Below are 72,089 nucleotides of genomic sequence, written 5' to 3' on the forward strand. Positions count from 1 at the left end.
GACAGTCCGTAATTTCGGCTGTCTGTCCGTTGTCCGTGAAGGATTCTTTAACGGACGCCATTTGTCCGTAATTTTAACCGGGCACCGGTCGCACCACTCTAAAAGCGGCACAGCTTCCACCCACCTCCCTTCTTGACTCCGATGCTGTACCAAGGCTCAAATACCCAGCAGCATTGGAGAGGCGCAGCGGGATGGCAACCCTCACACCTTGATGAGCTGTTAAGAGGTTTTGAAGGTGACTGAGAGGGAGGGGCTGCAGCTGCAGGGGCGTCTATTCAGATGCAAACAGCCCTGAATGGGTCCTGTCTCTGCAATTTAGAGGGGCCTCGCACTGTTTGCTCTTGATACTTGCACAATTGTCACTATTGCCTCATGTAACCTACCGTTTGATTTTGTAACTTGCTCACTTATGTATCATTACTGCTCCTATTGTGAAGCGCTCTGACACCTTCGGGTAAAGTCCGCGCTATATAAAAACGCAATAAATAAATAAATAAATTCCCTTTCTGCCCAGGGCCCCAAACATCCTAGAACCGGCCCTGATTACACCCAGGCAGCACGCGGTTCTCTTCACAGAGCTTAATTACTGACACTAAATTGTAAGCAAACCTCGGTTCTTCAAACATGCAGTCTATAATGTAATAAAATAAAGAAATGGCGCAATCGCACCCACACTGATTAACAAAGTATGGAGGACAATCCGTTAAATCAGTTCTCTTGGAGCATCTCCTTTAAGTACTGTACATCAGTGTGGGGTGGCAAAACTAACATTTTGGAAAAAGAGCCTGTCTTCTCCTTGTATTGTCCAGGAGGGAGCCCTACCCCCACCCTGGAAGGGCCAAGATGATACCTGAATACTGCATGCCCACCCCTGTGCCCACCCTGGTGGATCCTGTTCCCCCTCTTGTGATGGCTCCTGCCCCCTCCACCCCCCCTCCCCAGTGATGGCTCCTGTCCTCCCATGTGGTGGCTCCTGCCCCCCCCCCCTTTCCCCCATCCCCGTCTGTGATGGCTCCTGTCCCCCCTGTGATGGATCCGGTCTCTGCCCTGGGTGGCTTCTGCCCCAGTCCTGGAATGGCTCCTGCAGCAAGGGTGAAGTTCTTGATGGGCCTCTTCTCAAAAAGTATCAGCTCAAAATTAATATGGAAAGGTGGGCGAGTGAGTAAGTGAAGGGATGGGTGGATGGCTGGATGAATTAGTGAAAGGGTGAATGGGTGAATTAAAGATTGAATAGATGGAGAATGAGAGAGGATGGATGGATGGATGGATTGATGAGTGAGTGGATGGATGGATGAGAGAAAAGGTAAATAGCTGGTTGTATGGGTGGAAGGGTAGCTGGATGGGTAAAAGGGTGGATGGATGAGTGAACGGATGGATGAGTGAAAGGATGGATGAGTGAAAAGGTGGATGATGAGTGAGTGGATGGATGAGTGAAATGATGGCTGGATTGATGAATTGATAAGTGCAAGGGTGAATGGATGGACGGATGAGTGAAAGGGTGGATGTAAGGATGGATGAATGAGTGAAAGGGAGGGTAGATGGACAAAAGGATGAATAGATGAGTGAAGGAGTGAAAGGATAGATGGATGAGAGAAAGGATGGATGAGTGATAGGTTCAATGGATGGATTCATGAGTGGATGAGTAGATGGATGGGTGGGTTGATGGAAGGAAGGAAGAAAGGATGGCTAAGTGAAAGGGTCGACGGAGAGAGAAAGGGAAGATGGATGGATGGATGACTGAAAGGGTGGGTGGGTGGGTGGAAGAATGAGTGACTGGGTGACTGGATGAGTAAGTGAAAGGATGGCTGGATGGGTAAAAGGCTGGATGGCTGAGTGAATGGATGGATGGGTAGAAGAGTGGATGGATGAGTGTACAGATGGATAGGGTGGATGGATGATGTATGGATGAGTGAATGGATGGGTGAAATGATAGATGGAAGGATACATGATGGATAGGTTTGCAAATGGTTGAATATGTGGGCTTACTTATATACTATTGCGCGACCTCCTATGATGTGTCTGTAAAACTTATCTATTGTCCTGAAGTTTTGTCCTGAATTTTGACCTCCTGTCCTGAATTTGTGTCCTGAATTTTGACCCTTTGTCCTGAATTTTTACACTCACCGTCCTGAATTTGCACCAATGCCAGTTGGTCACCCTACTATGAAGGGACTGACAATTTGGTGTGCCACCACAATATTCAGGTAGCAACGCACCAATTTTTGTTTTCTGAAGCAAATTTCCAAAGAGGAAGTTTTATCGTATGCTGTGGGGGTCATTATCTTTTTCTGTTCTGTTCAGGTTTTTATATGTTTGGTGGTGGACGGAAAAATAAAGGACATCAGACTGTCTGCTCTAAATTGGGTGTGCAATCTGAATCCCTTATTCCAACAGCCCCTACTCCGATGGGCCATCAGAGTAAGGTTTTCAATGGAAGAAAAAGCGGGGGCACTATTGTTGGAAGACTGATGGTCTGCCTGACACAAAATAGAGAAGGCAGAACAAGGATTTGGCAGACAGGGCACTCAGCCACATCTGAGATGGTGTACCTTATCTGCCAAACTATTGTTACACATTAGAGTGGCGTTCTTTGTCTTAAGCATAGTGTAAACTACATTACCCAGAATACACTGGTAGGGAAATTGGTTGTCTGCGCCCTCAGACTCTGTCATGTGACTTCCTGGGCCTTTAAAGGAAGCTTCACGCCCAGTACAGGTGCTTGGCAATCCAATTCATGAAGGACCACGCCTCTCAGCATCTGTTCCTGTTTCAGAAGCTACCTGGACTCTTGTCAAGCCTGCTGGTAGTCTTTTCTCATCAACGTTCCTGGAGTTACAGAAAGACTTTGCTTTGATTTCTTGATCGCGCTATTATTTATTTTTCTGTATGCATTTATCGCGTGTCGCTCTTTGCTGCATTTGCCATGGACTGTCTCGAGCGGCGAGTCTCAGTGGTGTTCTTTTCCGCCCGACTCGATTTTCTTTATTTCGTGCTGCACGTGCACGGCAGTTTTCTTTCCTTTACTGGCGAGGAGTGCTGCCTTAATTACGGCGGTTATTTTTACTTTTATTATTGCCTCCTAGTCTCGGCGTTTTTTCTTTTGATGTTCCCGCCTGAGTTACGGCGTTTGTTTTCTCTGTTGTTGCCGCCTCTATTTTAGGAGGTAGATTCTGTGGGGCATTATTATTTTTTGCTATGATTATTGTCTTAGTGGCAGCCCACTTTCTTGATGATGGTTATTTTGTAACCCAGGCGCTTTTGGCATTTTCATAGCGCCTTTGTAACATTCGTACAGCTCTTGGACAATTTTTACCCTTTTGGCCCCTCCTGAAGGAATGTTTAATTTTGTATGGACTCTATTGTTTGCATTTTGGGAAGTCTAAATCCTGCACTCATTTATAATCCAGAGTCTGTGTGATTTGGAAACGACACTACCCTGACTTCAAGCACCTTTTATGGTGAGGATCCAGGTACAGCTTATCAACGCCTTCACTTTGAAGTCAACGGTGAGTCTGAGAGAGTGGACAACCAGAGGTGGGACCTAGGTCATGAGAGGTTATAGATGCATAAAATCTGACACGCAGTAAATGATTATCTTTGTTCTCTGTTTCTCTTGTTAGGACATCAACACCTATTGTCGGTACTCTTCAAGGCCCTGCATTCCTGAGAATTCCTTGTTCTTCCTTCACCGTGGTGGTCCTGAGCTGAGTCTTCTCTCCCCTATGGGTAGTTTGCCAGTAATCCGGTCATAGTTGGAGCTGGTTGTACCCTAAGGGAGAGTGGAGGTCCTTCTTCGCTCCCGAGGACTTGGCTTTTCCGCTGAGCGGATTGGAACCGCGACAACTATAAATTAGGCCCATAATCCCCCCGGTATAGCTTGAGACCTCAGAATCTCCAGAAGGTGCGTGTTTTTCCCCAGGCATTCTAAAACTACTTTTCATAAATGAGACAGTTCTACATGTTGAGTGAGTACAATTCTGCACCGATATCCCACCCAATTGTCCCACAGTACAACTCTTGGACAAGCAATGCACTTTACAAATGTCCATCCCAACAAGAGGGCTTTTGAGAAGGCATTAAACGACTTCTCAATAAACAGGTAATCCAACCATATATCAGGTACAGTCATGCAAATGCCAGATCACTACCATTGTTTTATTGTTACAGGAATTAAGCAAGGCAAAGAGAATACAGGTACATTTGAAGCAATATTCCGTTTGTTTTGTGTGTCAAACAAGTATGACTGTACACTGTTACCATTTTCTCATGTCATATCTAAGAAAAGTAAGATAACCCACCACATTGTCACGAGTGAAAGCACGTTTTACATTCGAATAAAGGCCCCAAAAACTTTCTAGGTGGACGTACGCCTGACTTTGCTTCCGACTTGTCTTGGTACGTATTCCACAGCTGGTGTCACCCACTAGTTTCACCTGCTGTTTGCATTTTGGATATTTTGTGGATTTCAGCCTATGCCCATCTCTCTAAACCTTTTATCCAGTCAGACAGCAGCAGGTCATTCAGGGCTTTCCATGCAATAGGAACACGGCACTAACATGTTTTGCAGCACATTTATCAATCTTTCACGCAGTGCAGTGCAGCAAGCCACATAGCTGCACCGTGCTGCATGAAAGAGAAAGGGCAGTAATGCGCCATATTTAACATAATACACGATGCACTCCTTGACTTTCCTAGGGCTGGTGCCCTTTTCGCTGCCTAGCACCAATGCAGGCACCCATCGGCTGTGGTGCAAGGGTCCTTGCGCTGCAGGCAGTATAGTTTTTGTGCGGAAAGGGGCCCCTCCTGCACAAAAAAAATCCTTAGAGGCATTTTCCTCTTTCTAAGTGTGCTGCAGTTGGCCTTGAACTGTGATGATTTTGCAAATCTTGATGCTGTCTTGTACACATTCACACCTTTGGGCGTTGCCTAAAGGTCTCTGATTGCTGCTTTTTTAAACTCAGATGGTTGAGCGCTGTCTCTGAAAATCGTATTTGAAGTCAGTAACAGGTATTCCTCAGGAAGCGCCTTGTTTCTACCTTTTAATGGGTGGTTCCTTAATCTAGGGGTGTTTCCAAATTGTGGGTGTTTTGAATTATTTTCGTTGAGAAAAGCTAGCGATCAAACATTGAAGTTTTATATCTTTGTACAGCAGCTCGGATCCAGAATGGTGGTGAGTGATGCTCTGCAGCACCTGGATGTAAAAACCCACTACCTCCACAGAAGGCCATCAAAGTCCACTCTCAAGATCGGGCTGAAAAATCTGAGGAAGCAAAGTTGAGAGATGGACTATAATCATTGCCTGAAGTCAGCCTGTTTGTACCCGTTTGTAAGACTTTTCCAGAGAATGGCATGTAAAACGGAGTATGACTATGAAGGTACAATGGGGCATATTCACAAGAATGTGTGGTAACTACCGCAAGAGTAGCGTAACGCAACTTTCAATATCGCAGCCCAGCACGGGAAAATAACCCCGTGACAACGTGGAATTCACAACAAAGCGGTAGCAAGTGATAGTCTGCCAAAACCGCGGACAATTTCCGCGATCCAACCACCACGACGGTGATAAAACCACAACACCAAAAAAAATGCGATGGGCCAAAGCGAGATGAGGAAATCAGCGATATGCAGCACCAGGCCTGCAGCACACACATGGCAGATGGGAAAAATCCCCATAAAAGTAGGAAAAAAACACCCAAACACAAACTGACCAACACCCAAGCACCAGGGAGGCAGCCGGAGCAGGCGCAGAGGAGGAGCGCAACCGCACAAGCACCCTGGACGACCAGCCTGGGACCTTGGGGACAGGGAAGGGCAAGGACAAGAAGACGAGGAAGACGAAGTTCAGTCCACAGGCGAACAGGCTCATAGTCACGGAGGTGATGGAACATCATCAACAACTCTTCGTCACCTCCAAAGTGTCATTGGGCACCAAAACTGGAATATGGTGGGGACATCGTCGACAAGGTGAATGCCATCCGAGAGCACAAGCGGACAATGGATAAAGTCGAGGCGATGGAATGACATCAAGCGGAACACCAAGGAGAAACTCTCTGCCAACCAGAAGGCAGCAACGCAGACTGGAGGTGGAGCCCAGCGCCACAGCTGGAGCTTGATGACACAGAGGAGCTGGTGTGGACAGTCATCAGTGTGGAGACTGTGGCTGGAGTCGGGGAGCGGACACTGCTCGACAGGACACAACTGCAACAGGGTGAGTGACCACCAGGTACAGGGGGACGGGTGGGCACAATGGAACACATGCACAATCGAGCAGGGCACAGTACACACCCACAATGACCCTGGCTCCTCGACCAGACCTACAGTCACAATGTACAATGCCATGCTGTCTGAATGTCAACATGTACCATGCGGCTACATACATGTGGACACATTGTAACACACAATCTCCCCTTCACATCGCAGGGGCATCGTCAACACCTCCTGCAGAGCAGTCCCAGCCACTCTTCACTGATGACGACGACAACGCCAGCATCGACACCCAAACCATCCAAGACATCATTGACCTCATCTGCCACTCATCTCCAGGATCAGGGCTAGGGGTGGGCGGAATTTGCATAGTCGGTAAAAAATCTCCGCGAGTACGCAGAAATTCCACGAGTATGCAGAAATTCCGTAAACACACGGAATTGCTTGTTCTCAATGCTTCTTTTTTCCTGTTCACAAATGCTGTTTTTGTGCTCAGGGGGAAATATCTCGCAAAAACACATTATGAGGACGAGAACAAGCAAAAAACGTCCACAAAGCCGCAGAACGCAGAATTTTGGGCTATTCCGCATTCTCTGCGGAACGCGAAATTACCCAATTTCCGCAAATTCTGCGAGCGGAACGGAATTTACCGCCCAGGCCAAATCAGGGCAGCCCAGCTACATCAATGAGTCCCCACCTACCACCTAAAAACCACCCAGCAGGAGGCACCCACAGCCCCAGCACTCTCCCAAGACCCCCAGGAACAACACATGGCCTTCCAACGCCATGTGCTGGAGTGCCAGAGGGAGACTGCTGAGCAGGTGCGGGTGGGCTTCGGCATCATGGCTGCCAAACTGGACGCCATCCTAGGGTGTGGCAGGCGCATCCACTCAGGTACCTGATGTGTCAGTGGCACACAGTGCTGCAGCCGGTACTGGAACACCCACAGGCAGGGCAGAGCACACATCCGGGGATGAAGATGTGGATGAGTTTGTGATCAGGAAGCACTAGCATTCATTTCCGCCACCTGGCCTGTTTCTGCTTGGTATTGCACATGGCCTCATGACCTTCCACTGATCCCCGAGACACACCGATGCACTCACCTTGGACAACGACATGGGCTGTCACATCCTGTTCGACCAATGACACGGCGGACAGACTGCGGACTGTACCCTTCCCTTCCGCAGGACTAGTCATCCCCAGATGGACTCTGGCTGGCCCTCCACGTGCCCATATTGTGTAGTGTGCTCGGCATTGCCCTGTACCGCTCAAGCTGCATAAGTGCACAGGATGTGCAATAAACATCCAGTGACGCACTGCTGTGTCATGTCTTTCATCAGTCATTTATGCATGTGTGGATGAATGTAGGGACAGTGATTTCCCTTGCGTCAATGTTGCCCATCCTGTGGGATGCCAGTCAGAGGGTGCTACATTGCATATTGTGTACTGGGTTCCGTGGACACTACAATAGGGGCACACACATAACTCACTTCCTTGTCCAGACATGGACTGAACCACGCCCAGAGCCCACGAGTCATTGTTGCAAGCCCTGGGCTGGTCCGGCGTACAGCAGGCCAGACCACTCCATTTACGCTCCGAGGGGGGCCCTCATTGCTACCTGTCGGAGGGGTACTCGCTGGTGGTGTGCAGGTCACTGGTCTAGTTGTCAGCATGTCACAGCCATTCCCACACCCATCCAGCACAGGCGCCACAGGCCATGTGACTCCGCCAACATAAGGGGCCAACAACGTCACATTCCCCTCTTCCGGTGGTGACTGGATGACAGACGCTCCACGGTTCTCAATCATAAATGGCCCATGAGTTGTTGCGCACGGGGTTGGTGGCACCCAAGGCTTTGCGTTCGGAAAGGGCCTACCACCATGTGGGGCTGACTGGAATTGCACAGGGTTAGTGGCCCCTGAGGCTTTGCGTATAGTAAGGGCCTACCACCACGTGGCACTGACTGGGGTTGCACAGAGTTAGTCGCACCCAGAGCATTGCGGCCGGCACAGGTACCCCGCCACGGGACAGTGACTTTGTGTGCACTGAGTCAGTGGCACCTTAAGCTGATGAGCGGGTGGGCAGCCTGCGATGATGCCCCGTCCCAGCGGTCCGGACAACTCATGTTTCGTGCGCCCTGCTGGACCGCAGTGTAGGCCGGGTACACTGGTATGTCCTATGCTCTGGAGTAATCAAGCCCCAGCACCAGTAGTGAGTCCTGGTGGCCTGCGGAGCATGGCTACATGGTGTGGAGCGTGCCATGTCCGCGGGTCCTGGGCTTGTGGCCTGCAGCGGCACTTGGTGGGCTATCCTGTCTACACGCTGGTGGCGGAAGGTGAGCAGTGAGGCCTGGGTGTGCATGGGCGGGCATGCTCCGATGGGCGGCGGGAGGGGTACCTCTGCCTGGGTGGGCATGCTCCGATAGGCGGCAGGAGGGTTGCCTCTGCCTGGGTGTGCATGGACGGGCAGGCACTGTTGTCTTGTGCAAGTGTGTGTACTGTGCCAGTCATGTATCTGGACTCTGCTTCAGATGACTGCTCTGACTCAGATGTGTGACCTGGTGAGCTGCTATATATACCGGCAAGTGGTTGGAGACACACTGGTGGCAGCAGGTGAGCAGTGTGGCCTGGGTGCGCAAGGGTGGCACTCTCTCTCCCTCTCTTCCTCTCTCTCTCTTTCTCTCTCTCTCTCCCTCTCGTCCTCTCTCCCTCTCTCTTCCTCTATCCCTCTCTCCCTCTCTCTTCCTCTCTCTTTCTCTCCCTCTCTTCCTCTCTCTCCCCTCTTCCTTTCTCCCTCTCTCCCTCTCTTCCTCTCTCTCTCTCTCTCACCCTCTTCCTCTCCCCCTCTCTTCATCTCTCTCCCCCTCTTCCTCTCTCTCTCTCTCTCCCTCTCTTCCTCTATCTCGCTCTCCTTCGCTCTCTCTCTCTGTCGTTTGATGTGCGCAGGACACACCTTCTCATCATGTTTTTTGTCTTGCAAGCTGTGACCTACGGAGTGTCCCGAGGGGAGCCGCCATGTGTCTTCATTTCATTTCGGTGTTAATTTTAATAAAGTTTCATTTGTTGCTACGAAAGTGAATGTGTGATGCTCATTTCTGTGGTGACACATGCATTTCACCAGTTGTGATTGTGCGATATCAAGCAGATTATGTTGTACATGTATTTGTGTAGCTGATGTGGCATGTCTTTGTTCGGGGGCAGGGAGGGTTGCGGTGGGTGTTGTGGCCCTCTTGGGGGTCCGGGCCGCATGATGAGTGGCTCCATGACATCTGTTGCACTTCCGATGTGGCCCTGGGCTGTGCTCCCTTTTGTGGTGTTGGCTGCCGTCCGACTTTACACAAGGTCAGAGCAGGTGTAGATTTCCTGCTACTAACACGCCTTATTGACGGTTTTGTGTTTTTATCGCCGATCTGGCTGCTCGTTGAGAATGTTGAGAAGTGGTGTTGTCGCGGCTTTTGGCACGGGACTGACCACTCTGCATCTCATTAGCGATAGTTGAGGGTGTCCTCTGTGGCGATGTTTTTTGCGGCTGCTATCGTGGGTAAACTGGTGCTGTGGGCTGTTAGCACCAGCTTGTGAATGGGGAGGTAAATTTATCACGCCTGTGGCTGCGATAAAGTGCCATTAATGAAAGCGATAAAACTCCGTGTGAATATGCCCCAATGTCTTAATAAGTGATGAGAGATTAAGCTGCAGATAAGGTTTGGCCAAAACATAACTATAGAGGAACTAACATTGTCAGTTCTGCCTTAGTCCAGTCAAAAATGTTACCCAGGCAGTATTTGTATGGCCACAACTACTTCAGACCAATATTTCTTAAGCAATAAATTTATTCTTTTTTGATGTTATGTCACTTTCATATCAACCAGAGATAGTTAGTATTTGCAGTCGACCTTTAAATTTACTTTACCATAGTTTTAGAAAATGTATATTTATTAAAAAAAAGGTTTTTACTCTTATCTATGATTAACCTCAACCTATCCATCCTCTTATCCATGATGTATGTCTGCATCTCCATATCTTCATCCATGATATACCACTCTGCATCAGTCCTTTTACCCATGATGCAGCGTTACATTTCTATCCTTTTGTTCATGGTGTAACTCTACCTGGCATCCCTTGCTCCATGATGTACCCCTATGTATCAGCCCCTTTACTCATGATGTACCTCTGTGTAACCACCCCCCCCCCTTTATACATGATGTATTACCATCTCTCCATCTCTTTATTCAAGATATACCACTATGTATCAATTCCCTTTATACATGATGTAGCACTATCTTTCCTAATGTACTTCTACCTATCCATCCTTTCATATTCAAGATGTACTTCTACCTATGGATCACCTTATTCATAACATACCACTATCTAATCACCCCTTTATCCATGATGTACATCTACCTGTCCATCGTTTTATCCATGATGTACCTCTATCTGTCCATCCTTACAGCCATGATGTACCACTATGTATCAATCCCTTTATCCATGATGTACCACTACCTGTCCATCCTCTTATCCATGATGTACCTACATATCATGCCTTTTATCCATTCTGTACATCTACTTATCTATTGTCTAATCCATGATGCCCCTCTACTGACCCATTCCTTTATTGTGATGTATGTCTACTGGCCCCTCCATTTACCCATGATGTACCTCTACCAATTGGTCCCATTGTGTATGACGTACCTCTGTTTATTCCCCCCGCCCCTTTATTCACAATTAGCCTTTGCTTGTCCGTCCTCTTAACCATAGTATAATTCTATGTAGCCCCCCTCTCACAAAGATATTCCTCTACGGATGTTTCCTTTATCCATAAAGTACTTCTTCTAATTAGTTTTTTGCAGTTTCATATAGTGCAATCTAAGGCGCTGCAGTTCTTTATTTGAGCACCAATTACATTACACAAGGTCAGATTTTTTTTTTTTTTAGGTACAGAGAGATTAAGTGATTTGCCCAGTCACAGGATGTTGAGCCGATGTTGGCACTCGAACCTGGTTCCCCTGTTCCAAAATCGGCAGCTCTGGTTGTAATGCCACATCCTCTCCCGAGCTCCTATCGATCCCTTAATCCATGTTGTAAGTATCGATCCTTGCCATTAGCCACGATATAATCCATCCCTTTGTCCATGATTTCCCTCTAGCTACACATTCCCATAACCATGATTTACACTTACGTCTCCTTCCCTTAATCTATGATGTACCTCTGCCTATCTCCCACCTAATCAATGATGCAAATCTATCTATTCATCATCTTCTCCATAATTTACTTCTAACGATCCTTTCCTTTATCTGCGATGTACCTCTACCTATCAACCCATTTATCCATCATATACATCAATTTGTACATCCTCTTATCCACAATGTATATTTACCCATGATCCACGCCTTTATCCATGATGTACCTCTACCTATCCTTCCCCTTACTCATCATGTACCGCTACCTCTCCAATCTTTTATTCAAGATGTTCCTCCACTTATCCATCCTGTTATCCATGATGTGCCCCCACCTATCCAGCCTTTTATCCATGATGTACCTCTACCTATCCAGCCTTTTATCCATGATGTACCTCTACTTACCCATCCTCTTAACTGTGAACCCATGGTACTACCTATCCACCCATCTGTCCCTCATGTACCCCTCTGTATATACCCTCTTATCCTTGATATACCTCTACCTACACACCCCTGTATCCATGATGTACTGCTACCTATCCACCATCTTATCCAGTGTATCCCTTTCTTATTGTGTTCCATGTCATTGCTGTGCCTCTGAGTGTCTCTACCCTTATCCATCATGTACCTCCATGTAAATATCCTCTTATCCATGGTATACCGCTGCTTACCCATACTCTTATCCGTGAATCCCAGATCTGCCTCTACCTATCCACCCATCTGTCCATCATGTACCCCTCTGTATATACCCTCTTATCCTTGATATACCTCTACCTACACACCCCTGTATCCATGATGTACTGCTACCTATCCACCATCTTATCCAGTGTATCCCTTTCTTATTGTGTTCCATGTCATTGCTGTGCCTCTGAGTGTCTCTACCCTTATCCATCATGTACCTCCATGTAAATATCCTCTTATCCATGATACACCGCTGCTTACCCATACTCTTATCCGTGAATCCCAGATCTGCCTCTACCTATCCACCCATCTGTCCATCATGTACCTCCATGTATACATACTCTTATCCATGATATACCGCTGCTTACCCATACTCTTATCCGTGAATCCCAGATCTGCCTCTACCTATCCACCCATCTGTCCATCATATATCCTCTTATCCATGATACACCGCTGCTTACCTATACTCTTATCTGTGAACCCTTGATCTGCCTCTACCTATCCACCCATCTGTCCATCATGTACCTCCATGTATACATACTCTTATCCATGATACACCGCTGCTTACCCATCCTCTTATGCGTGAAACCCTGATATACCTCCACCTGCCCACCCTTTTATCCATCTCTATGAATATATCCGCCTATCCATCATATACCTCTACCTACACACCCCTGTATCCATGATGTACTGCAACCTATCCACCATCTTATCCAGTGTAGCCCTTTTTTATTGTGTTCCATGTCATTGCTGTGCCTCTGAGTGTCTCTCCCCTCATCCATGATGTGCCTTCACCCGCCTGTGTTCCTTGCTGAGCAGCGTCTTTGTGTTGCGCGTGGCGTGCCTTTATGGAGGATTGTCCCGTCTCTCCCTCCTTGTGAGTCAGTATCCTTCTCTGCCTTGTCTTCTACCCTCACGCTTCTTTCATCCTCCCTCACACCGCCTTTTCTAGGGGGGAAGGTATGGGACCCCTTCTCTTCCCCCACAGTACACCTTGCCTCACTGACACCTCTCTTACACAGAGTACACCTCTACAGCACTCTCAGCCAGCTGCCCCAGTACATTCTACCCACTTGCATCCCCCCAACGCCCCCCACCCTGGCCCAAGCTGGCGCGAGCGGTGTCACTAGCACAGAGCAGGTCTGACATCTTAACACTGGCTGCAGAGAGGGAACCTGGACTCCTTTCTGGGCTAATTCCAGGCTATTCAGCGGATGCTTTGTACTAAAAGGCGCCAGAGCGAGGGCTGTGATTCTGCCCAGCTCAGCAGGGAGGGCCGCAATGCAGCCATTTAACCTCCGGACTTCCATCTGCAATCACAGGCCCCGGCTGTGTGTCCCAGGGAAGGGCTCATTGACTCTATGCACAGCCTTTCCTCACACCGGGGACCCCCATTCGATGAACTCCCCCCTCCTTCCCATACCACACTCCCCTTTACTCCTTTCCTCCCGCCTGTACGCACACCCTTTCATCTCTGCTTATTCCTCTTCCTACCTTACAACTTGTTTTTGAACGTTTTTTTGTTTTCCATTCTAGATCTCTACTCCGTTATCCTTTTCCCCCTCTGTTTTTAAACTATCTATTTTAACACATTAGGCCCTCATCTCTCTAACCATCTCTGCTCGTTTCCACCTTTTTATCACCTTTAATTATTTCCTTCATGTCTGGTTCTCCCCTTTATCTTTTTCCTTTTCAACTTTTGGTCTTCTATAAAATCCTCTTTCCTCTCCTAAGCCCTCACCCCTCACCTCTCTTTCCCTGTTTATCTGGTAAAACTTGTATCTATCCACCCATTTGAATGTCCTAAAAGTTATATGAAATGGCATTAAGTAGACCTGGAATTTAAGAATTTATATTAGATTCCATGCGTCAGGTTCGGCTCTGATCAACATGCCCAGAATCATGTGGACAGTGTCCACTGCGCATGACCAAAGGCTGTGCCCAATGGGTACTTGGGCAGGAATACTGGTGACAGGGTGTGGCATTTGACCACACTGTGGGCCTTATTTATGAGCCCTGCGTCACTTTTGTGCTGCCTTTGCATCACTTTTTGTGACACAGCGGCGGCGTAAATAATGCGCCATGTTGCGCCCTATTTATGAAGTGATGCATCTAGACAGATGCATCACTTCGTAAACCCCTGCACTACATTATACCTGCAACGTTACGTTCTCAATCCAGAGCCACTGAACAGCAGAGCCACAGAACCACAGAGTCACAGAACCACAGAGCTACAGAACCACAAAGCCACAGAACCACAGGATCACAGAACAGCAGAGCCACAGAGTCACAGAGTCACAGAACCACGGAACTACAGAGACACAAAACCACAGAGCCACAGAATCACAGAGCCACGGAATCACAAAACCTCAGAGGCACAGAACCACAGAGCCATAGAGCCACAGACCCACATAACTACAGAGCCACAGAAGCACAGAACCACAGAGCCACATAACTAGAGTGACAGAACCACATAGTCACTGAACCACAGACCTGCACAGCTTCTGAACCATGTGCCAGATGCATTGAGGCAAATTGTGATCGCAAACAGTGAAATTCACAGAATTTCACCGTTTGCGATCGCAAAATCATAGTGTGCAAACCCACTTGCAAAATAAGGAATCACAAAATTTGCAATTCCCTATTTTGCGCACGCAATCATAAGATCGCAATTTGCGATTCCCTAAATGGTATTCTAGTAGCCATCGCAAATTGCGATATTGCTTTAAGGAATCGCAAATTACCACCAACTTCAAGTTGGTGGTAATTTGCGATTTCCTAGAAATATGCACTTTTTTGCGTTTTTCAAAGTGCCATGTGGCTCACATACATGCCCTTAAGCCAAGTATGTGCACACATGCACATTTCAGGGGTGCAGCAGGGTGTCCTTTTGGAACCCTTGCATCCTTGAAATTGCATGCGCAATTTGCGAGTACCTATTGGTTACTCGCGAATTACACATGCAATTCCCATTCATTCCTATGGGCCTCTTGGCCCATAGAAATGAATGGGAAGCCATTCCTTTTTTGCGACTCGCAATTTTCGAGTCGCAAATAAGGAATGCGCAGGAATCGTAAAATATTAGCAAATTCATACATACATTGCATTTTTTGCGAGTCTATAATAGCGAATCGGTAAAATTCGCTATTATACCTCGCAAAATGTAATGTTGATACATCTGGCTCCATATGCCATAAGAATGACCTCACACACCATGTCCCACATGACCTAATGGATGACATCACTGGAAACTCACATGACCAGTGAAGTATGTTGTATGTATTTAGAGAAGAAGGTATCCAATACATACCTATGACGTAGTGGGTTCCCTCCACAGGAAATAAGGAGGAATAAGTGAAGGTTCTCATGTTGTTAATAAGCTAGTAGAACAATACCAGACAACTTCCTCACAGCTGCTCCAGTTCAAATACAAACATTCCCCTTTGGAACAGCTCTCTGCCCGAGACATTCTACTGAAGATGACATCATGTGGTCTGAGTTACCACACACTTCCCTTTTCCCAAAAACCAACCCACACCCAAAACACGTGTATGACTCAGAGTAAAGAAAACAAAGTCAAAATATATGTTAGACGCAAACAATAATACAAAAACATGAGTAAATAACAGGAAAGCTGAGAGTCACTACTCTACATACAAACAAAATGTACAGCACCGTTGTACAGCACTACCTTATAATCTACTATAAGCTTCTAAATACATAAATGCTTTTACAATTCTTTGGCTTCTCCTCACTTCAATCTGAGATCCCTTTCCACTACTGCTCACACCATCACTACCATCACACAATGTCAGCAGTCCTCCTTTAACTCCAAAGACAACCACTATATTCAAGTTACAAACACGTGAATCCACCACCATGACAGAATTTCTGAACAGATTGACTACATTAATGGGGTTCAGGAAGTGCACCTCCTGAACATTTCTGAGTTTTTCATTTTTACCCAATCACCAACCTTCACTTTTGTTACCTTCACTCCTTTTTTATCATCAACCCATTTCTTTCTCTCTTTCACGTTTCTTACTTCTCTTTCCCACCAATTCTTCTGTTCACTAGCCATCCCCTCACATGTTGCAATGACCCACGTAGGAGATATCAAACTGCTTGGTTACCTTTCGCTAAACAACTCAAACAGAGTTTTCCCCATTACCAATTGTGGCAGCAAACGATACACTTCAACTCTCCAATTACCCTCACTCTTCACTTTAACTCACAACGCATGGCAATCTGAATGGATTTTTTCAACACCCTATTATAACGCTCCACCATACCATTAGCCTCACAATGATATTAGGCACATTTCTTCACCAGAAAATCCTCCATCTCCTTAGAAACCAATGGAACTTCATTATCTTTCAGCAAAACTTGTGGTGTTTCCTCTCTCCCAGAGAAATTCCTCAGAAATGAAACAACTTGCCTAGTTTCAAAGGCTACCTCAGGCCAACGAGAAAACATATCCATAAGAACTAATATGTAAGTTGCTCTACCTTTTTTTCAGAGTTTTATATAGCGCGAACCAGACCCGAGAAATCAGGTATCAGAGTGCTTTACATGAGCACCAGTTTCGTTACAGACGGACACATTCATTTTTGTTAGGCACGGGGAGATTAAGTGATTTGCCCAGAATCACAGGATGTTGAACGTCTTTGCCGAGACTCGAACCCGGTGCCCCAGCATCAAGGTCGACTGCTCTAGCCGTAAGTCTACATCCTCTTTGTCCACGGCCATTTCTTTCCAGGGACTACTAGGCAAATCCATAACCACCATGGGTTGAGTCCGAGGTTTTGGAGTCTTCTCACCTAACAAGCATTGCATGCAATCCTTTATGAAGCTTTAAACTTCCACATCCATTCTGGTCACCAAAAAGCAATCCTCAATCTCTCCTTGGTCTTAGAGATCCCTAGATCCCCCTTATGAGCTGTAACCAACAATTCACCCCTCAAAGACGCAGGAGGAACAAACCTTGTTCCTCTGAAAAGCAATCCCTGTTTTTTAGACCAGTTATCCTTCACGTTCCAAAATTTCCCACATTCAACACCGCCATTACTCTTACTTCTCCATCCACAGTTCAACAGTTTAAAAACTTCCTTTAACACCTCATCACCTTTTATTAAGTTGACCCTCCCATATATTGACAGTGGTAGATTCTTCCACATGGCTAGGTTCCTGTCCACTTCCTTCATAACTTGCTTCAAGTTGCAAAGGGGGATCTCATCAATGTTGTCAACAATTGTTATCCCCAGATATTTAATCTCAGAACAAACTCTACTGCCCCATCCAGCCATGTTCCAACACAATACTTCCGTTTTCGCTAAATTAACAAGATATCCAGACAATACACCGAACTCAGCAGTTGGTTGTTCTATTCTTAACAGCGTTTGCTTTGGGTCAGAAGTGTAGACTACAATGTCATCTGCATATAATGCAATTTTGCTATGCGTCGGAAGCTGGTAAATTGGTATAATCGTATCATCTGTTCTTAATTTATGTGCAAGTGGCTCCATATATATGTCAAAGAGAAGGGGGGACAGGGGACAACCCTGTCTCGTCCCCCTCTTGATTTTGAAACCCCTAGTCAAACCACCATTTAACAGAATTTTAGCAGTGGGCTGCTCGTATAACTTTTGCACTATCTAGATGAAATTAGGACAAAATCCCATTACGTCTAGGACCGCCCACAAGAATGACCAACACGCCCGATCAAAAGCCTTGGCAGCGTCTATTGTGATCACCGCCAACGGAATTGATCTTGCAACTGCTAAATCGATAGTCTCTATTAATGAAAGTGTAAGTTCTTGTATCTGTCTCTTGGAGACAAACCCTTTCTGGTCAGGATGTATCAATTGTGGTGCCACCTTAGCCAATCTCCCCACCAGTATACCAGTGTAAATTTTTAGATCAATATTTAATAGAGAGATTGGTCGATACGAGTCACCATTTCTCGGATCCTTAGCCGGTTTTAAGATTAACATAATTATAGCCTCATTCCATGAGATTGGAATTCTCTCCCCCTCCTTGTATATAGAGTTCAAAAGGGTCAAAAGGGTCATCATTTCTGGAACTATCTCTTCTGATATCAGTTTGTAGACCTCAACTGGAAACTGAATCGGGGCCTGCCGCCTTGCCATTCTTCATATGCTTTAGTTGTTCTCTTATCTCCTCCTTAGATATCGGAGAATTGACCCTATCCCTCCCTTCTGCAGTTAAGACCGTGAGGCCGATGTTACTCAGCCAGCTCTTTATGGTCTCTGCATCAGGTCTTTCTGACTGTATATAGTTCTGAGAAAATTGTTACCATACTTTCCTGCATTACCTCCTCATTGTTAGTAACATCCCCCTCAGGAGTTATGACCAACTCTCTAATATGATTTCTCTCCCTGTCTGCCCTCGCCTTCCAGGCTAACAAAGCTCCAGCTTTTTCTCCGTACTCAAAATGCTGCTTACATCTTGCCTCCCACCTTTCTCTGCTCTGTTTCCAATTTCAACCTATAACTCAATCTAGCTTCATCCAGCTTTTTTGCTGTCTCCTCCTTACAGTGTGTGTCCTGCTGCGCCCTTCCTTCCAACACCCCAATCTCTTCCTCCAATTTTTGTAGTTCGGCTCGCTCCAATTTATTTTTATAGGATGCCTGGTTTTGCAAGACCCCTCTAGTATAGGCCTTAAAGGTGTCCCATATAACTCCAATTGGTTCTGATTTAGCATTAATCAGAAAAAAATCAACCGTTTTTTCCTTCAGTGTGGCAGCTACGCATGGATCTAGTAAAATAGCTCTCTTCAGTGTCCAACTACCACATTTCCTTACACTAATCTCCCCCAGTGTAATGCTAACCAAGTTGTGGTCCGATATGTGTCCAGGGGATATGTGCACATCCTTTATTTTCCCTGCCCACTCTCTATCAACCAGTATATAATCTAACCGGGAAAAATGATGGTACTTTTTACTGTGGAAAGTGTAGGCTCTTTTACACTTCATTAGATGTCTTCAAGCATCCACCATTCCCAGCTCTATAAGCATGTGTTTAAGAGCCTGCCTTTCGGTGCTTGGGCCTGCACCCCACTCCTACTTGTGGATCTGTCCAATGTTGGATCTAAGAGAGTATTAACCCCTTCAGTGCCCGCCCCTTTCCCCGCTCTGTGCCGGCCGTTGCATTAGCGGGCGGGGTCTATGACGAGCTGGACTCGTCATGGGCACAGCGCAACCGCGGCCCATGACGAGTCCAGCTCGTCATGGGCACTGAAGGGGTTAAAGTCTCCTCCTATAACTATAGGTGATGATTTCTCTACCAATCTCAATTGCAGATCCACTAAATATTGGGGATCATCCGTATTTGGACCATAAAAACCGACACATACAAACTCAGAACCCGAGCATTTAAGAGTGCCCATTACCCATCTCCCCGAGTCATCAGTGTTAGAGGCGATCAGAGCTACTCCTGACCCTTTCCTAACAATTATAGCAACACCTTTCGAATACTCTGGTTGGTTTGATGCTACATAACTCTCTATCCAATTATATTTGGAAAACAACCCCCTACTCTCATCTGCCGTTATATGGGTTTCCTGTATAATACAAACTTTGGCTTTCAAATCTTCTAGATATCCCATTACCATCATTTGTCTATTTTTTTACCTTAACCCGTTTACTTTCCATGTTATGATTTTGACTTAATTATCTATTCCTGCCATTTATTATCCTGTGTTGACGCCCCTTGTACCTGAGGATCCCTAGATTTTTAGTTTCCAGATAAGACCCAGCTGAAGTATGTGATATGACAAATCTGTCTAATGAGGACTTATTTTTTATTTTCTCCCACTGCACCCTACCTAGTGCACCCTTAACCCCCCCCCCCATGGGAACCCTCCACAGACTATCAGGCATAAGGCCGATTGAACCACAAGTAGGAGGAGCCCAATCTAAAAAAAAGAACAATTTATCTTTGTGCCCCCCGTGGCCCCCATTACCTTGTCACCTCGCGGTGATAATTATGTACCTAATAATGTTAAGTGTAATTATGTACCTAGATTGTGTGATATTTTCCCCTCACTTCTGTATTCTTTATTTATTTGTTTGTTGTTTCTCCAAGAGTTTGGTATATATCTAAGTTTCATAACTTTTTAGAATGACAGCTCGTCATCTCGGAGTCCCCTCTCCCTTTATGGAATCAATCAATCTGTCTGCCTCCTCTACTGTCCGTATATTACTCATTTGATTGTTCCACATAATTATTAACATAGCTGGGAATTTTAATTGAGCCTTGGCCCCTAGCTTGTTAAGTTCTCCCATTCTTTTGCCCAGTTCCCATTGTTTCTGGTCTGTTGCATGACATGCATCTGATCTAATAGTGAACTGAGTGGAGTGCCCCGAACTACATATGGGCCATTTCTCAAGGCAGCCAACAAGATGGCTTCCTTTACAAAATAAGAGAGAAAATTAATAAGAAATTTCCTTGGCTTAAGACGTTGAGGAGTTCTCTTAAATGGGTCTCTATGAACCCTAACCCTGGGCATAATACTATGTTTCGCTCACTACCACTATACATAGCACAGTGCAATATCAACAACACCCACAAATGCTTTGATAAAACAAATTTACATACTAAATAGCATATAACCAGTTCACAAAAGTGAACTGTAATTGAAAATATTAGGCAATGAGAAATGTGATGATTTTGGGGTCCCCCCCTTACCTGGGGGAGGACCAAGCAGATGCCTTGAACACAAAGAAGCATATCATGCTGGTGAACGATTCAGTGGTGGTCCCTTCCTCCTAGGACCACCCCAAGCACAGTTATGGGCAAAAATACAATCCCAACCAAAGGTCCTGCAAAGCATTATGGAACGAGATTAGCGGTGGGCAGTGAATATTAGTGTCCAATATCAAAATAATTCTACAAAGAGCTGCAGTTCAACTAGTCGTTACTAGATGTCCCTCACGAGTCAAATGCAAAAGCATTGAAATTATTATTAAATCAAGCTGCAGTTCAACTAGTCGTTACTAGATGTCCCTCACCAGTCAAATGCAAAAGCATTGAAACCCTTTCATGAAGCTTTTGCATTTGAATCGTGAGGGACATCTAGTAACGACGAGTGGAACTGCAGGTTGCTGTAATAATGAAGCAGGCGTAAGGAAAGTAGCGATAACAGGGGTTATCCCTACTTTTCTTGCCGCTATGCTTCATAGCGTGGGGCTTGATGATAGGAGAAATGTTGCTTAGCGACATTTCTCCTGTCATGTCAGGTCGGGAACGCTCACTTTGCATCTCATTAGAGATGCAAAGCTGGGCGTTAGGAATTCCTACGCTAACGCAAGTTTTCACGCGTTAGCCTGAGCTTGCTAATTAGGCGATAAAAATTTTCGCCGCTTTTCGGCCGAAAACAGCTGCAAAAGCGGTGATAATTCTATCGCCTCGCCTTGCTGATATGCCCCTTAGGGGCATATCAGCAAGCTGGCGATAAAAAAGTATCGCCGCTTTAGCGTCCGTTTTCGGACGAAAAGAGGCGATAATCTTATTGCTTAAACAGCAAATATGCCACACCTCGTGTCAACAGTACTCTCATTATTTTAGTCTTGCTTACAAAATTTGGAACAAACTTGTAGTATTCCACTATCCCCAAAATCTTCAAAAGATCCTCCTTGTTCGTGGTCAAAGGCAGTCTTCGGATAGCAAACACAAGGAGATGAAACCTGAAACGTTTCAGACACTCACCCCCATCCATCATCGTTCTTTAGCTCACTTCCCCACCCCAGTTCAGACTCAGCCATATGCAAAGCAGTCTTGATCTTATGCCTCATGGGAACAGTCCAGCTCAAACTGCCAAGTCAGGTCTTCCCCGGAACGGAAACAAGCATCCTGGGCCTGGTTTCGGGGTAACACCCCATATCAGCCAGGCTAGCTTGATTTCAGTGGCAAAGGGACCAAGGGACCAAGGGACCCACGTCATAGATCTGGGTTGAATCCATCATCGTCCTTTAGCTCACTTCGCCAACCCTGTTCAGACCCAGCCACATGCAAACCAATCTTGACCCTGCCCATCATTGGAAAAAGTTCAGCCCGAACTGCCAAGCCAGGTCTTCCCTGTACCAGAAACAAGCATCCTGGGACTGGTTTGGGGGTAACAGTCCTCATCAGCCAGGCTAGCTTGAATCCAGTACCAAAGTGAGCAAGGGACCAATGTCTGGGCATACCCAGCCAACTTAGAGCGAACAGAGCAAACACAAGGAGATGATGGACGGAGCGCTGAAACTTTTCAGGCACACTCCAAGTCACAGATCTGGTTTGAATCCATCATTGTTCTTTAGCTTACTTCGCCACCCCAGTTCAGACCCAGCCATATGCAAATCAGTCTTGACCCTGTGCCTCATGGGAACAGTCCAGCCCAAACTACCAAGACAGGTACTCCCTGGAATGGAAACAGGCATCCTGGGACTGGGTTCGGGGTTTAGCTTAATTCCAGTGGCATGGAGAGCACGGGACTCACGTCTGAGCATACCCGTACCACTCAGGGTGACAAATGCAAAAAGAACTATTGATGGACAGAATGCAGAACAATGTCATACATTCACCCCAGTATAGAGATCTTTGCCTAAATCCATTGTTTTTTTGCTCACCATGCCATTCCAGTTTGGACCCAGCCATATGCAAATCAGTCTTGACCCTGTGCCCAATGGGAACAGTCCAGCCCGAACTGCCAGGCCTGGTCCTCACTGGACTGGAAACAAGCATCCTAGGACCGGTTTTGGGGTGTCACCCCTCTTCAGCCATAATAGCTTGATTCCAGTGCCGTGGAGAGCACGGGACTCACATCTAAGCATACCCGTCCCACTCAGGGTGACAAATGCAAAAAGAACTATTGATGGACAGAATGCATTTGGTATCACCCATGTGCAGTGGCACCCTCAGCACATGCCTTACCCTCACTCTGCCCCACCTTTACAGAGTGCAGAGGCATCTGCTGCCCATTTACAGTGGCGCCCTCGTCACACGCCTTACCCTCACTCTGCCCCACCTTTACAGAGTGCAGAGACGTCTGCTGCTCAAGTGCAGTGGCGCCCACGGCACACGCCTTGCGCTCACTCTACCACACCTTTACAGAGTGCAGAGACGTCTGCTGCCCATGTGCAGTGGCGCACTTGGCACATGCCTTACGCTCACTCTGCCCCACCTTTACAGAGTGCAGAGACGTCTGCTGCCCATGTGAAGTGGCGCCCTCAGCACATGCCTTACGCTCACTCTGCCCCACCTTTACAGAGTGCAGAGATGTCTGCTGCCCATGTGAAGTGGCACCCCCGGCACACGTCTTACGCTCACTCTGCCACACCTTTACAGAGTGCAGAGATGTGTGCTGACCATGTTCAGCCACGCCCTGGGCACACGCCTTATGCTCACTCTGCCCCACCTTTACAGAGTGCAGAGGCATCTGCTGCCCATGTGCAGTCGCGCCCTCGGCACATGCCTTACCCTCACTCTGCCCCACCTTTACAGAGTGCAGAGACGTCTGCTGCCCATCTGCAGTGGCGCCCACGGCACAAGCCTTACCCTCACTCTGCCACACCTTTACAGAGTGCAGAGATATCTGCTGCCCATGTGCAGTTGCGCCCTCGGCACACGCCTTACGCTCACTCTGCCCCACCTTTACAGAGTGCAGAGGCATCTGCTGCCCATGTGCAGTCGCGCCCTCGGCACATGCCTTACCCTCACTCTGCCCCACCTTTACAGAGTGCAGAGACGTCTGCTGCCCATGTGCAGTGGCGCCCACGGCACACGCCTTACCCTCACTCTGCCCCACCTTTACAGTGTGCAGAGACATCTGCTGCCCATGTGTATAGGCGCCCTCAGCACATGCCTTACCCTCACTCTGCCCCACCTTTACAGAGTGCAGAGGCATCTGCTGCCCATATGCAGTGGTGCCCTCGGCACACGCCTTACCCTCACTCTGCCCCACCTTTACAGAGTGCAGAGATGTCTGCTGCCCATGTGCAGTCACGCCCTCAGCACATGCCTTACCCTCACTCTGCCCCACCTTTACAGAGTGCAGAGACGTCTGCTGCCCATGTGCAGTGGCGCCCACGGCACACGCCTTGCACTCACTCTGCCACACCTTTACAGAGTGTAGAGACGTCTGCTGCCTATGTGCAGTGGCGCCCTCGGCACATGCCTTGTGCTCACTCTGCCCCACCTTTACAGAGTGCAGAGACGTCTGCTGCCCATGTGCAGTGGCGCCCTCAGCATATGCCTTACGCTCACTCTGACCCACCTTTACAGAGTGCAGAGACGTGTGCTCTCCATGTGCAGCCGTGCCCTGGGCACACGTGTGGAAATTTAGCCTGCAAACTGAACATTATCTGCGCCATCTTGCCCCTCCCCAGCACCACGCACAGCGAACGCACGGCTGCCATTTTAGGCACCCCACTCATTGTCAATCGCCAGCGCGGTCCCCTTGGCGCTGCAAGCATCCCCCGCGCGCTGGCCACCCCCGCTCTCTCATACAGGCCATAAACCCTCTCCTTCTGCGCGACCCTGCTACGGAACCACTTCCGACCGACAACCCATACATGGTCATGCCTCTCCTTTGATAACCCCCTTCCTCTGCGCCCCATTGTCTGAACTGGTCCCAGGCCATCACCTAGCCCTGCGGATGCAGTTTATTGCCCCTACTGTAAGGGAAACACCCCACATCAAAGGGATTACAGTAGAATCAAAGCCCCTACCCCCTGAGACCCGGCCGGTTGCACACACCGCCGGGAATTAGCGGAATTCCCTGCTGCGCGATAGCCATCTCCCACTGCGGGTAGGGTGGGAACTTCTACTGTATCTATGTGTGGGATCGGATCTGAGCCGGGGCTTCAGGGGATGTTCTTTCAAGGCATCAAGGGAATCTCAAGAATATACTATGTGTAATAAAGCAATAAACCAGTGTATAAGAGACCAGGTCTCAGAGATGCAGTTAGAGCACCTCGTGACGATACCTTGCTGTCTGATCTGATGTGTTCTGCTCCGACGGAATAAAACTTTGTTTCCTGCCTTCCAGTCTCCGGCGCCTGCCTCTTTTATTGGTAAATTATCGAGTGGTATGAGAGGCGATTACCGCCGGGCAAATACTTGAAAGGTTATCGACTGAAACTGCCGCTACCATTTAACAATTGGCGTCCCAAACGTGGGGCCCATCAGCGACACGTGGATCCAGTGGGAGAGGTCCCGACGACAGAGTGAACGACTGCAACGATCGGGAGAGCTCCTGCCCAATAGACCCTCGTCTGGCAGCCGATCATCCGAACTTCACTGGTTCCGAGCAGACCTCTCTCGAGTGATCTACGGTCCTGACTGGGAACCATCAGGAGTGCCGCGGCAAATACGGAGAATAGAGGACGATCGGGCGCTGGAGGCGGAAGACGAGAAACTGTCCACGCGGTCCGGGTAAGGTCGTGAAATACGACAAAAGTGCGAAATAATTGATTGATTGTTTGAATACTAGTATTGCTCATTGATTGTTCTCTTTGAGATATTCGCTGTCTACAAACGGGGAGGAGTAGAAATACTCTCTCTCTCTCCCTTTGCAGATAGTGGAGGGTAGGTAACGCAGACTTTTGTCCCCGTTGAAACCCGTCGTGCCTATCTTTATCTCCCCATTGATTGATTGTCCGAACATTGATTGTTTTGAAGAATAGTGCTTTTTGAGATATTCTCTGTTTGCAAATAACGTAGAATAGGAATATTCTGTCTAGTCTTTGCAAATAGTGAAGGGTAGGTAACGCAGACTTTTGTCCCCGTTGAAACCCGTCGTGCCTATCTTTATCTCCCCATTGATTGATTGATTGATTGTCCGAACACTAGTTGTTCGATATTGGTTCTTTGGAGGTATTCTCTGCTTACAAATAACGAAGAATAGAGATATTCTGTCTAGTCTTTGCAAGCAGTGAAAAGATAGGTAGTGCTGACTTTTGTCCCCGTTGAAACCCGTCATGCCTATCTTCTCCCCACTGATTGGTAGTTGGTTCTGCCCGGACCGCTTATTAGAGGTGAACCACCCGGCTCCACTGGAAGGCACCCCTAATAAGGACATGTTCACTAAATATGGACTAGTCGCCGTAGCTTATAGCAAGCTGTGGCATAAATATACCAAGAAGGACCCCGAAAGTCAGTGGCCACTGATGGGATCCTTCGACGACCGCAAGATAGAAGCGCTAGAAGTAGCTCTGCGTAGCAATAAGACGACGCCTACTATGCTTGACAGTATTGGCATGTGGCGCAAAGAAGCGACGCAACGGAAAAAGAGGGAAGAAGTAAAAGCAGAAAAGGAATTACGAAAGGCAGCTCACCTTGCCGCTAGAAAGTTAGAAGAAGACATAAAGGAGAGAAGGGAAACTAAACTAAGACAGGAGCCCGAAACCTCAGGCCAGTACGCTGTTAGGACCCCTTCTTTGCTCTACCCTGAGTTGTCCTCCAAGCAGCGAACGAATGACGAGTTACTGTTAGGTCCCCCGATCATTTACATGCCCCCTCCGTATGCACCCTCCCAATCAATAGTGCAACTCCCACAACCCCCGAACACGAGCGAAAGCAGTACAGGGGCCTCGGCCCTCACGGCCTCCGCGCCGGCTGAGCCTCTTGTGCCGAACCCAACGTCGACTACAACGCTAGACGACCATGAGATAGGAAAGAAAGAGTCCACCAGAATGAATCGATTAACTAAGGATGAACGAACAGGAATCGACAAGATAGTAAAGGCACTGGTAGGATCCTTTTTTGACCTTACAAAAACTAAAATAACGCTAGGAGTTAGCCCTTTGTGGGACATATGAAACCAAGGGAAGGAGTCAAGCTCACGGTCGAGACGACCGCGAGGTAGCCCGACTCCATTACTCTCGCTACCTAAACATGTCTGCCCTACTGCCCACCCCGCCCAATAAGCATGACAAAATCCCGCACAAACGGAAGCCTGCTGACACCCACCATCAACGTCACCAAACTAGGGCTAGATCGCGCACAATTGGGCTATGTTATTTTTCCGATTGCACAGTAACCTTCTTGTGCTCGTCATCAGACTACAAATATGTACAAACACTCCAACGAAGCAATGTAGTTATAACATTTTTATAACTTATAGGATACAACAAACACACCAACAGGGTAAACAGGTTAAAACACGTTTTAAAACAACTATTTACATGACAGTCTGCTGCAACCTCCATCCCAAAGCCTTAACGTCCACGTGACACCGTCCTCGCCTCTCCTTCCTCGAAATTGCAACATTGGCCTGTTTTGGGCGGTCCCTCTTAGTTGACTTTGGGCTATAAAAGCCATGCAAAAATCCATTGACATCAGTGGCGAGCGATTGTGCGAATAGGCCGGAGGCTATACGAAGCGCCGAAGTTCTGGCAACACCAAGGCGGAGCCCGCCACGCTGTGCGGGCCTTTCCGCTTTCTCTTCTTCTTTCTTTAATGAGGGCTGGTGCCCTGGCGGGGGGAAGCGACGCGGACGGGCCTCCCCCACCTCCCCAGGTGGAGGCTCGCCGGGCACCCCAACCGTCTTTGACTCTCCGGCCAGCTAAGCTGCACCCAACCGTCTTTGACTCTCCGGCCAGCTAAGCTGCACCCAACCGTCTTTAATTCGCCGACCAGCTAAGCTGCACCCAACCGTCTTTCACTCACCGGCCAGCTAAGCTGCACCCAGCCATCTTTTTCATCGGCCTGCTGAATTTCACCCTGGCACGCTGTGCGGGTCTTCCCAGTCACTTCTTCCTTCAATAACGGAGGGTGCCCTGGCGGGGGGAGGCGACGCGGACGAGCCTCCCCCACCTCCCCAGGTGGAGGCTCGCCAGCAGATGAGGGCACCCCAAACCGCATCTTTCACACGTCAGCCAGCTGAGTTGCGCCTTGCCACTTCATTCGCCGTTCGGCTGAGCCGGCACCCCTGCACGCGGCCGCCAGGCAACCACCCAAGCACCGGGTTCACCAGGACTGCCGCTAGCACCCGACGTGAGGAGTGGGCCCCCGCAGCAAGGTAATCGGGGACCCACCCCGGTGGTGATACCATCCAAACTGCTGTCGTCACTGCTACTGGAATCTCCCCGGTGGCAGTACCATCCGAACTGCCGCTGTTACTGCTGCTGGCTCCTCTCCGGTGACTGTACCGAAGAGCTGCTGCTACTGCTGCCCTTGAACTCCGGCGGTTGACCCCTCCGGTTCCAGGCCTGGCCCACCGTGAGACAATTCTGGACTCGAAAGCTTGTTTGCTAGGGCATGGGCCCCACCCTTGACAGAACGCTCCCCTCAGCCTTGCAGAATTGGTTGGAGTCATTTGACGTTCGACTCCTGCGGACTTCCGGTAAGGACAAAACCACCACCATTGCTCTTTTTGCCCCCGGGCGGCAGCCACCTTGCCTCCGCTTGATACAGTGAGACAGTAAAGCGTCGGCGGAAGAACCCGCCTGCTGCCCCGCCCTAAGAACAAACCGTGGCATTGCTACAAGGTTGCAGTGACGCCATGCTGACGCAAAGTTGACGCTAACGAAAGTTCTCGAACTACCGAAAGGAATCCTGGTTCAACAGCTAATTCATGGAAAGACTTAGACTGTGCACTGACCCGACCCCGCCCCAAGATGGCGCTGATGTAGGAGTGGCCTACAACTCCTTGTGGCGTTCCAGTCACGTGACATTTGTGTTAAAAAAGAGAGAGATATATATATATATATGCGATGCTTACACACATGATGGTGGGGAAAAGGGGGGGGGGGACCGATTTTTATGTTAATCCAGTGTTGCTCATGTTGCTCGACGCCTCTCACACCGTGGCCGGTCTATGGCGGCTGTAGGCCCGTACTTCCATACTGACATTGTTTTAAATAAAGGGCTTCTTAAAAAGGAATTACGAAATCAGTGTCATGACTAATCATCTGGGTTGTTGAAAGTGTTTTCTTTTAAATAAATGATTGTTACTCCTAAGCGAAAGCATACAGATAACACAGACACAATTTGCCTAAAAATCTTTTTGTTTAACGGAATTTGTACCCATCACGCCTGCCCTTTTTCCAAGAATTGTCAAATCAATAATGAACTATAACTTAAGGTATATGTCGCATGCAAGGTATGGTATCCTGCACCATGATACACGACCAATTGAGAAATACATGCACGACCAGGGAACGCGAATTTAGGAGATGAATGAACTAGAGCATCTTTGCCTCAAACTAAAGAATAATGGGTCCGTGGTATTACCCACCCCTGCGGCTAGCCTGGTACATGGTAGGTAGAACCTTTCGTGTCTGCGCGCGCTGGGGTATTTTGAATACTGCACCTCCCCTCCCCTCTTATTTCCCCTCTATAGGTCACGACGAAGTTCCGACTGAAGAGTGGAGTGGACATGGACGGCACCAAGTTCAATATCAGGGAAAACATAGACAAACGTTGTGAGATAGTGCGTAAAATTACAGACCACCATTGGGAACATGAAAAACTGTATGATATGATTGTGCGTGTGTACTACGATTATACGATATGAATGTGTATGCATTTCATGTTCGGATCACTTGAAGAGAGCGTCATTGTATGATTGAAGTGCGCGTCCACCGATCAAAGGGAGGAGAATAAAGGGTGAGACAACCCATAAGATGAACTACAAAATACTGAAGGTACGCAGCATGCATAGGAATAGAGGACAGGAAAGGAGAGGTCCCCGTGCTCGACGCAGCCCTGAGTCTCCGTCTTGATGCATGTACTGTCACACCCTATCCGGCATTTGTGTGTACGTGATCACCGAATTTATGTCTTTTCCCCGCTTGTGTTTTCTTACATGGAACAGACCCATGCTACTCCATGTTGTGTGTGCACCAAGTGGCCTATTATCTTACCCATCTCTCTCTCTCTCTCGTTTTGTGTCGTATGTATGCCAAAATAGCCTACTTGATGCACACGTCTCTCTCTCTCTCTCTCTCTCTCTCTCTCTCTCTTTCTCTCTCTCTCTCTCTCTCTCTCCCCCTCCCTCGCAAAAGGCTCTCTCTTGCCCTCTTTTCTTCTTGAATAAATTAACGACATACACCCCTTTGGTAAGTGTATAATTGGCCTGAACACAGTGGTGTTCGAACAAATTGACAGAAACGAAAACGACCATACTTTACCACGTTACTACCTCTCCTTTTTACAAACATTAAGCCTAATCGGCTGAGAAGGAAAGGACAGGTAAGACGACTGATGTCTCCCAATCTGACCCTCAACACGGGGACTATATGTCAGTGGTTTTTGTTCTTAAAGGACACCATCTCCACCACCCAGAATTACCCCTGACCAATTAGCCCGAAATAGAATGTCTAAAGCACCCTGTTCTCCCAGAGATAACTCCAGCCCTATACTAAGCCGTCTCAGAGTATCCCGAACGAAACAACTGATGGCCCTGTTTTAAACTGATAAAGGGTCACCTACTGTATGAAAAGGATACTCGTGAACGCATGACCATAGCACCTCGCACTTACGGGTATTACCAAACCTTGTATTATAAGGCGCAGAAACCGACACCTAGAAGGCCAGACGATGGACAGGGACACCCACAGAACCCTGCACCACAGCAGTAATTAATAGATTAGTAACACGCACATTAACATCAGAGTTAATAGGCACCAATCATGTAGTAACAGATAAGAGCATTTCCGCAACTACTCAGTGGTTGGGAGAGAGAATGAAGTATGTAAATGTCTTCCCTGCCAAGATCTCTAAAACTTTCGTTTCTTATAACCTATTCAAGGATAACCTGCAGCCATCGGAAGAGAGGGGTCGGACGTGACGCACAGTCTGGCTGCGGATCATAAAGCATCTATGACATCGACCAAGGGGGAAGCGACGAAGCAACAAGGGTGTGAGACGAGACACCATTATCAGAACGATGAGCACGAAGGGCTACATCGAGGCCCCTGCTCACTGACCAGCGTGCCTGAAGTCTCAACCCGTCGGGCCCGATTGATGGGCCCAGTGCTGAAAAGATTCTGCCCCCCCCTTTGGTCCGCATTTTTGATCCGATCCCATGCCACCCCATTCTCTCTTCCTCTTTCATTTGGACTATGACTTTGACCTACTACCGAGGAACAAAAGGCCGGCACCCTGTCTCAAAAGTACCTGTGGTGAACTGTGTTAAGGAACAGGACTGTGATCAAAGAACAGTGAGTGGTCACACCCTGCCACGTGAAGAAATCGGATTTGAGCTGGACCTTAGTTCCACCGCCGGTGCTCAACAGTGCCAACGAAAGAAGAACAACAATGAGAGCTTACCAGTGATAGCTCTTTATAAAACAAGGACACTGGAAAGAAGAACCCATGTCAAAGTTGAAAATCCTCTCCCAACCACCTTATTATATTAACTATCTTCTTATCAAGTTTTCATGATGTTGCATCAATCACTTCCGACTATACACTGAGAAGTTAAGAAAATGTAACTTTGTATAGTAACATTCATACAACACCAGCCATGTACACGACTACACTGCAACTTTGAATGTACTTCCTCCTCGCCTACTTTATCAAACTGTATGAGACAATGTACAAATGTGTCAGATTACTCCAGCCTACCCTAACGACTCTGTATCTTTAAAATGTGTGACGAACATTGACGATACTGTAACTGAAAGGCTAACAAAGGTGAATATTGGCCGGACAAGCTGGCGAGATATGTTAAAAGGGAGGACTGTGGAAATTTAGCCTGCAAACTGAACATTATCTGCGCCATCTTGCCCCTCCCCAGCACCACGCACAGCGAACGCACGGCTGCCATTTTAGGCACCCCACTCATTGTCAATCGCCAGCGCGGTCCCCTTGGCGCTGCAAGCATCCCCCGCGCGCTGGCCACCCCCGCTCTCTCATACAGGCCATAAACCCTCTCCTTCTGCGCGACCCTGCTACGGAACCACTTCCGACCGACAACCCATACATGGTCATGCCTCTCCTTTGATAACCCCCTTCCTCTGCGCCCCATTGTCTGAACTGGTCCCAGGCCATCACCTAGCCCTGCGGATGCAGTTTATTGCCCCTACTGTAAGGGAAACACCCCACATCAAAGGGATTACAGTAGAATCAAAGCCCCTACCCCCTGAGACCCGGCCGGTTGCACACACCGCCGGGAATTAGCGGAATTCCCTGCTGCGCGATAGCCATCTCCCACTGCGGGTAGGGTGGGAACTTCTACTGTATCTATGTGTGGGATCGGATCTGAGCCGGGGCTTCAGGGGATGTTCTTTCAAGGCATCAAGGGAATCTCAAGAATATACTATGTGTAATAAAGCAATAAACCAGTGTATAAGAGACCAGGTCTCAGAGATGCAGTTAGAGCACCTCGTGACGATACCTTGCTGTCTGATCTGATGTGTTCTGCTCCGACGGAATAAAACTTTGTTTCCTGCCTTCCAGTCTCCGGCGCCTGCCTCTTTTATTGGTAAATTATCGAGTGGTATGAGAGGCGATTACCGCCGGGCAAATACTTGAAAGGTTATCGACTGAAACTGCCGCTACCATTTAACACACGCCTTATGCTCCCTCTTCCTCACCTTCACAGAGTGCAGAGATGTCTGCTGCCCATGTGCAGTGGCGCCCTCGGCACACGCCTTACGCTCACTCTGCCCCACCTTTACAGAGTGCAGAGACATCTGCTGCCCATGTGCGGTCGCGCCCTCGGCACACGCCTTACCCTCACTCTGCCCCACCTTTACAGAGTGCAGAGACGTCTGCTGCCCAAGTGCAGTGGCGCCCTTGGCACACGCCTTACGCTCACTCTGCCACACCTTTACAGAGTGCAGAGACATCTGCTGCCCATGTGCAGTGGCGCCCACGGCACATGCCTTACACTCTCACTCTGCCACACCTTTACAGAGAGATGTCTGCTGCCCATGTGCAGTGGCGCCCTCGGCACAAGCCTTACGCTCACTCTGCTACACCTTTACAGAGTGCAGAGACGTCTGCTGCCCATGTGCAGACGCTCTCTTGGCACACGCCTTACGATCACTGCGCCCCACCTTTACAGAGTGCAGAGACGTCTGCTGCCCATGTGCAGTCGCTCTCTCGGGACATGCCTTACACTCTCACTCTGCCACACCTTTACAGAGAGATGTCTGCTGCCCATGTGCAGTGGTGCCCACGGTACACGCCTTACGATTACTCTGCCACACCTTTACAGAGTGCAGAGGCATCTGCTGCCCATGTGCAGTCGCGTCCACGGCACATGCCTTACGCTCACTCTGCCCTACCTTTACAGAGTGCAGAGACGTCTGCTGCCCATGTGCAGTCGCACCCTCGGCACACGCCTTACGATCACTCTGCCCCATCCATCCCTGTGCCTGTATGTCCATTTGTCTGTGTGTCTGTGGATGTCGGACTGAAGGAGGTCTGTGTAGTCCATGTAATTGTCAAAGTACCTGAGTGTTTTAGAGCTGATGATGCACCACACTGAAAACAACTGATATTTCAAGCCTCAAAGGGGCATTGAATCAGGGGGCATATTAACAAGGAACAGGGAAAATTAACGCTAAGGGCGCTTAGCGTTAATTTTTTTAATGCCTGCTATCGCTGGATAATATCGCCTGATTCTCGCGTTATTAACAATGTTAACCGCCTAGGCGATAAAAAATCCAGCGATAGCGGCATTTTGGGAGGTTATCGCTGGTAATGCAGCAATAAAACTACAAGGATAGGGATATCCTTGTTGATAGCCCATAGTGGACTTAGCCATGTAATCCACCTCCCATTGGCTTACATGACTAAGTCTGAAAATTAGCCGACGTAAAAAAGCAGCGTTAACCGTGGTTAGCGCTGCTTTTTTTTGTCTCTAACAGGGTTAGTGTGAAGCTTGATAATAGGAGAAATGTCGCTTAGCGACATTTCTCCTATTATTTTGGTCTGGAACTCCCACTTTGCATCTCATTAGAGATGCAAAGGGAAGCATAGTGAAAAAGGGTGCTAACATGCGATTTTGCATGTTAGCACCCTGTTGTTGATAGGGCGATATTTTTATCTTCGCTTCTTTGGCTTTTAAAGCCAAAAAAGCGGAGATAAAGCCCTTGTTAATATGCCCCCAGGTTTGAAAGGCAAGCGGGATGGGCCAGTGGGCCACCTGAGCTTAGACTCTAGCCACCAGTGGTCGGGAAGAGACCAGTAGGGACAGGGAGTTTGCAACACCCTCAGATTCAGCAGCACCGGGTATCAAGAAGAGGATGTAATCCTAAGGGAGAGTAAAACTCTGCAAAGCACAGCCAAGTCCGTCTGTTCCATTTCACATTTTATTTACTGCCAGTGTACCTATACAGGTATCAATGCACTTTGCAGATAAGACAACAAGTACAGATCTGCACATTGTTGCATGAATATCGATATCTGACACTTTATAAAAAAGTGGAAGAATGAACTTGAAAGTGTGTTGCACAGGACTTCCGGTAAGGACGGAAATACCAAGTAAGGCATACTACAGACGGAGAGGGAGAGTAAAGACTGGTGTGAAAACAGCAGATAACTTTACAGGGGAAAGGAACTCTAAAGGAGAGGGAGAGAAGGACAGAGAATCAAGGGAGAGGGGACTTAACAGGAAGGTGGCAGAAACAATAGGGACACAGCAGGGGTCTGATAAGGAAAGTGAGGAAGAAAGCGGAGGGAGGGAGGATGCGTTTGGGGAGGAAAAGAGGCGGGAACATTATGGAAGGAAGTGTGAGCACAAGTGGGAGGTGAGCAAGGAGCAGATGTAACTCAAGGAAGAGGGCAAGAGTGAGGAGAGAAGAGAAAGGAAGAGGCGGGGATGGGTTGAGAAGATTTTAACCAAAGGAAGTAGATGCAGCAGATCACACAGCTTCAGTTGGGTGTGCCACTATTCGTTTTCAAAATGTAATCTAAAGTGTGTTAGGGGTCCCGGTGGTTCGCCTGACTTTGATGGCTTTCCGTGCTGTCAGATGTGCTTAATGACGGTATGGCAATCCACAGTCTAGCTTTTAAGACAGCTAGGGGGCATATTTATGAGCCCCCTGTGCCACCAAAGGTCACTTTTTGTGAAATCATCTAAATCTATGAGGCCACGCAAGGACACTTTGTGTGGCTTTGAATGGCCTCAGAGATATGGAGGACGGCAAGGCAGCGCAAATCACTGCGTTGCCTTACTCTGCGTCCGGGTGGCCTTCCATGGGATTTGCGATGGGTGTTCCCACACAACACCCATGGATTTTGAAGTTGCCCAAAACCATGTGAACCTGAAGATTTGTATTTCTCCTCGTTTATTCCTCTTTCCATGTGTGCTGCATTCTGCATCACACTTAATAAGAGGAAAATACCGTATTGGATAACTGTGGTGCATTCCTGCTCTTTCACTTTGAAACAGGGCAGCGCAGCAAGGTGAGGGGGGCACAGCAAGCTGACTTGCTGCTCTGCCCTACGCCATAACCCCATAAATCTGCCCCCTAATACTCTTCCCAACATGGCAGCCACCCTGTGCACCAAAGTCAGGTTGCAGCGCTGCTTTACACCAAAGTGAAAGGGCAGGAATCCAGCGTTATTTATGCGATACGGTGCGTTCCTGTCCTTTCTCCCTGCACTGGCACCGTTTAAGCAGCCTAGCGCAAACGTAGGCCCCCTTGTGCCATGGTGCCAGGGTGCCTCCATTGCATGCAGGATTGCTTTTGTGCACCTTCCTGCACAGAAACAATCCTAAAATGCGTTTTCCTCTTGCTAAGTGTGCTGCAGATTGCAGCACATATAGAAAAAGGAAAAAACAACGATAAATAAGCATATTTCTCCTCGTTACGTCTCACCTCGGAAGGCATAAGGATTTATCGCATCCCCAGGTGAACATGATTTAATACAAATCTAGATCAGCATCAAAATCCATGGGTGCGGCGTGGTAACACCCGCCATAACGCCCTCCCCTAAGAGCAGAGTAATGCAACGCAGCAATTTGAGCTATGTCGCCTTACTCACAATTGATGAGGCCACTCAAAGCCACGCAGAGTGGCTTTGAGTAGCTTTATACATCAGAATCAGAGCCCTGTGTCATGAATGTACCACTTTAAGTGGTGCAAAAGTGATGCAAGGCTCTCAAAAATAACCCTGGCAAATACCTGTACATTAAGGCTACAATTTGTCAAAGTCAGAGGCTAATAAGCAGCTTATTCAGAAAATTCTCTCAAACTATTGTGATGTGTTGCAGTATGTGCAAAGGGCTCACTCCGCGGGGCACCTGTGTACACGTGTGTCTCTGCTTATCACTGATCCCCAGGCAGTGCAACAGTACAGCTCAGTCATGGTCGGCGTTTGCAGGGCTGACAACATCTGTACTGTGGTTCGAACAGCTGGGGGGCAGGAATATCACTACCACCACTCTCAGGTAAGTGTGCAGGATGGCAGGACAAGCCAGCCGAGGCCCAGCAGTACCAATGCAGAATGGGGGGTGTTGCTGATTCACCCACAGAGAAGGCTACAGCATCACCAGGACGTGTTGCCAGCTTCTATCAACATGTATCAATGACAACTCAATTCACGCAGTTCCCAGGTCATCCTGGTACAGCAGCGGCATTACCATGCTGTGTAAAGACCCAAGAAAAATGCCAGCTGGCTAAGGTCGGTCATCTTTGGCATTCATAGATCCGCCCTGTCCAAGCAGTCTTATTCCTAAGTCCACTCAGCTGGCAGTGTCTTTAATATCTGGATGAGGTATACCAATCATTAGTAACATATTGAAACTGCATCACCATTATCACAACCTTCATGTATGTTCTCATCTCCAATGATAACCTGCAACTGGTAGATATATGTGTAGAACTCCATAACCAGAAGCCCTTATCGAAAGGGTTTGTTTACCCAGTGGCGCTAGACCTGGGATATCCTTTAGACATGTACAGGCACCAGCCTTAAAATTACAATAGAGAGTGGTGGGCATATAATGACTTAGCCCAGAAGCTCTAAGTTATAATTCAACTCATGAGATCTATTGATCTCCATGAGCTTTGGTGAAGTGTCAATAACAGCTAGGTTGAAAGAAAGAGACAAGAAAGAAAAAGAAGTGAAAAAAGGAGAGGCACAAAAGGAAAGCAAAACATAGCCAAGACAAAATGGATAAAATGGGAACAGAAAGACAGACTAGAGCACTGGTTCTTAACCTGTGGTCCGGGGACCCATCAGGGTCCACAAAGTCTACTCAAGTGGTCCCTGACTGCTTAGAGAATTAAATAATATTAACAGATTAATTAGGTGTATATAAATAAAGAAGCAAAATGTAAAAAAATTTTATGTTCTGTAAATGAGATGAAATGTGTAAGTGGAGGCTAACATTTAAGTAGTTATCATATTGATTTGTGTGAGCTTTGGATGGGCATCAAACAGAATACATTATGGACCATGGTTGCCCTCAATTTAATTTAGAAAAGCTCCAATGTTCCCAGTTAATTACAGGTTTTTTCTTTTATATTTGTGAATTAAATAAAATATTCAATCTTTTGTATATTTGTTTGATGAATGCTTGTTTCTGTATTTTTGTGTATTGTCTTGTGGCGGGATCCTCGGCTTCCAATAATGATGCTTTGGGCATCCTGGTATCCAATCATGATTCAGTGAGGTGTCCCTGGATTCCCGTAAGGATAAAGTGGGGCTCCACTGAGTGAAAAGGTTAAGAACCACTAGACTAGAGGAAGAAAGGACAGCAATGCGAAGGAACAAAAGCAAGAAAGGAGGAAAGGAGAATTTACCCTGAACAAAAAAAAAAAATCAAATGAAGAACGAGAAAGACAAAGGAGAAAAGAATAAGTCTAGAGGTGGCCATTTTTAAAGTTTCAAAAGTGCACTGTGAAGATGAGAAGATGTATACTTGCTGGCTGTGTAATCCCTCCTCCTGTTCCTGTTCTTTCTGGACTCAGTGTCTGCACCCTGCTGATAGAGAAGCACAGGTGTAATTAAACACGTCTCCAAACTAAATGCTGTCACTTGCACAGAGGATGCTGCCAGAGCCACACACTGAGGCAGTGATGCAGAGCAGACAGTAAAGGCCTAGCAATGACATGTGGGAATTAAAAAGATACTAGGTTCAGGCTGGGCCAGGTCCCCTAGACTGTCTCCCAGAGAGCTGCAGAGGTAAAATAACAGAGACAGAGGGATGATGGTGAAGAGACCATCTAGGCAAAGCAACAATAGAGGCACAGCAACCGCATGTGGGGAATAGGAGGATGCACGATTCAGGCATCAGCAGTTGCAACAGGTTCTCTCAGATCAAGGCGGGAGCAAGAGAGGGCTGAGACAGAGTGGCAAGGGAGAGCAGACAGCCTCTGGAGAGCAGGCAGTGCACTTACCAGCAGCAGCAAGCATGGATAGGATGATGCAGTGGTTGGAAGGGGCTCGGCCAACTAAAGGGATGACAAAAACAAGACATAAACAACAAGAGGTTCAGACAAAGATTAGAAGGTGATAGGAAAGAGATCACCTGTGGAGATCACAAAGATCTAAAAGGAGCATGCAGAGGATGAGAGCATGCACTGGGATGAGTGAGGAGTGAGGCATTTCTTACTGACTGGCACTCAAAGCAATATATCAAAAAATGTTTGATTCACTCAGGAGAGTTCAAATTAGAGAAACAACAAAGGTAAGCCAAGACATGAATATATATATATATTATATTTGAATTTCTATTTATATATTTATTTACTTATATATCTGGAGATGAGTATATGTATTTATGGTTATTTATGCACAGTAAGAACTTCATCTGTACATCATTCAGTACCAGGTTAGTCCATTATGGTGTCGATAAGGAAAACAAAGTTCGATTGTTTCTGATTCCTATCAAACGGCATATTTACATGATATTAACAAGCTTTTTTGACCTAGTTGCCGTGGGATTTATCCCGACACTATGAGTCACTTGACTGACATGTATGAATGTCGAACAGTATCTTTGAAAGTGGTTTGAAATACAATATATTATGCACTAAGAATCATGTGGTAAATTTTGCCCAATCACAATGAAAAATACAAAAAGAAAAAAATGTAACCCTTTAAAATCAATGGCCATTGGTAGAACTGCGTCTTGTGATCAAGTCCCCCAGGAGGGATGAAACGCGTATTGGCTGCCGTTTGTCTGTGAGATTCGGTGAATAAATCAAACGGATATTGAACAAGAATCCTGTGGTCCGTGCTCTTTTTACTCGGCTCCAGTTGGGTAACATACGAGAAAGTAGAGTGCTTTCTAATATATATATATATATATATATATATATATATATATATATATATATATATATATATATATATAAATGTATATATATATATATATATATATACATACATACATATATATATATATATATATATATATTACCTACTGGCGGTCGCCAGTAGGTAGTTATAGTTAGGACCCCTTTTCCATAGGAAATCCGCAACATTCTATTTTGAATAACTTTGGCGCCGGTCGACGAATCCTCGCGAATTTCTCAAAATAGGTGGGGCGCTACGCTCCGCTCCTACCCTGAAAGTCTCGGGGGGATTCGTCAAGCGGGGGCTGAGATAAAAGGGGGGTCCCAAAACGCGTTTTTCCCATGCATTTTTCCATAGGACCTTTAGACAGAGCTACAGCCCGAACGGCTGAACAGAATTACTAGAAATTTGGCAGAGAGGTAGTCCCTATGTCAAGGAAGTGCCTTTTGTAGGTTTGGTGTAAATCTGTTCAGTAGATTCTGAGAAAATAGCCTTTAAATCAATATATATCTCTGAGCCCGCTTACGGTACGCTTACCGTACGCTTACCGTACGCGTACGGTGGCGTGCGCGAGCGCGATTCTGATTGGCTCTTAGATCTTAGTAAACATTCGAATCGGCCGAAACCAGGAAGCGGCGTCCGCCATTTTGTCTCTCGCACTGAGTGTTATTTATCAAACATGATGCCCAAAAACATGTTACGGGGCTGTTTTGACAACTCCCTCCCACATAGTCATGTTGAGGGAGTCCCCAAACATCCCCCAAGAGCAAAAACGGTTTTATTTTTTTTTCGGCAATTTCGCCGATTACGCTTACCGTACGCTTACCGTAAGCGTACGGTAAAAAATAGAAATAAAAAAAACACTATCCACACTTACCCCACCCCCTGTGCATTTGATGGCCGTAGGCCACCAAATATACAGGGCTTATTACATCAGTAAAAAAACTATATTTTGGCAACATGAAATTATAAAATCGAAATAAAAAAAACACTATCCACATTGACCCCACCCCCTGTGCTTTTGGTGGCCGAAGGCCACCAAATGTACAGGGCTTATTAAAGTTGATAAAAACCGTGCACGGAACGCACTGCGTTAAGTGGGCGCGCACGCCTCGAATGGCGTAAAGTAACTTAGCATTTAAAAAAACGTACAAATTCACTGAAAAAACCATAGGTTTCACACACGTTATAGTTAGGAATTAGCATTTAAAAAACCTTGCAAATTCACTGAAAAAACCATAGGTTTCACACATGTTATAGTTAGCGGAAATTTTACTGATAAAAAACCAATGAAATTGCCCCGTTATAGTTAGTGCTGGCAACTATAACTCACGCGACCGCAATCTTCTGCTGATGACATATGTGTCTTTATAAAAAAAAATATTTGTAATATATGTATAGTTACAAATGTATGGAAGAAGACATGGGCAAATAAGTGTCTAAATACAGTATTAGCATCAGCAGAGGATTGCGGTCGCGTGAGTTATAGTTGCCTGCACTAACTATAACGGGGGAATTTAGGGGGATTAAAACTACCTCTTAAAACAGGCCACAGGGCGTTTTTGCACACGTTAACTCAGGCCCCGTCGCCTCCCTTCACCACTGTGTAAACACGCCCTGTGTCCGTTTTTAGTTGGGAGATTAAGTTCATTTGAATCCTGAGGGTCCCTAGGGTCCAACTAGCCCACTAGGTACCTCCAGTAAGTGCCACAGAGCTGCGTTGCAGAGAGGTGTAAAAAGTGGCACGGCCTGGACCACCTTTCTGCAATGCAGCTCAGTGGCGCTTACTGGAAGCACTTGGTGGGCTAGTTAGCCCCCAGGGGCCCTCAGTATTGAAGAAAAATTATATCCCCAATTTAAAACGTGCCATAGTACGTGTTTGCACACGTCACCTCAGGCCCCGTCCCCTCCCTTCACCACTGTGTAAACGCGCACTGTGGCTGTTCTAAGTTGAGAGATTAAGTCCCCTTGAATCCTAAGGGTCCCTAGGGTCAAACTAGACCACTAGGTACCTCCAGTAAGCGCCACAGAGCACCGTTGCAGAGAGGTGTAAAAAGGGGATTGGCCTCAGAACACCTGTCTGCAGCGCAGCTCCCTGGCGCATACTGGAGATGCCTGTTGGGCTAGTTGGCCCTCAGGGACCCTCAGTAGTGAAGAGGAATTAATTCCCCAACTTACAACTTGCCAGGGGGCGCATTTGCAGAGTGCTGCAAGGAGGGGGCGTGGCCTCCGGCACGATTCCAGTCTTTTAATAATTTTAATTTTTTAAGAAGGGGGCTGTGTGGTTCCCCTTCTTATTCTAATTTATTGGCCCTGATGATCCCATCCCCCAGGGCCTGTCTCCTAATTATATTTTTTTGACCCCAATCCCCAGGGCTGGCCACTGTTTTTTATTATTTTTAAAAAATATATATTTATAGACACACCTAGGACATGCTGGACAAACTGTACGTACCTATCACCATGACGATTTGCGTGATATTCATTAAATGGCGATGATGCATACAATGAATCCACATGGAATGTATTTACACCAATAGTGAAGCTCTGACATGTCTGATGCCCTACCGTGCCTAATGCCGGTAGACACCCTTGTTGTTTATTTATACAAACATGGGTAGCTATTGACGGGCACATTTAATACACATGCACACCAAGCCATTCAAAGGGGATTCGACAAAAATTCGACCAAAACTATGCAATAAACCCCCCTCACGGTTAATAAAACACACATCCACTGCCGGATGTGTAATACTTTTTATTTTACTCTCTGGAAAGGGGACGATCATCACTTGAGAGTCACAGCGCGCTCCTGGCAGAGCCCAATGCTGTGTTACACCCACCATTGCCTGCCGAGTGCCACACACCTCTGTGTTGTATTCCACCAGCTAGTGCATATGCTATGAAACTCTCTATCCCATGTGCACTGTAACACCACCCCGTGAATATGTCATGCCACACTTGTCTTCGCACAGGTTATATTTCCCCATCTAACGTGCCTTCTTCGATGCCTATGTTATAACGCACAGTGCTATGCCATACATATTACAATCTGGGATCCATATCTTTGTCACAGTGCATATGCAACGTTACACTCCCCAGCACATATTTTATATTACAACTTTAGAGACTAGTTAGGTTACACAACACTGCCCTGTGCATATTACACTCCAAGGCGCATATCGCATAGCACGCGCTAGTGCCTGTGCTATCTCGCGCTCTCCAATGAATCTGTCATTGCACACAATGTATTGCATATTATATTTCACGCCCGGTTCATCTTATATTACAATTTTTGGTGCATAGTTTATACCATACACTATATCTAGTTTTCATTTTCAATCGTGCTCTCAGGACTATGTTCTAGATAACACTGTGTTCACTTACCCTTTTCACGGGCATTACATTTTGCGATAGGGGGTGGAGGGTCAGGGGGTGTTTCTGCCAAGTGAGCCCGGAGTCACAGTCACAAACGTCCTCTTCTTCCTGAATAAAAGTGAGATTATGCTGCATACTTGTTCATATTTTAAGTAGTTCGCACAGACACATGTTTTAAAAACAATAAAGTTCCTAATACCCGCCTTCTCTGAACAGTTAGCTTGCTGCCCCATCCCCCTCCTCCCTATCCTCTGTTGTGTGAATCCATGGACTAGCCTCCTCCCTCCTGCCATGCATGGTCTGATGTGCTGCCACTGCCCTCAATTTAGTATGATGTACCAGTCCACTCCTCCTGCCCTCCATTACCCAATTCTATGCCCCATCATTGACCTCCTGCTTAGCCTCTGTGCTTAGCTTGCTGCCCCTATTCTCCTTCCCTCTGCCCTCTGATGTCTTTGTGCATGCCCCTGCTCCATTCCTTTTTGCCCACCATGTTCCATGGACCTGCCACTCCTATCTACTCTGAGTGTTCTGTTGATCTGCCACTCCCCTCCCACCTGCCTAGCATTGTCAGATGACTGTAACCTGTCCCTGCGACCTCCACCCTGCCTGTCCACATGCCATGCCCCTATCCTCTTCCTCCTGTCCTACATGGTCCATTGTACTGCCACACCCTTCTGCCCTCCCTGGTCTGTTGTGCTGCAACTGCTCCTCCTACCTGCCCCGTGCGGACTGTTGTGAGGCCCCTTCCCCTGAACTTTCTTGTCTGTGCACAGGTACTGACCCTCCCTTCTATCCTCCATCGTTCCTTGTGCATGCCCCTGCACCCTCCTTCTTGCCCATCATAGCCATTGTGCTGCCACTAACCCTCCCACTTGCCATGCATGGTCTTCTGTGCTGCCATGGCCCCTCCCACCTTCCCTGTGTGGTCAGTTAGCTGCCCCTGACACCCTCCCACCTTTCCTCCATGGTCTGTGTGTATGCCATCACAGTCTCACTGTTGCTCTTCATGGTGTGTCTTGATTCTAGTGCCCATCCTGCCTGACCTCCATGGCTATCTTGCTGCTCCTGCCCTGCCCCCTGCCCCCAGCCCTCTGTTTACCTGTGCAGACCCCTACTCCCTCCCTCCTGGCTTGTCTGTTCCATTGTAATGCCCCTGATCCGTCCCTCCTGCCCTTTATGGTCTGTTATGCTGCAGCTTTCTCTCCTATCTGTCCATTATGGTCAGCTAGCTACCATTGCCTCTTGCCCCTCTGTTCTCTGTTGTCCATGTGCATGGTCCTGTCCCCTCCCTCTTGCTTTCTATGGATTGTTGTGCTGCACTCCCATCCCGCATGCCCTGTGTGGTGTATTGTGCTGCTGCAAACCCTGATGCCTGCCCTGCAGGGTCAGTTTGGTGCACCTCTCCATGTCCCTCCTGTCCTCTGTTATCCAAGTCCATGTCCCTACCCCATTTCCTTCCATGATCCAATGTACCATACTTACGAACATTTTGAACTTGGTAAGAGGGAGATTTTGAAAAAAAACTGGGGTATTGATTTTCCCCTTTGAGTTACATTGAAAAAGAGGAGATTGTAGACAGGAGACAGATCAAATAAAGCCCATTTGAGCTTAACAACATTGGACGTTTCCTGGCTGAATCGGGTCTGTTGGCATGTATGGTTGTACTACCATTGCCTCTTCCTTCTGCCCACAATGGTCTATTACATTGCCACAGCCTCTCTTGCAAGTCCTGTATTGTTGGTTTGTTGCCCCTGCCCCCCTTTCCACTGCCCTCCATAGTCTGTTGTGCTGCCACGGCCTGTCCTGCCTGCTCAGTGTGGTTAAATTGTTGCCTTTGCACCCTCCTACCTGCCTTCAATTTTCAGAGTCCGTGCCCCTGGCTTCTGCCTCTCAACAGTATCCTAATGCACAACTAGATTGCTAACATTCTATATTTATTACAAAAGTGTGGAATGCCTGACGTCATCTTGATGTAATCAAAACTGTAATACCTAGAGCATTTCCTTTAGAAATTACATATATGAGAGGGTCTTATTGGCATCAAAATTATGGTTAGTGCTCTAAAAGACTAAAATAAGGACACATTTTCTGAGTTTTCAAATAGCGACAAAGCACTTTTAAATTATTTGTTATCTTTATGTTTTTTTATCCAGTTGACCACTTGATTAAATGTTGCACTTAGGGGAGAGGATGTGGTGTTACTTCCAGAACTGCAGACTTTGCAACTGGGGAACCAGGTTGGAGTTTCTGCTTCAGCTCGACATTCTGTGATTCTGGTCAAATCACTTAGTCTCCCCATGTCTACAACCAAAATGAATTTGTTCTTGTGTGATGTAACCAATGCTCATGTAAAGCACTACAATACCTGACAAGTCTGAACTATATAACACTGCAAAAACACAAAATAATAAGTGTTTTGCACACTTCTGTCATTGGGCTATATTTGGGCTACATCTGGGTGATTTTGGGCTACATTTGGGCTCTTTTGTCTCCGGTGGCCATCTTGGGAGATTTATTTGTTATGAAGTTTCCTAATTTCCTAATGTACTGCAGTCTCCTCAGTAGGAAATGCTTTCAGTTTTTTACTTTGATTGCATCATGAAGGTATTCAGATATGTCACACATTTGCCATAAATTCTGAAAGTTAGCACTCTAGTTGCTCATTAGATCACTGTAGTAAAACTACTGTTCACCATGGAAGTCTGCTCCTGGTATTAAAAGTGCATGTTTCAGTCTGTATGTCAGAATTTTTTAATGAAATAGAAGAGGATTTGAGAAGTCACTCAAAATGTGCCCTCATTTACTTTCTCCAGCATTAATCATAATTTCTATGGCAAAATGAACCCCCTCATTGTGTTCCTTTTTAAATTAAATGTTTTAAGTGTTACCAGTTTATTCCAATCAAGATGGCTTCAGGTGTGCCATACTTTTGTCATAATGAAGACAGTAAGCGTTCTAGTTGTTTTTAAGAACACTCTGGGACATTCTGTCATTGGGCTATACTTGGGCTACATCTGGGTGATATTTGGGCTACATTTGGGCTCTTTTGTCTCTGGTGGCCATCTTGGGAGACTTATTTGTTATGAAGTTTCCTATTTTCCTCATTTACTGCAGTCTCCTCAGTGGGAAATACTTTCAGTTTTTTACTTTGATTCCATCAAGAAGACATTCAGATGTGTCACACATTTGCCATAAATTCAGAATGTTAGCACTCTTTTTGCTCATTAGATCACTGTAGTAAAGCTACTGCTCTCCAGGGAAAACTGCTGCTGGTATTGAAAGTGCATGTTTCAGTCTGCATGTCAGAATGTTTTAATGAAATAGAAGAGGATTTGAGAAGTCACTACAAATGTGCCCTAATTTTTCTTTCTGCAGCACTAATCATACTTTTTATGGAAAAATGAACCCCCTCATTTTGTTCCTTTTTAAATTAAATGTTTTAAGAGTTACCACTTTAATCCAAGCAAGATGGCTTCAGGTGTGCCATACGTTTATCATAAGTAGGACTGTTAGCGCTCTAGTTGTTCTTTGGAACACTCTGGGAAGCTGCAGTAGAACACAAAGGAATCAACTGACAGTCTCTGCCCTTGTTGGATGTACATGTTTTACTGAAAATGTCAGACTTCATTCTCACATGACTAAGAAAGATAATGTGAATTTACAGAAAATAAGCTCTCAGTTTAGCTTATAGATCACCTTCCAAACCTCTGTGGGAAAAGCATGAGAAAATATTTTTCTCTCAATCATGATATCCCAGCAGAAGGCTTTTTCACATGGTGAAATCACCTTAGAACATACCACAATTCCTAAAATGAGTATGGTACCATCAACAAATGATTTATAATGTAACTAAAGTCTTAAAACCTTCTATTAACTGCAATGCTTTTTAATGCTGGCTATCATGTATATTGGTCCCAAGATGGCTGCCAACACTTCTTGGATGAAGTGCTGACAGCCAATCAGATCTCAGGATGAGATGTGTGGTTAGGCTCCGCCCACATATATATATGATTTTACTTTTGATTTTCTCAGGAACTACTGAACAGATTGACACCAGACCTGCAAAAGGCACTTCCCTGAGCTGAGGACTACCTCTCTGCCAAATTTCAAGTAATTCTATTCAGCCGTTCGGGCTGTACCTTGGACTAAAGGTCCCTATGGAAAATTGCATGGGGAAAACGTGTTTTGGGGCCCCCCTTTTTTCTCAGCCCCCGCTTGACGAATCCCCCCGAGACTTTCAGGGTAGGAGCGGAGCGGAGCGCCCCACCTATTTTGAAAATTTCGCGAGGATTCGTCAACCGGCGCCAAAGTTATTCCAAATAGAATGTTGCGGATTTCCTATGGAAACACGGTCCTAACTATAACTATCTACTGGCGACCGCCAGTAGATTATATATATATATATATATATATATATATATATATATATATATTCACTGAAAAAACCATAGGTTTCAGGGGTGTTATAGTTAGCTGGACTTTTCACTTGTACAAAACCAATGAAATTCCCCCGTTATAGTTAGTTCAGCTAACTATAACTCGCGCGCCCGCAATGCACTGCTGATGACGTCACATATTACATCAGGAATCCGGTGTACGGCGCTCTTCTGTTTCTGTGGAGCTCTGCAGGAATGAAAGATTGTTTGGATGTTAATGAGGAACTCCGTCCCCATGCGCCGAGACTGCCCGGAAAGTGGTTTAGCTTATGACGGAGAAAAGCGGTTGGAATTAAATGAAAGTGAGCCAGACCCACCCGCATTCTACCAATGAAACAGGTATGGATTGTCAGCCTTGAATCGAAATTTGGTGGATGCCTGGGCAAGGGAGTGCAGATTGACACGAGTCTTTCTGCCTATGGATTTCCGTCCTTCATGACATTTTTAAAATAAACACAGCGGCGACATGTGGCAAAATTAACACACTTTGAAAGTCAACCCGAGGTATTTTAAAGCTGGAATTCTCCGATTTGGAACAAGAAAGAAAGAGAGAATGTGACGCATAAAGGGATGTCTAATGACTTTCACAGTGCATCTTGGGACTTGCAGTTGACCAGCATACTACGTAACAAGTTGTAGTTTAGTCAAGTGCTTTAAATAGAGAGCGTCACGCAGTCCATTCAAGAAGTCTCACCTGTGATCAAGGCTACACGATAGCTGAAACGCGTAAGGAAAGGACTTTGAATAATAACCCTGTGTTTCGCCTGGGTGTTCTGAAATAAAGTGCTTGAGTTTCAGGAATCCGGTGTACGGCGCTCTTCTGTTTCTGTGGAGCTCTGCAGGAATGAAAGATTGTTTGGATGTTAATGAGGAAATCCGTCCCCATGTGCCGAGACTGCCCGGAAAGTGGTTTAGCTTATGACGGAGAAAAGCGGTTGGAATATATATATATATATGCTTTTTAAGTGGGTGGACAAAAGGTACATTACCACTAATAAATATCAAGGATCAATTGAGCGAGAGACATAGGTATCTATATTAGGGGAAATCTCGCAGATGGATCATCTCCGTATGTCCATGATTTAAGCACGTTGAATTTTGGTACACCGTTGCGCATATGTCTTAATTGATCGCGGTAGAAGGACAATTGTTGCATACGGGTGGTTTATAAAGAAAACTTTATTGACAATGTCAATTCGCCATTTTTAATGCACTGTATTCTCAGCTGCAAGAGCCGGAATATTGAATGATTGTTGGTTATTATGTATTTGCGCTTAATTAACTAAATGTATGTCTTCACAGTTTTATATCTAAGATGGCAATGCATTTTAACTTTATGTATGTATAGATGCGCAAGCAATGAAGTATGTTGTCACTCTCCATGAATTGGAGGATGTATTTCTAAGGGAAATTGCAGTATCAACTCACTTGAAAAAGGCATCAGGCATCAGCAGTTGCAACAGGTTCTCTCAGATCAAGGCGGGAGCAAGAGAGGGCTGAGACAGAGTGGCAAGGGAGAGCAGACAGCCTCTGGAGAGCAGGCAGTGCACTTACCAGCAGCAGCATGCATGGAAAGGATGATGCAGTGGTTGGAAGAGTCTGGGCCAACTTAAGGGATGACAAAAACAAGACATAAACCACAAGAGGTTCAGACAAAGATTAGAAGGTGATAGGAAAGAGATCACCTGTGGAGATCACAAAGATCTAAAAGGAGCATGCAGAGAATGAGAGCATGCACTGGGATGAGCGAGGAGTGAGGCAATTCTTACTGACTGACACTCATAGCAATATATCAAAAAATGTTTGATTCACTCAGGAGAGTTAAAATTAGAGAAACAACAAAGGTAAGCCAAAACATCATATTATCTACTGGCAGTCGCCATTAGATAGTTATAGTTAGGACCTATTTTTCATAGGAAATCTGCAACATTCTATTCCCAATAAGTCTGGCACCGGTTGATGAATCCTCGCGAAATTTTCCAAACTTTTGTCCAGCTCCGCTCCGCTCCTACCCTGAAAGTTTCATGGTGATTCGTCAAGCGGAGGCTGAGAAAAAAGGGGGGTCCCAAAATCCGTTTTCCCCATGCAATTTCCCATAGGATCTGTTGTCGCAGCTACAGCCCGAACCGCTGAATGGAATGACACCAAATTTGGCAAAGAGGTAGTCCTCAGTTCAGACTCATGCCTTTTGCTTAAATGGTGTAAATCCGTTTAGTAGTTCCTGAGAAAATTAGAGTTAAAAGTACATATATATCTATGGCCGGGGAGGATTCGCGCACCCTAAGCGCACCGTGAGCGCACCCTCCCCGAACCAAGCGCGCTCCCTCCCGATAGTGCGCTGAATGCTAATTGGCTGTCGAGGGTCTGTGTGCATTCGAAACCAGGAACTGTTGGCGGCCATTTTCTGCCTCTGTAGAAGCGAGGCTGAAGACGCAAGGGGAATAAGTGTGTAAAATATATAAAGGGGGCAGAGTGGAAATATTCTGACCCTCTAGAGGTCCTTAGGGGGTCCCAGAAGGACCCCCTGGGGCCCCTTTTTTTGTGAAAAAAAACGGCGATTGCGCGCACGGTGTGCGCATCCTATCGCGTTGGGTGCACGGATTCTCTCACGTTGGGTGCACGGATCCACAGATTTTTTTTTAAAAAGACAAGAAATCATTGGTTGTATGACTACTTTCTACACTGAAAGGTAGTGTGTATATTTCTGTTTTTTAAAGGTATGAGTCTTATTGGTTAACAAAAACAGATTGTAAGGAACATTATATATGAAAAGCTGATATGTTGAAAAGTCAAGGACACTTGCTGTCTTGTTTAGAAACTTTGTGTGCTGAACTTGTGACCTGTGTGCTCAGTGCAGTGTTACATGACCTGTTTCTATGGTAACAGGCAGAAGGCAGATTGGGGGAAGGGTTGAAATGTTTAACCAATAGAAATGTGTGTTTGCTTTTGAATTTATGTGTGAAGGATTGTGATTTGATGTTTACATGTATATGTGTGGAAAATGAAATGGACACTTTTCCATTCTTTGTTTTTGGTGAGAGGTGCACAGTGCAGAGATTCTGTAAAAGAAAATCTGGTGTGTGACTGATATACTTCTTAATCTACAAAACAACTTGAAAGGTGAGTTATTTAATTGTGAGGGGATGTATGTAGACTAATTTGATTTTAATCAGACCAATGTATTTCTCCTGCTAAAGTGTAGGGAGTACTTTTTTTCTCTACAATCTTATTGACAGTGTGTGTGCATGTAGAAACCATTCTGTGATAAGCAATTGTGTTTTTCATGTGTTTGCAGACAGATAACTGTGCTGTTTTTATATTTTGGTAGAATTAGAAACCAGTCATTGTTTATGAATTTGTGAAATGAGTTATGTTTCTATATTAAAATGTAGTACTCCTTCTAGATGAAGAAATGTATTTTGGTATAGTGCAAGGGATAGTGTTGTTTGTTTAGAATCACACAGTGAGTATGTGTGCATTTGGGAACCACTGTGAGAGAAGCATTTGGTAACTTTGTGTATTTGCTGACAGATAACTCTTAAAACCTGTCATGTTGTCAATTTTTAGTAGCATTAGAAGCCAGTCTTTGGTTATGCATTGATAAAATGATTCATGCTTTCACAGTAAAGTGCAGTACTGAAATATGTAGATTGTGTGCAGTCCCCTTACCCCTTCCACAGTAGTGAATGAGTTTTGGTAAGCTGCTAGGGATAGTGTTGCTTATCTAGAATCACACTGTGAGTCTGTGTGCATTTGGGAACCACTGTGAGAGAAGCATTTGGTAACGTCGTGTATTTGCTGACAGATAATTGTTTTAAAACCTATCATGTTGTCAAGTTTTAGTAGAATTAGAAGCCAGTTTTTGCTTATGCTTTGATTAAATGAGTCAGGCTTTGACACACTAGTGCAGTCCTGAAATATGTAGATTGTGTGCAGTTCCCTCATCAGTTCCACAGTAGTGAATGATTTTTAGTAAACTCCTAGGTATAGTGGTTGTTGTCTAGAATCACACTGTGAGTCTGTGTGCATTTGGGAACCACTGTGAGAGAAGCATTTGGTAACATCGTGTATTTTTTGGCAAATAACTCTTTTAAAACCTGTCATGTTGTCAAGTTTTAGTAGCATTAGAAGCAAGTCTTTGCTTATGCGTTGATTAAATGAGTCATGCTTTGACACTAATGTGCTGTACTTAAATATGTAGATTGTGTGCAGTACCATTACCTCTTCTAGACTAGTGAATGAGTTTTGGTAAACTGCTAGGGATAGTGTTGCTTGTCTAAAATCACACTGTGAGTCTGTGTACATTTGGGTAAGGATTGTGAGAGAAGCATTTGGTAACATAGTGTATTTGCTGACAGATAACTGTTTTAAAATCGGTCATGTTGTCAAGTTTTACTAGCTTTAGAAGCTATTCTTTGCTTATGCATTGATAAAATGAGTCAGGGTTTGACACTAAAGTGCAGTATCATGTACTATTCTCTTCACTGTGCCAGAACTGAAAATTTAAAAGTTTTACCCAGGCACTAACCTAGCAGTAGTCTGATGATTTAGTCAGTTTCCAAGTACTCATGTTGTGAACCATACATTACCACATAGATTGCTTCAAATGTCTATGCAGTATGCATGCAGTCTTTTAACCACCTACACACTTGTCTTTCACACCTTCAATACCCCAGTCAGTATTCATACAGTTCCCGCAAACACCCTGTCACTCCACATACACTCCTCTAGTGACCCATTCAGCACCATATACTAATCCATTCACTGCGCCAAAACCCAAACACTTATACATTCACCCAGGCACTCTCCTTGCTGTACTCTAATCATTCAGTCAGTACCCAAGTATTCATGCAGTGAGCCAGGCTTTATGACATAGACAGCTTCAAACGCCTATCCACTATGCATGCAGGCCTCTAACCACCTACACAGTTGTCTTTCACACCTTCAATTCCCCAGTCAGTATTCATACACTTCTAGGAAACACCCTGTCACTCACCCAGTGTGTCTCCTTATAGTACTGTAATCATTCAGTCAGTTAGCATGTAGTCTTTTAGTGAGGTAGGCTTTAGGGCATGAACTGCTTCAAAGTAGTATGCACTATGCATGTAGTGTTTTAACGATCGTCACACTTGTGGTTCAGGGCTATAGTTTCTTAGTCAGTTTTTATATAAAATGTGTTTGTACAGTAATGGAATAGTATACATTTGAAAGTTATTAATATACATTTATTTGTGATTCTTTTTTACAGATACAGAACAGGAGTGTTTCTCATCTGTCTGCACTCTCCTCGTGCAAGATTGTTTGGATGAAGGGTCCTTCGGTGTTTCATCATACTTGCCGTGCCGTACGAGTATTTCTTGTTAGGATCAGCTTGCAACAGAACTCTTTTGCAAATCTTGCACGTGACCAAGGTGGCATTGGTCTTTGTTTGCCCCTCGGAAACAGTAAAAAATTTCCACACCACTGAAGGAAAACGTTGTGGGCGTGGTGCGTCCTCCAAAAATTCATCCTTAGATTCGGTGAATATTTTAAAGCAACAACATTTACAGTTTTTGTAAGTTAAACTTATAAAATTTTGTTATCTGTTAGCATTTTATATATCTGTGATTTGTATCTTGTGGTATTTTGTTGAGAATAGCATGTTGTTTTTTTTTAACAATCTTTGTGATTGGTTTTTTTTTGCCCGCTGTTTAGTGATGAGTACGATTGAAATCACTATTTTTAGTGAAATTTTATATATTCTGAGAACAGCAAAAAAGGCAAACAAATTACTTTGTGGAAATTATGCTGTGTTGTAGAAAATGTATTATTACATGTTATAATTTTTTTTTCCTTTTCTTTCACAGATCCAAATTTTAAAATAAGCAATTTATATGAATTTAGATTGGAATGAAAATCTGAAAAAAATGTATACCGTTTTTTATTTCTATTACTTTGAAGGTAAGTTTAACTAAGTCTCAATATGCAGAATGAGGAGGTCTGCAAGAAGCTACAAAGTGGAACCATGTTTCTAAAAACACTCTGTTTATACCTATGTAGTTTTGAAATCTGACCATAATCAGATATCATGTGACCTGCAAAAAAAGAGATTTGAGGGGTTCATAATATTTCCCATTGTACCTATTGAAGGACCGCAATCATTTCAATCATTCTTCTTTGAACATCTTTGCAGACAAAACTCTCTGCTTACCTTCTATCATTTGCAAGGAATTTTAACAATGGAAATATGTCACTTTTTGTAACATAGTTATTGTGTAAGATACTCTTTCATATTTACAAAGAGAGGAAAAGGCACTCTGTGCACTTTTTATACTACATGTAAATACAACCTCATCATGCACACCACTTTGCGTTGAAAGGGTGTTCTATAAGTGTTGTTGTGCATGATTACACTGAATACTCATAGAACAAGACACATGTCTAGATTTATCAGAAATCATAAATCTCGATATGTGTGTGAATGGTGCACCATTCTAAAATTGGTGTAGGAAAGCACAACAAGGAGAACTGTTTTCATTTCTCCACATTTTTATATCTTCAATGTATGCTGAAATGTTCAGCATACACTGAAGGAGAAAAATGCATTTTCTCATTGTTTTTGTGCAGGAAGGTGTGTCTTCCTGCACAAAAACAAACAGCACATGACACAGATATCCTTGCACTATGGTGCAAGGATGCCTGTGCCACCACATGGCTGCAGTTTAAGCAGCCTTGCAGACAGAAGCATAGATTTGCAACATATTTATGGACATATGTTGCATCCCTGTGCTTCGGAAGTACTACAGCACACTGCAGTTAAAGAGGTTACTGTGTGATGCTGCAGCACTTCCTCATACTTCTGCACGTATACATTCACCATACGCTACTAATGCAGTCATTCAGTCAATTACGTACTACACATACATTCATCAAAACTAACACTAACAAAGAAATTTAGCTCTTTTTTTAAACCAGGAAAGTTAGTTCTTACAAGAACTTTTTTTTTTCTTCTTTTATAATTTTTTTGGGGTTTTCTGAACAATTTGTAACTTTTTTTGGTTATTCTGCAAAAAAAAAAAAAAAAAAACCAGGAGAAACCAAACAATGAACTTCAGAGAACAATAAAAAAATAAAAAAACTAGCAAATGTGACTTTCTTGGCGGCGGCAAATCAGATCGATCGACTGCTTACCATAGCACAAAGTCGCATTGCACTTAGTGCAGAGCACTTTTAAAAATTGAAATTGAGGACGGATGTCCAAGGTTTGGGCTGATGGATGCACTCTTGATGTGCTCGGCTGCGATGAGGTGGATGGCGCAGGAGCAGGAGTGTTTCTCATCTGTCGGCACTCTTCTCATGCAAGATTGGGATCGGGAACGGTGCGCTTAGGGTGCGCGGATCCAAAAACATATATATAAAATAAAGTTTTGCACATATAGTTAAAAAAATATTTTGAAAAATATAAAAAAATATGTTTGAAAAACCCATTAAGTTCAAATAATATTTTTTAATTTTTAAAAGAATTAATTGAAAAAATAAGTTTAAAAAATGGTGATAAAAAAGTATTTTAAAAAAAAATTAATTAATGAAATTGACACACTGAATTTGAAAAATATACAAATCCAATCGAAAACATTAAACATGATATCTTCAGAGATAAGTTATAGATAGGAATTAGCATTTAAAAAACCTTTGAAATTCACTGAAAAAAACATAGGTTTCATGCACGTTATAGTTAGGAATTGGCATTTAAAAAACCTTTGATATTCACTGAAAAAAACAAAGGTTTCAGGGGCGTTATAGTTAGGAATTGGCATTTAAAAAACCTTAGAAATTCACTGAAAAAACCATAGGTTTCAGGGGTGTTATAGTTAGCTGGACATTTCACTCGTACAAAACCCTAGAAATTCCCCTGTTATAGTTAGTTCAGCTAACTATAACTCGTGCCGCCGCAATGCACTGCTGATGACGTCACATATTACATCACTCATGATATGGTCAGTGACATCACTGATGACATCACTGATGACATCTCAAATGACATCACTGATGACATCACTGATGACGTCATCCATGTAATAAATTACTGCATCTTCTCACACCCTAATTTAACCGTTGATACACCAACTCAAAATTTCAGACGTCCATTCTAAAAAAAACATAGATACTCCAATACCAATAACTACATACCCACTTATTAACTCTTAGGTCTACATACACCTCCACTCATTCACCTGTACAGTCATTCATACTTAAAGTCACTCCGTACCATACTATCATATGCATTTATACACCTACATAGACACTTACACACCACCAATCATCCATAGAGGTACTCTCACACCTAGTCAGTCATGCAAATAATTAATTACACTCCCATTTACTCACCTATGCAGTTATACACACTCAAGTTGACTTACTCATAAAAATAGTACCACATTCTTATGCTCTTATACAATCATTGATACAAGCACACACTCATCCATACAGCCACGCTCACAATCAAACACTCTCACATATACCCACTTATATACTCTTACACGCAAATATACTGCCTTTCACATATGTAGTTAGTCACAAATGTACCACTGAGATATACATTCAATCCCTAACACACCCATACATACACTCACTCAACCATACAGTTCATCACAGATGCACTCTTAAAACCATGCACCCATAGAATCACCCACTCACACATCTACGCATAGAGTCACACACAGCCTCCATTCACACAGTTTAGTTACTAGTCTGTAGTAAGATACATTTAATGACTCACTTATAGAGTCAGTTACACCCCTACAAAGTCATCCATTCACACACTTGTACACCCACTCATTCTTCAACAGGCCTTTCCCCATATATAGTAAACATATTAAAACTTTACAGAAACACATACTCACTGGATGACGTCATCAGTTATGTCATTTGAGATGTCATCATTGATGTCATCAGTGATGTCACTGACCATGTCATGAGTGATTTAATATGTGACATCATCAGCAGTGCATTGCGGGGGCGCGAGTTATAGTTAGCTGAACTAACTATAACAGGGGAATTTCTATGGTTTTGTATGAGGGAAATGTCCAGCTAACTATAACACCCCTGAAACCTATGGTTTTTTTCAGTGAATTTCTAAGGTTTTTTAAATGCCAATTCCTTACTATAACGCCCCTGAAACCTCATTTGAGATGTCATCAGTGATGTCACTGACCATGTCATGAATGATGTAATATGTGACATCATCAGCAGTGGATTGCGGGCGCGCGCCAGATGTAGTTAGTACAACTAACTATATCGGAGGAATTTCAATAGTTTTCTTCGAGTGAAATGTCCAGCTAACTGTAACAGCCCTAAAACCTATTGTTTTTTCAGTGAATTTCTATGGTTTTTTAAATGCTAATTCCTAACTATATCAGGTCTGAAACCTATGTTTTTTTCAGTGAATTTCAAAGGTTTTTTTAAATGCTTATTCCTAACTATATCAGGCCTGAAACCGATGTTTGTTTCAGTGAATTTCAAAGGTTTTTTAAATGCTAATTCCTACCTATATCAGGCCTGAAACCTATGGTTTTTTCAGTGAATTTCAAAGGTTTTGTAAATGACAATTTTTAATTTTTTAATTGCTACACTGATTTTTTTTATACTAATTTACTACATTGTTTAAACTGTTTATTTTTAGATATTTTTTTTTATTACATTACAATACTAAATATACTTTCTCAGAATGAATTACTTTAGTTTAAATACTTTGCAAATAGGCAATAGACTTCTAAGTACAGTAGTTACAGTTGTTGCAATGGGCAACACAATTTCAAACACAAAGAAACATTGAGCTCAATGTGAATTTCTAGTCAAATGCAATTAGTTACTTTATGGATTACTTTTCTAACCACAGGACTGGATGCTAGATTCAGTCCTTGGACATCTCCTGTAAACAGTTGATTACAAGCGTTTTGGTTACAGTAGTGATTTTTAAGGATTATTATTGTATTTTAAGAGTTGACACTTAGAACATTTTTCACATAGAATCACCAATGTTATCCTATGGCAGAAAATTAACTTAGCAGGTAAGTAGTGTTATCGTTACTTTTTCTTACTCACTGGTGGATCCTGGATCCAGCACAGGTGAATCTCCTGTAAACAGTTGAAAGAATGTGCTGAAGTCATACAGACGATTTTTCAGGAATATTTTTAGTTTGTGAAAATAGACACTTGGAAACTTTTCTACTTAAAAGCACACAATGGATTCCTATGGAAGGAAATACAAGTTACTGGTAAGTATGCTTAGAATTACTTTTCAGGGTCAGTGCTGGTCTAAAAGATGCAGCCCTGGGTTCTCTCCTGATAACAGGTGAGTAAATCGTAATTCGTAGTTCAGCTGATTTTAGAGGAATATTTTTACGTTTAAAAAATGGACACTTCGAAACTTTTCTGCTGAAAACCACACAACGGATTCCTATGGAAGGAAATACAAGTTACTGGTAAGTACGCTTAGAATTACTTTTCAGGGTCAGTGCTGGTCTAAAAGATGCAGCCCTGGGTTTTCTCCTGATAACAGGTGAGTAAATCGGAATTTGTAGTTCGGCTGATTTCAGAGGAATATTTGTACAATGGTAAAGGAAGGGGGCGGGACCTGAGGTGACGTGTGCAAACACGCCCTGTGGCGCGTTTTAAGTTGGGGAACTAATTCCTCTTCAATCCTGCGGTCCCCTGGGGGCCAACTAGCCCACCAAGTAATTAGAATACAGCTCGTGCACGCATGGTGCGCGCTGGGTGCGGGGAGGGTGCGCGGATCCTCCGAGGCCATAGATATATCTATCTTTTTAACTCTAATGTTCTCAGGAACTACTGAACGGATTTACACCATTTAAGCAAAAGGCACGAGTCTGAACTGAGGACTACCTCTTTGCCAAATTTGGTGTAATTCCGTTAAGCAGTTCAGGCTTTAGCTGCGTCAACAGGTCCTATGGGAAAATGCATGGGGAAAACGTGTTTTGGGATCCCCCTTTTATCTCAGCCCCTGCTTGACGAATCACCGTGAAATTTTCAGGATAGGAGCGGACTGGAGCTGGCCAAAAGTTTGGAAAATTTTGCGAAGATTCATCAATCGACGCCAACGTTATTCCAAATAGAATGTTGCGGATTTACTATGGAAAATAGGTCCTAACTATATCTACCTACTGGCGACCTCCAGGGGAAAGGTAATTAATCATAAATCCTTTATTGTCTCGTGCCCGTACTGATGCATTTCGGCTGATGCCAGCCTTTGTCAAAGTTACATTCCCTTTTTTGCCAAAGTAGATTTAAACACACAGCAATTACTAAAAATAGAGAATTTCATTCCAATACATTCTTTTTTAAATCTTCTTATAATTCTTGCTGATTTTTTTAAAATATATTTTTTCTATAGCTCCTTCATAAAAACAAGGTTTTTCTGCTCGTATCAGTATATCTATGGTACTTGGACATGGGTCAGCAGAATGCCCAAATTCAATACTATCCAATTTTAGTAATCCAATCTAAAAAATCTTTTTAACATCCACTGGGAATCACGTAATCATAATGATATCCTTTACCTCAAAAGATACAGACCTATAAAATATTATAAATAAATACTTATGAATAGACAGATAAAAATCTTTGGCAATACCAATATAAAAATATATCCAATCAATTATCCAATGACGCATCCAATGTTACCTAATATAAATGAATGTAACAATAGATAAATTCCAACAATATACCATATAAAATTAAGAATTTCTTATGAAATGTACCTACATAAATATTCATTATAAACATTGGATCGTGTCTACATATATCATAAATATCCATAAAATTAGCAATTGATAAGTCTTCATTGTAAGAGGTAAATTATATACATGGTTGAACGGTGAACCCAGAGCAGGCATTCAGCGTATACCTTAATTTTTTATATTCCAAGAAGGAAAAAGAGAATTAGCTTTCATCATTACTCAACTAAGATGGAATTCCAGCTCCTCATCCTTATTCAACCTACTGGGGAATTTGGTATGTAAATCCAGGATATATCTAGATTCAAGGCACCTCTGATTCATTACTTTATTGCCCCCTCTTATGTTCGGGGGGACTCTGTCTATCGCAAAGTAATTTAACAATCCTGGATCACTTTCATGTTGATCATAAAAGTGTCTAGCCACTGAATAGGTAAAATAATGACTTCTGATGTCTCCTTGATGTTCCAATATCCACTTCTTCGGAGGAAGAATAGTACTCCCTACGTACATTAGGGGGCAAGGACAGGACAGCACTCAGGGGTCGATTCCGATCTAGGTCAGTAGGGCTCCGAATCAAAATTGCCTAAACCGATTCAGAGCCTATGTTTCTGACTGAATCTTACTCAATTCCGAACAACCAAGTACGATGCAAGGATCTTGTCAGCGTCAACTGAATCATTTCCAAACCTGTCACTTTGACTTGTTTGGAGCCGAATCGTGCCGCGCAATGGACCCAGCTTCTGAATGAGCGAGTACGATGCACGACCCGGAGAGCCATATCGACTTGGTCTCAGTGCGATGAAACGGCTGTCGGAATCGGACTTCAGGGGGCCGTAGCAAAAAACAATTTTGGGCCCTGGGGGTCCTTGTGGGACCCCCTAAGCAGGCCGAGGGGGTCAGGGTGTTTCTACCCTGCCCTCTTTTTGCGTTTTGCGCACTTGTTTGACTGATTTCTTATGCCTCGGTTCTACCGAGGCACAAGATGGCTGCCAACACTTCCTGGTTTGGAGTCTTGACAGTCAAATAGCATAAAGTTCGTGATCGGTCGGGTGCGCGGATCCTGCGCGGCCATAGATATATATGTGTTTTTACTTTTGATTTTCTCAGCAACTACTGAACGCATTTACATCATTTAACAAAAAGGGTTCTTTCTGAACCAAGAACTACCTCTTTGCAAAATTTGGTGTAATTCCATTCAGCAGTTCGGGCTGTAGCCGTGTCTAAAGTTTCCTGTGGGAAATTGCATGGGGAAAACATGTTTTGGGACACCCTTTTTTCTCGGCCCCCGCTTGCTGAATCACCCCGAAACTTTCAGGATAGGAGCGAACCGGAGCGCCCCACGAGTTCTGAAAATTTCGCGAAGATTCATCAACCGGCACCAAAGTTATTGGAAATAGAATGTTGTGAATTTCCTATGGAAAATAGGTCCTAACTACTATAACCATCTACTGGCGACCGCAGATGTCAGTGTCCAATAGTCAGTTGCAAATATTCAATTGTACCATGAGTTATTCAAACAATTAATGAAAACATGGCGGCCAGCTAGCGTGCAGGCCGCGGGTGAGCCCGGAGCCCAGGGAGAGCATCAGAACTTACTGCGTGTGATGTTTTGAGGCAGGATCATTCTCTTTTCACCAGAATAACATACTATAAACACAGCAGGGCGGCGGGGCGGCTGTGCTTTACCGCGCTGTTTGGGGAACCCTTTCTGCTGCGGTGAAGGAGGAGAGCACCATAGCAGCAGCACGGTGTCAGAGCAGTCATGGTTCAGAGCGGTGCAGGAGCTCCGCAGGCAGAGTGGCAGTAGCAGCCCAGCTTAAGCCGGTGGGAAAGTGGGGCCGGAATTGGAATCGGATGCAGGCACTGAAGGTAGTGCGTCTCCCTCAAGCCAAATGCCACTAAAGGTCCCAGTGCAGGTAGGGGTGACAAAGCTCGGTTTCTTACCTTCCAATTTGGAGATTTCACAAACAGGGGGTGCTAACTTGGTCTATACTGGTTTAAAACCGGGTAAAGGTACGAAGAAGGTGCAGAGGGGGGGCAAGGCTGCTGCAGGGACAAGGGGGACCTCCAGATACACGCTTAGAAACACCAGGGGTGCTAACTCTGTGACAACTGTTGCTTTGGCTCTGGCAAGTGTTGTTCCCCAAGTTGAAAGTAAAACAGGGGGAATAGTGGAAGACAGCAAGGAGGACAAGGCAAATCAAACAAGTAGGGTCAGGCCAGTCAAAGAAACTGTGGTTAAAGAGGTAGGAATATATAGGAAGGCAATTAAAAAGAAACCCATTCCTCCACAGGCTAAACTCTCTTTCATATGTATGCGGACGATACGCAAATCTACACAAATCTGTGTGAAAATCTCTTCCCCGGAAAATGTCATCTCTCTTAACACGACGCTATCCTCTACTCATAACTGGTTAACTGAGAACCATCTCCTGCTCAATACCTCCAAAACAGAAATTCATGGTCATCTCCCCTCCCAACCACACCCCCAAGCTTGACCTTTTGTTGAATCACCTCACTGCCTTCAACTGCACTCCTCTTATCATAGACTCAGCCAAATTGCTCGGAGTCACCCTGGACAAGCAACTGAACATGAAAAATCACACCAGTAAGTTCTGCAAGGGAGCAAATCACTTGATGAGGACACTCAGGAAGATCAAACCTTTTCTTCCACAAAACGATTTCAAGCGGGTTGTCCAAGCTCTTGTCCTGCCGAGGCTTGACTACGTCAGCGTGACCCTCTGCGGCCTACCCAAATACATTCTGGCTCCTCTTAGAGTATCGCTGAACTCAACGGCTAGACTGGTTACAGGCTCAAAACGGAATGAGCACATATCCCCAGTCCTAAAATCTCTCAAATGGCTGCCCTTTAAAGCTCGTTTTCAGTTAAAGATTGCTGTTCTGACGCACACAGCTCTTCACTTCAATTCTCCCAGGTGCCTAGCGCAAACACTTGAGCTTTCTTGTAGGGCAAGAGCCTCAAGGAGCGCCAATACTTTCCTTTTGAAACTACTCATCCTTAAGAAAAAGAGAACCTGTCACAGAGCCTTCTCCGGCGCCGCCCCAAAAATTTGGAACTCTCTTCCTCCAGAAGTACGCAGAATCTCTGCAACTACAGCATTCAAATTGGAAGCCAAAAGATTCTTAATGAGTTCATTCTTACCCTGATTGGGTAGGGCTCACCTACTCGAAGGCATTATTTCTACTTCCATTGTACCATCATCCATTATTGCTCCTCTTTTTCATGCACAACGCTCCCCTCTGGGCCCGCGCAAACTTGTTTATTGTATGACCCTCCATGGTGCAACTGTCCCTGAATTTGTAACAATTCCTGCTTGTTTTTAAAACATTTTTTTACTACTACTTGTTGTCGACTTAGCATTTATGTCCTTCCTTCCATCCTAATGTAGAGTGCTGTGATATCCCCCTGGATCTTATTCGCGCTAAATAAAACTTTATAAATAAATTCCTGAATGAAAAGTTAAGGTCTCCCCCTCACCCAGGACTTACTTTAAAATCCTACCAAAAACTTTGATTCTGAGTGATAGTGGTCCAACAGACAGCAGGAAGATGGATTTAAAGGGTCTTCAGAATGAGGATCGAGGAAAAACCTGTAGTACTGAAGATACTTCAAACACGGGAGAGTGATCTAAAGATGTTACCCCTAATCGTTATCAGGTCCTTGCCCCGAGGGAGGAGGACGCAGAGGAGCAAGGGATTAGTAAGGAAGAAGAAGCCGTTTCGAAAAACCTGGATAAAGAAGATATTTCTATTAGCGCTCTGCTTACAACTCTCACGCTGGAAATAAAAAATCAATTTGAGACGTCAGAGACTAATCAAAAAGAGATTAGGGCGGTGTGCGACAGTTTGGAGAAAAAAAACGATGATTTAAGTCTGACAACTGTAATTTTAGAAGGCGAAGTAACAGATCATAAAGAAGTAGTGAAAGTGAATGCTGCAGAAATTGAGGTTTTAAAAATGAACGAGAGAGAACAACAGGACAAAAGGAGAGGGTAGAAAGACTGGAAAACTTTCAGAGGAGAAATAATTTGAAGTTCTAAAAAAATCCGGAAGGCATGGAGGGGGAGGACATCAAAGCATTCATAGTTCACTTGATCAATAAGGAATTACTCCTTGAAGAGTCAGAAGAAGAGATCAGTAAAGATATCCAGAGAATACATAGGGATCCTTACAGACCCAATCCGAATAGAACCAAGCCTAAGAGAATTTTAGTACACTTTCTCACGTACACCCTTAAAGAGAAAATGTTGTCCAGGGCCCTGACTAAGAAGGTGATGGAGATTGATGGGGTAAGGTTTGAAGTCAGATCGGATGTGTCTAGCATAACTTCCAATAGGCAGTGGGAGCTAGGGAAGATAATTGAACCTTTAAGGAAGCTTGGCGCATCAGTACAGTTAAAATTCCCAACCTTGTTAAACGTAATGCTTAAAAATAAAATGCACTCCTTCTGTTGAGGTTGATATGTTTATCGAAAATCTGCAGCCTGGGCATTAGTATAGGACAAGGTAGGAGATTAACTTGCGACCTCTTTTGTATTCATTTTAGATTCTGGTGAATTGAATCAGTTATCTTTTCTGCATTTTCTTTTTCTTTTTAAGCAATGGTTTTCAGGGGTAGTGTTTGATTCAAACTCCGGGTGAGGGGCACCCATAGGGCTTTTCGCCTTGGGAAGTCAGGGAAGGGTTTTCCATGGGGGGGGGGTGGTAGGGAGCACAGGGTGGGGAGCATGAAGGGAAAAATAAATATTCCTCATTTGCCGGGTTGGTTTTAATCTGTAGTCAAGGATCAACTGTAAGAAGGACCTCATAGGGGATGGTTAAGAAAGGTGTGAATGAGATAAAAATCCTATCGTGGAATGTGAACGGTCTCCGGGTAAGGGCAAGACGGGAAAAAATATTGCAATATCTACGGGATTGCCAGGCACAGATAATTATTATCCAGGAGACTCATTTGACAGAGGCTGAGAGTTGGACGTTTTTTAAGGCTAAAAAATGGATCTCACAAGTAATTGTTACAGAGCAGTCGTTAGTTACTAGAGGTGCGGCAATCTTGGTGAAACAGGGGATGAATATTATGATTGAAGGTAGTGTTTCTAGTATTGCAGGCCGCTGGCTCGTGGCAAAATTAAAGATCTATGGGGATAAATACAAATTGGTGGGTGATTATGGCCCAAATCAATACGATACAGGCCCTTTGGAAGCCCTATTTGCCGAGCTGCTAAATTTTCCTGACCCGATCATCATGGCGAGAGATTTTAATGCCATTATGGATCATAAGCTAGATAGATCCCTAAATAGTAGGGCAGTGGTTAACCCTAAAATGTCGGCGTTGATACACCAAATGAAAAGACAATTGAGCCTCTGTGACATCTGGCGGAAAAGGGAAGGCTCACAAAAAAGTTATACTTTTCATAACAAGAAATATAGACACCACTCTAGGATTGACCACTTTTTAATTGATAATCGGTTAAAAGACCCAGTGTCAGTAATTAAACACATAGGTGGACATCTTTCAGACCACTCAGCTATAATACTCCAAATAAAATTGGGCAAGGGGAGGGTTCAATCAAGATGGACCTTGGATCGTACCATCTTAGCAGATGTAGAGACTCTTTGGGCCTCATTTATGAGAAGTGACTCATCGCTGTGTGAAAGCAGCGATGCGGCACTTCTCAGTGCGCACTCCTTGCAACACCAATGATGTGTCATATTTATAATATGACGCATCATGTGGTAAGGAAGGACAGATACGTCAGTATAACTGACGTATCTGTCGGCGCAAAAAGTGGCGCATTGCTGGAGTTGTGTCAAAAGCCTGACACAACTCTAGCAATGTTCCTTTCACATCGGGCAAGCCCCATGTGAAAGGGCCTGCGTCACCCTTACGCCTGCCATGAGGCAGGCGTAAGGTTTTGACGCATTGGAGTCCTAGAAGTGGCGCAGCGAAATCTCATAGATTTTGCTGCGCCACTCCTACGACCCTTTCTTGCGGTGGTACGCCCACCCTGCATACATTATACCTGGGGCAGGTATAATGTAGCGCAGGGGTTTATGAAGTGACGCATCTACCTAGATGCGTCACTTCGTAAATATGGCGCAACATGGCACATGTTTTACGCCACTGGTGCGTCACAAAACGCGTCGCACCGGTGGCGCAAAAGTGACGCAGGGGCTCATAAATGAGCCCCTTTGTATTTTAAAAAAGGAGACAAAATAATGTTTTGATAATAATAGAGGGACTGCTGCTGTGGGTATAGTTTGGGACTCTTATAAAGCCTACATGAGAGGAAGATTGGGTACTCTGGCAGCAGCGAAAAGAAGATTTTATCAAAATAAGAATCTAGTGCTAGAAGAGCAAATTCGGATTCTCGTAAATGACCGAATTAACCTAAGTAATCAGGGAGAACAGGATACCAGGTTGAGCAAAATAATGGAAACAAAGGCCACTCTGTAAGCTAACATACAAGACAGGGTCAGGAAAAGGTGGGAAGCAAGTCGCCTTGCACACTTCGAATATGGAGAAGGTTGTATTAAGTTACTAGCATGGAAAGTTAAGAGAGAACAAGTGAAAAACATGATTAAAGAGATCCAGTGTGAACAAATGGGACTACTGCTCGGAGACAATCAGGCTATTGAATCAGCCTTCCACAGATATTTTGGTGAAGTCTACCAGGAGGATTTAGTGGTCACGGAAGAGGAGGAGCTTAAATGGTTGGGCCAAGATACAGCTGTGCCTCTAATAGCTGAGGATAGCGAACACTTGAATGAGTCGAGAACTACAAAAGGCAATAGGCGAGGGAAAGAAAGGGAGGGCACCCGGTCCAGATGGGTTGCCCATGAAGTTTATAAGGCCTTGGCAGATATTATGAGCACCATTCTGATTGAATTGTTTAATGCAATTTTTTTAACTGGAGTGGGACTCCCAGACTCTTGGAGAGAGGCTACCATCACTCTAATTCCGAAACCCGGCAAATGCCCTAAGAAGTGTGACTCTTATAGGCCCATTTCACTTTTAAACTATGATTATAAGCTTTTTGTAAAAATTATAGCTGAAAGGCTGAATGGGGTCATGCCTTTATTGGCGCAGGAAGATCAAAATCCGGGGAAGAATACTGAAAGAACTGACATCTACCCTTATAGGCTCTATAGACCTGGCCACTACATATGGGCTCCCTTTAGCAGTTATGGCACTAGATGCCGCTAAAGCTGGGTCTTTCTAAAAGCGGTGGCTGAACTTCGCAACCTCGGTCCTAATGTTTGTAGGGTCCTCGAGGGAATTTATGCTGCTCCAGTAGCCAGGGTTCTAGTTAACAGGGTTGTGACAAAACCTGTCCGGATTAAAAGGGGGATGAGACAAGGTTGTCCCCTGTCACCTCTCCTTTTTGATCTATATATAGAGCCGCTGGCCAGAAGATTCAGGAACAGCACAGAGATTCTTCCATTTCAATATAATGGTTGGAGTAAAAAAAATTGGTTTACATGCAGATGATATCCTGATCTATACTAGGATATACAGAGAGCATTGAAGTGTGTTCTGACAGTTACTGCTGTGTCCAAAGTGTGGCAGTATGAAGGAAGACGATCTCCATATGTTCCTTTACGGCCCAAAGATTCAGTCATTCTGGGAGGCCGTGAGTAAAGCTCTGTCAGATTCCTTGAAGTTACAAATCAAGGTAAGCGTTTTACTGGTTATTTTTGGAGCTTTGGATCCGCAAACTGTAAGTAATAATAATACTGCAAAGTTGTTCTTCTATGCTATTCTGTTGGCCCGTAGAGAAATCTGTAAACAATGGGTGTCACAGGCTCTTCCTGGGTATGAGGACTGGCTAATTTCTGTGAGGAATGTGGCCAATTTGTACATTGCAGATAAGGGCCCAAGAAGATATGAATTTTGGATACACTTTCTGAGTTGGTGGTAGCAATCATTGAATTAACTACATTCAGCAGATCAGAGGTCCAATGATTAAGCCCTTTTCCGCCTCCGCTGATACCGTTTCTCTAAGGTGGCAGGTTTGCACATAGAGATGGTGTGTATTGGGAGAAAGATGGTGGGAATCACAACTCAAGGGCGACATTAAGTGAATCCACCTCTTGTACCTCCTTCAGCATATGAGGTTTCGGACATTTCGGTTGGTAAAGCAAGTGAAATGGTGCAAATGAGGACAAAAAAATAAAAATAAAAATTAATGAAGTCCATATTAGTGTGAGTTGTTGTTTCAGCCTTTATGGTAGAATAACCAGGGCCACCATCAGGACAGTTTGTCGAAGGACAATTAGAAGGAAGCAATCTGAAAAAAAGAAGAATTCATCAAATGTATGCGTGCAAGGGAAAAATGTGGAGGCCATAGGCTCCAAAAGGTGGCTTACCTAAAGAGGTCCACTAAGAATTGCAAAATAATTTATTGTGATGGCCACAATGTACCTGGAACAATTATTGATCTGACATACGCTAAATAAAAGATCTACTGATCTCAAATTGCCAGACAGTAAATTTAAGATACTAAAAAAATATACCTGGAAACAAGGCAAGCCACCATCCAACGCAGATAATCAAAATCAATCTAAATAAAACCCCAATGAAGGAAAAATTAGAATAGTACAATCAAACTTTTTGTAGACTCTCACAGCATTCAAGAAGCAAGAGAACTATGAGACAGGTGGATGATCCTAAACAAAAGGCAAGAGGAGAGCCAGGACTGTTTCCAAGCAAGAGGGGAACACCATTCTTATGTTCTCTTGATAATTATTCTAGGGGCAAAAGTTCTTCATAAATTAAACATGTTTCATCCTACTCCTCATGCTATCATTCTGACTAATTTGGAGTCTTTGTGCAGGAGACTTGTGTCACTGGCCCGAGATCGTTCTCTACAGAATCTTAAATATAGATTTCCAACAGTGCTAAACTGTGACCGGTGATAGGGGTCAACTCGAAGTGGGTGGCCCCTTAATTTGCATGACTTCCTATCACATGGCAAGAACTTGCCATGACTAAAGGCTGCTGAGAGCTGATCTATAGTTGTGGGGTTCATGCCCCTTTATCTACACTCAAGTGGGATGGCTCCCGACTGGTCAGCCCTCTGCATTGCCTAGCATATCTAGGACTTCCCTGCTTCTCTCTCAATTTAAGATGTGAAGAACCATTTTTATCGGAAGAAGTGTGGGAATTCTGAGTGATAGCAATTTTGTAAATCCCCACAGAATCCTTGAATTTTCCCTCAAAGAAATGTGGGGAATATGCTTGCTTTTAGCAAATGATTAAGGTTTACAGGGGATTATTGAAAAGACAATGGAGTAAGATCCATGAATCTCATATCACCCTGGAATCCTGTAGGTGTTTCATTTTCACAAATATGTGGATTCAGTAGGTAGCACTTGGTGGAGGCTGAGCCTGGGCCAAAGTACCAAAGTCCGTGTTACAGCGCGGAATGCAAAATCCCTCTCTTCGTCACAGATCATAGATTGCACAGACACACTCAAGCACTACATTCGCTGGTGGGGCCCATAACACCAACACACATCCTCTATTAATCTGTTTCCCTAGGAGGCGATTGTTCCAGTCGCTGTAATGAAAAGAAATACCCACTTATCCCTAATGAGCAATAGACTTCCCTACCGTTCTCTAGTCATTAAGGCCTAGGCTTCATTTTTTAGTATTCCTCTCATGGATAAGCCATGGATCAGCTAGCGCTGGTTGAAGTGATAACTAAATCCATATTTTATTTACATAAATACACTTTTCAATAATAACAACCCAACACAGTTCTTGTAATAAATCTTAAATCTTTATCTAAATAATTGAAAATCGAATCTTTTGTTTAATCAAGCAGAAGACCATCATATTTACCTATTCTGGCTAAAAGTTGTCCTCTAAGTCAAATCTTGGTCATCAGTTCATACTGTCAGAGTTTTAGGAAACAGCTGTCCTGCAGTGTCACCGTCCTCTCCGTCAGAATAACGTCAGGAAATCTAAAATCTTCTGAAGGGTCTCGCCGCTAACCTCTCTAATCTATGGTATTTTATAGTAAATTACATTCCAAAAGTAACGAGTAATATTTTTGAATGTCTCTGATTGGTTGGTGAGATCTGTTCCACCAGTTTCCCATGCGGAAAATGTGTCTTTAGATATAGTTCATAATTCCTTCGGGAAAGTATCTTTTATTGTTTCTTTCAGGGCAGCTGGCTGGTAGCCCGGAGCGTCCTTGAGTGGCACAGTTGAATTAGGGTCGCGTAGAGCCACTGCTGCTGATGGTGACGCATGCGCACTTCACCCAGAGACCTTCACAATAGAGTTGGTTCGTCAAATAGGGATGTCGGCCATTTTGTGGCCACTCCAAATGGTCAACTTAAGCAAAGAAACACAAAAACGTAATTAATACATGGAAATGACTAATAAAATGTTATCCCCTTACTAATACCCATATGTGTGTGTATTTATCTAGCAGAAGCAACACTTAATGCAGGTTATACTCACATTAATAAAGCACAAATCACAAATACATCACGGAAGCAACATATAACATGTAATATTCTGTTTGTCTATGATCAATATGCGTACACGTTTTAGTTTACGTATTAGTTAGGCCATGCAAATGCAATTCCCACGTGTATTCTTTATATTAGTAAGGTTGATTAAATTCCACAGCAATCCTGTTAGTACGATTACTATTAATCAATTAATCTTATTAATCTAAACATGCAAAATGAAAGGGGTATACAAAATTTTAAGATAAAACCCGCTCCAGCCAGCCCCCCTTTGGTGATTTTATCACCTCAACAACACTAAATTTATTTACCCCTTTTACAGAAATTCAAAATGTATTCTTGCTCTTATTCATAATTCAGTTTCTTCTTCATCTCTTTTTGCCTTTTTATAAATACTTTCCTTCCACTCTTCTAAAGTTATCTCTTCTAAATCTCTATCTGGATCCTTTCCTTTTCTTTCTAGTTTTTCTCTTTTTATTATATTCTTTGTTTTCTTATTTTTACAACACATACAACCTAATCTTAATATTAGTAATATGAAAATCACACATGTTAATGGAAACAATATTTTACCTATAAATGTACTACCTATTTTAACTAAGAAATTCTTAATAGCAGCTATTTTCTTACCAATCCTTTCCCAAACATTTTCAACCTCCAGTGGTGCAATTTCGTCATGCAATTCAGTAATATTTTTAATATAAACTTTCAGATCTTTACTTTTGTCTGGAATGTAAGTGCAACAATGTTGAACTTTCAGCATTCCACAGACTCCACCCTCTTTTGCCAATAAAATATCAAGGGCAAGTCGATTTTGCATTACCATAGCACGCATGGCAACCATTTCAGTATCTACCAATATAAATCCTCCAGCGGTGCTTGTTGACAAGCGATCCACTACTGTTGATAATTTTCTAATTCTGTCTGCATTCAAAGATATTCCCACTTTTATGCTCCAAAGATATCACCTATAATCTCTGTCCAGGATTCTCTTTTACTACGTACTAAATGATTACCTAAACTATGTACACCATCTTCTCCTCTGTCCATATGAAAGATTTTTGGAAAAACCAGGCCTACGTAACATGTGCCATACCAATGGTCTGGCAAACGATAATATGCCCTGTTCTCACAGATAAAATATAGTCCAGGGAAAACTGGATCTCTTCCACCTTTAAATCCCCATCCACCCATGATCCGGTATGTATCATGGCACTCAATATTCCCTAGAAAATAATTGTCATGCGCCGTTTGATTCCTTCTTATACACAGTTTCCCTTTCTGAGGCCAATCTAAAGCTAAAGTTGGATTAGACTCTCCCTTAATATGTTTTTCCATTTCTACATCTGTTTTCTCCCCTTTTCCTTCAGATGCTTTTCTTTGCATTTTCAATCTCCTTTCCTCGACCATGTCTAAGAATGTCTTTTCCTCTTTCTTCAAACTGCAAGTCAAATTGTTTCTAAAAATATATTCTAATGTTAGTTCTTTAGTTTCTAAGAAAAATTCACCTAATACCTTAGCAGGTCTTACTTTGTTTAGTTTATTATTAGCAGGCACTTGCGCAAAAATGTTTTCTACATCTGAAAAATAATATTCTAATTTACCTGTCTCGTAAAATAAGCTAGCTATCACACTACATGCTATTCCATACCTTGCTGGAAGGTGATGATAAGTCACTCCCTTTGACACAGATGCAGGTAACTGCATGCATACATAGCAGTCCCTTATGTCCATAGTCTTTACATATTCATACAATAACTTTGAAAACACATTATTTGAAAAATCATTAATAGACCTATCTTTATGTAAATAATTATTATCTATTCTAGTCGGAACTACCTTTTGAATCTTCTTTATGTTAGTAATGTTTTCAGTGTGTCCTTCTAGTGAATCTATAGTAACCTTAGAAGAAATCAAAAGAGCAAGTATGCTCCATACAAGCATTAATAATCCTGTACAACAACACATTTTACACCATCTCTTCATGAATGTACATCTACTTTTGCTATTATCTATGTTAGCCATCTTTATTAATTTGGACTGTGTCTTTTGACTTAGCCTCTTTTACTTTCACAACTAGTTTTCTAACCTTAGGCTCTAAGCCCCTACTTGGTTCTACCAGTATCTATCTTTTGACTCAATTTGGTATTCTTTTCATCAGTGGTTTTATAGATCTTCTCAATTTGGCATTTTATCGTTTTTCACTTCTTTCTGTTCATCCAAGTACAGAATTTCCTGATTTTCTGTCTCTTCTCCGATATCGGATAAGATGACTCTCAGGATTCCTGCTTCTTCTTCAACCACTTTCAGTAAAGCCTCCTCTGGATTTCCTTGACTATCTGCCTCTTCTTATTTTTCAGGCAGCGCCACGTACGTCCATTCCGGTGACTTATACTTCTGGTTAGGTTTCCTTGTTCTTTTATTTTCTTTATTCTCAGTTGTTTCTTCTTTCGATTTTTGTCACTTCATTCACCTGTTCAGCTCTCGGTGATCTCACTCGTGTCAGCCGATATCTCAATCTCTTTACTTTGTTTGGCCACACTTCATCCTTTTTTAACTCTTTTCTGTTTACTTTCTTTATTATTTTTTTCTTCTCTCCAAGCCCTTTTCCTTAGAACTCGACCTTCATGTATTTCGTTTTCACTCTCTTCAGATTCTGTCTCAACTTGTCTTTCCTTTTTAATGACTTATTTTTCCACCACTTGTTTTGTTTTCCCTACTTCTGTCCCTCCTCGGGTCTCCGGCACGCAATCTTCCTGCTGAC

This window comes from Triturus cristatus, chromosome 4_2, assembly GCF_964204655.1.
Source record: "Triturus cristatus chromosome 4_2, aTriCri1.1, whole genome shotgun sequence".
In the NCBI taxonomy this organism is placed as follows: Eukaryota; Metazoa; Chordata; class Amphibia; order Caudata; family Salamandridae; genus Triturus; species Triturus cristatus.